The sequence below is a fragment of the Sesamum indicum genome, linkage group LG6 (genome assembly GCF_026168435.1).
Source record: "Sesamum indicum cultivar Baizhima isolate 11 linkage group LG6, ASM2616843v1, whole genome shotgun sequence".
NCBI classification, from domain to species: domain Eukaryota; kingdom Viridiplantae; phylum Streptophyta; class Magnoliopsida; order Lamiales; family Pedaliaceae; genus Sesamum; species Sesamum indicum.
This window is the reverse complement of record NC_142662.1, coordinates 17,939,340-18,011,428: the sequence shown is the minus strand read 5'-3', so window position 1 is coordinate 18,011,428 and position 72,089 is coordinate 17,939,340. Positions and strand designations below refer to the sequence as shown.

Here is a 72,089-nt window from a genome sequence, read left to right as displayed (position 1 = left end):
AGAAAAACAAAGATAAATAAAAATAAGTTAGAGATAGTGTGTATGTTTGGATTTGTTTTTGGAGATAATATAAAATAAGTATGTTATGTTTGATGTTGGGTAGTGGGGAGACAAAAAATACTGTTTATTGTCAAATCATGTCTCTTTTATATATATTTATATATATATATGTATAAAAATATATATAATTTATTTAGTTGTGAGTGGATTAAAATAAATATTATTTTTTAATTATATATGTATGGAAATGAAAAAAAATAATTTATGTAAATACACTTTTAAAAATAATTAAATGCACTCTAATAATGAATTAACAATATTTTTTGTTAGTTGTTCTATTCAAGGTGATAAATTTAAATACATTATTCAAATAATGTAATATATGAATTAACCGCGTAGAATAATTATATTATTTTATATTTTTTAAAATTTTTAATTATTCCAATGATGTAGAAAATATTACGTATAAAATATTAAGTGGTTAAAATAAAATATATTTGTATTTAAAAATCAAATACTTAAAAACAAGACAAAATACTTAGAAACAAGAGAAAAACATGGCAAAATAAGCAATGACAAACATTACTTAGATTAAAATATATATATATATATAAATGATTAATTTAGAGATATGCATCCCTTTTTAATAATAATAGAGCACAAATACATATGTCTCTGATAAAAGTAAATTATACGATGATAATATTACACAATAATTATTGTAAAAGTCATAAAAAATAAAGAAAAAAATTCAGAGACCCCTGTGATAATAGGAATGTTTAAAAAATCACCTATGAAAATTAAAGTATCAAATACCCCCCGTGATATAAAATAAGATTCAAAAACTCCATCCGTACAGAAATTGAGCCACACGTGCTTTGACTGCGAATTTGCTGTGAAAATAACTTTTTTTTTTGATATTTTTGCGCTTCTCTCACATCTAATACATATAATATTATATATATTTATCAATAATAAAAGATTATTTTATATAATAATTATTTTATTATATATATAATAAAATATAATTTTAATTAAATTAATTAAAAATTATATTTTAAAAAAAAAAGTGGCGACGAGCTGCTGAAGAGGAGGGTGCGCGCGCTCTCCTCACCCCTGGGTGATGGCCCTCGCCTTGAGTCGCCCAGATTGCATTGCCCAGAAGGGCGATGGGATGAGGGGTGGGGTGGGGTGGGGGGGGCGAAGAAGACGGGCCAGGAAAGAAGATTTGGGGGGGGGGGGGGGGGGGAGGCGGGGGTAGGTTGGTGGGGGGTTATAATTTTTATTTTGAATTTTTTTATAAATTATAATTATATATATTATAAATATATTTTAATAGTTATAATTTATATATATTATAAATCAAAATAATTATATATTAATAGATTTAGTTTGATCGGTTGAGTAGAAGGGAAAATTTAGTTATTATTTCTAAAAAATAGGTTCAAGTTGATTAGGGGGCGGTGTGATTATTATTCATAACATAGGGATAATTTTTTATATTAAAAATTTTATATGGAGATTTTTGATATTTTGATATATCACAGGGGATCAAAATGAATTTAACCCAAAAAATAAAGAAACATAATATCCCATATTTAACTTATACTAATTGTTAAACGTTAAGTTTCCAATTCAATTTATTAAACACTAGATGTCATGATAGGCTGTCTCTATATGCGTTTAATAAATAATCTTTCGTATTTTAAAATATATTATAAATAAAAAGAAAATATATCAATCAACACATCATATTTCACAATAAACAAATAAAACAAGAAAGAAAACAAGAAAGAGAGAAAGGAATAAAGAAAAGAAAACTAATCTAGAAATATTATCAACACAATAACAAAACCTGTTGCGCGATCTCACAATTCGTTGGTTTTAAGTAAAAAAATGCATTATTTATATATTAGTATAGATATTTTTAAAATTTATTCATGTAGTTAATTGAATATAAAATATATAATTTTAGTATAACATAAATTAAGTTTTATTTTATAAGATTATATGAATGATGTATACACATATATTACCACATCACGATTTGTACATATTTATAATTATTTTTTTGACTCTATTGAGCTTCTAGAAATTTTCATACTATAATATAGTTTATAATAAAATGATAGTTGTGAATCCTAAAATGTAAAAATGTAGAAAGATGCCCAATTGTAAGGGGATGGGCTGCACGAATCCTGTCGGCTTCGCTCTTTTGCAGAAAATCATGGCCAAGTTTTGGCTTTTCATCTGCTCCGGTCAGATCCGTTTGTCTTGGAAGTGTAACTATTTTCCATCCATGACAAAAGCAGCAATATCATAGACATGTATACGTTGATACATTTTCTTAAAAAGACATTTCCAACATATTCGATCTAGAACAAGTCAAGAGAAATAAATACAAATAAATTGGGTGAAAACAGAGCAGAAATGGTCATGAATATGCTCATCTGATGGTTCTAGTTCCAAACACAAAGTGGTGATACCAAACCATTTATCTGTATCTATATACTATTATAAAAGAAAATTTTGTTTTTTGAATAATCAAATTATCCCTTAATTCAAATCTTTCCTTCAAAGAAAATTTGGTTGAAATAGAAATTTTAATATTTTTTAATAATAGATAAATATAATTTTTTCCTCTCTCAACCCACTTTATGTTTCTCTTTCACGTTACTTCTTCATATTCTTTTTTTTTTCCCTCACAATCTTCCATATTTTTAATAAATCCAAAATTATAATTTATTTTTTTCTCTCACCTTACTCCACGTTTCTTTCTTCTCATTTTCTCACATCATGATTGTTTTTCCCACAATTTTTTTTTTCTCTTCTTCTCACAATATAGTTCTTTTTATATGCTTGTGGGGATCGCGTGCTGCAACGACAAATCTTAACAAATAACAAGGTTTACAAAAATTTTTTGTTTAAAAAAATAAAATAGGTGACATAATTCTTTACATACATGCTGTGTGTATAGATCAAAGAAAATAAAAAATGTGTTGGAGTTTAAAATAAAAAAAATTAATTCATCCCCTTACTACCAATTAAGTTCACTATTTATATCCACTTGCATTTAGATATTACTACACAAAGACATACTCAACAAGTGCAAAGAAAACTTTGTCTAGCAACAAAGATGAATTTGCAAGTTGATTACGCTCTCACTGTGGCTGTTGTCATACTCACATTCACCATTCTTTGGTCCATTCAAAAGTTGGTCAAATCAAGCAAGCGGAGGCCTTCTTTGCCTCCAGGGCCGTCGGGCTTGCCAATCGTTGGTTATTTGCCGTTTCTTCGCAAAGATTTGCACCATCAGTTCACAGAATTGGCCTGTAAATATGGCCCAATCTACAAGTTGTGGATTGGGAACAAGCTCTGGACTGTGATCAACTCACCGTCTCTAGTAAAAGAGGTGGTCCGTGATCATGACACGATCTTTGCCAATCGAGACATCACCGTTGCAGCACGCATTGGCTCTTATGATTTCAATGACATTGCCTGGTCTCCTTATGGCTCTCAATGGCGCAACCTGAGAAAACTATTTGTACGAGAAATGCTAAGCAACACTAACTTGGTGGCCTCCTACGATCTTCGGAAAGAAGAGGTTAGAAAAGCTGTCAAAGAAATTTATTCTAAGATTGGGACACCCATCGACATTTGTGAATTGGCTTTCAAGATCGATCTCAATGTTATAATAAACTTGATCTGGGGGGGCAAGATTCAGGGCGTGAGGCGGGATCGAATTCTTGCCGGCTTGTTACCCGTGATCGCTGAGATGCTAGATTTGCTGTTGAAGCCTAACATCTCTGATTATTTTCCAATCTTAGCCAGATTTGATATTCAAGGAGTTGAGAAGGAAATGACTACTCTTCTGCACAGGGTTGATGAGATCACTGAAGATACTATCGACGAACGAATGAAGAATTCTTCTAAAAAATCAGAGGCTGCAACAACTAAGAATAATGGTCGGACAGACTTTCTGCAAATCCTTGTAGACCTCATGCAGGATGAAGATAATAAGGAATCACTTGGAAAAGCACAAATAAAAGCCATGTTAATTGTAGGCACTTATATTATTTTCTCTCATATTTTTTTTCCCACTATAGCTACCATATTTCTTTGTCTAACAATATATATATTCCTGAAAAACAGAATATTCTAGTTGGTGGGACGGACACTTCGTCAACGACAATCGAGTGGGTCATGGCTGAGCTATTGTGCCATCCGAAAGTGATGGAAAAGGTGCAAAATGAATTAGACGAAGTTGTGGGATTGAACAATACAGTGGAAGAGTCCCATATCCCAAAATTGGCGTACTTAGATGCTGTCCTGAAGGAGACTTTACGCCTTCATCCAATTGGACCCTTCTTGACCCCAAGAACTCCAAGTCGGTCTTGCACTATTGGAGGATACACTATCCCCAAGGATTCTACCGTCTTTCTTAATGTTTGGACTATTCAAAGGAACCCTCTTGCTTGGGAAAATCCATTGGAATTTAAGCCCGAGAGATTCTTAGACAACACAATAAAATGGGATTTTAGCGGCAACAATTTCAACTATATCCCATTTGGATCTGGAAGAAGGGTCTGCGCTGGTCTACCTCTAGCTGAAAGGATGGTTAGATTTGTTTTGGCCTCACTCTTACACTCATTTGAGTGGCATCTACCAGAGGGGGAGAAGCTCGATATGTCCGATAAGTTGATGATGGCATTAAGAAAGAAAATACCACTCCGTGCTGTACCTATTCCCAGATTATCCAATTTTGATTTGTACAAGTAATTTCATGTTCTTGATGATTGTTGTAAGTTTATAGAATGATCTACTACATCTTGAATAAATGCTAAGAATAAAATACGAGGTTTTGATGTATATACGGAGCTCATGATTAGATCTTATATAAGTTACATCGTTTCCTGCATGGAACTCATGATTTAATTTTACGATCTTTCATGCATGGAACTCATAATGTGTTGCAGTTCCCCATGAATTCATAAAGAAGTTGTCATAACATTACAAAATAGTAAAAATACCTAACCAAATAAAATATACCTGGTAGCAGCTTTACAGTTGAATTATAAAATTCATACACAAATAATACTAAATTTTAAGAAGCATATGTCTACAGTACTATCTCATAGGTGCGAACAAAATACACCTTAACCGTGAATTAATCAAATTTCAAGCATACATCTACCACCATACAGTGCCTAGAACAAATATGTCGTTTTACTATGATTAATTATCATTGTTAGAGGTCTAAAAATTATAATGGATACTAATTTATCACGATTGAACAACGGCTATTAGTTATTATTTTTGCAATTGAAGCCAAAATATTTATTACAATTAAAAAGTTTAGCATATATTTTGAGGCTAACCACCTAATCATCATGTAATTATAGATGTGACAATATCATGAATAAGCTCCATTTTATCGAGTGAAATTTATTATATTTTTAAATAGAAAAGGTGAAGATATTAGTTTTTATCCAAAATAATATAATCACTACTATGTTTTTTCTTTTTTATATTCTTCAATACGGTCGTATTCCCCAATTCATTAATCCATTAATTGTAACCCACATTTTAACGATTTGATCAAAATCATAACATTTTAAAAAAAATAAAAAATTAAATCGTGCCTCCAAATATTTAAGAACTAAAACCAAATTTCACCTTAGGTATAGGGGCCAAAAGTGTAACTTTACCCAGTTCGCCTCCCTCCAAATTGAAAGGTATTTAAAAAAATAAGAATTGTGCAGGATTATAAATTAAGTAATATAAAAATAAACCACAAACTTTATAAAATCTTATGCTACACTAATATGGAGAATTATTAGTGTTGGTAAATTTTTACTTTTTTATTGATGAAAGTGAAAACTTCAAACTTTTCAATAATTAATCTGAAAAATCTGATGGTCTATTGTCTCAATCTGATGGTCTATTGTCTATTGGCACGAGATACTAATTAATTAACTTATAAAATTTAGGTTAAATAGTTTTCCACCATTAAAGTATGTCAATAGTTGCATTTATCCCCTTAAACTATAAAATCTGGAAAAAATTCTCCCAATAAGAGATAATTGTGATTTTGATCCTCAAACAAAATCGCTTATACAATTTTGATCTTCTGTTGAATTTCATGTACTTAAAGTAAGAAGAAATGCAAGAACAAGCCATTGCAGAGAAAATCTTCTCTAATTTTCTATATTGATTCTCATCGAATCAACAATGAAGGTATACAAGGTGTTCAATATACAATGGGTGTAACCACCCCAACTAACTAACCAAGTTTGTTACATAAAAGACAAAAAAAAATCTATCAGAAAATTTCTATCTCGTATCTAGCACATCTGCTGACGTGGCATGTGCAACCTCAGTAATAACGACCTTATGGAGAGTTGCAATGTGGCTACGTTCTGATTGGTAGGCTCAGGTGCGATCTCACGATGACTGTCATGGACCGCTACCTCAACAAATGTGACCTAATGTTCGACCTCAAAGTTACAAGTCTGAGAGGTGGAATTCTCAACATTCTCAAATAATTTGAGGCTGTAGTTTTAGTCCTTAAAATATTTATTTTTGATATTTTTAGTCCTTGTAAACAAAACCGTTAAAATTATCGGAAGTTTCGTTTAAAGGAAAAAAAATAACCATTTTCCCCCATTTCTCCTGAGAAAAAACTAGAAAGAAGCTTCAACAAATAATCTTAAAATGTGGCGCCCGCTTCCCAAACTTTTGTGGAAATCGGGCCAAAGTTTTGGTTTTTTATTCCAAACACCACATGATGGTTCATATTCCAAACACATAGTGAAGGTCGTGTTTGGATCATAATTTTTAATAAATAAAATTGAAACTGCAATCATTGTTTTCAGTGTACATTTAATTATATAATATATATATAATACAAATTGTAGTTGTTGAGCCAAACACAACAAAAAATTATAAGGACAATTGTTGAATTCAATGACTGATCCAACGAGCAATAAGTTTTTTATCGTATCTCCACGTACTTTAATGAGTGTTACTTTATATAGTAAATTGTCACTATAAATAATTTAATACGCAATTATGACAAATTGTAATAATTATATTTTTCTGTATCTCAATATACACACAAAAATTTAATGACAACTTTGGCATACTTTTTCGATATATATAAATATTTGTGTAACTTAATAGACATAATCAACGACAATTTTAATATATAAGTTCACATTATTATTCGCTAGCTAATATCATGGTAGAAACATCGTCAAGAGTCAAAATTCAAGCACTCACAATGAAGACTGATTGAAACTATGAAAAGGTTAAAAAATAAAATGCACTTTAACATTTTGAAAACACTTGGCATTGGTGCATGTGTTCTTCAATCACATAATATTTTTCCTTCATGTATCAAATATTTGTAATAATTGTTACAAACATTACAATGAATACAAATATTATAGTATAATTAAATTTTTACTTCACTTTAAGTAAGTAGTTGTAATTTAAGTATCCTCATTATATTAATATTGTATTAAATTGAGTTATTATTTTGTATATTAAGATAAGTTATTATATATATCTAATATAAAAAATTTTGGTTGATTCAATTCAACAGATACATCAATATAACGACGATAGATTTATTAAAACGTTGATTATAATTAGAAAAATATTTAACAAATACATCAATTTTAATATTGATTATCATTAAAAAATATTTAAATAATTACAATATAAATATTAATAATAATAATACATATATAATATTTATTAAGAAAAAAGAAAACAAGGCTGTCAGCCATGATGTCTTGGTTGGAATCCGTAACTTGAAGTCGCAGATTAGAGCTGCGGTCCTTTTTTAAAATAAAGAAAAATTGATGTCCGTTATTTAAATTATACATATTAGTTTAAATATTTTTTATTATTGGAATCCACAACTTGAAGTTGCGGATTCCAACCACGGGCTCTTATTTAAAATTAGCAAAAATAAATTGATGTCCACGACTTCTTATATTTATATTATACGTATTATTTTAGATATATTTTTATTATTTTTTTTTTTTATATAATAAAAAAATAATTAAAGGAACTCACTTGAATTCAATAGGAGTCTCGCTAGAAGGAAGATCAACTAAGTAGCAAGTGTGAGTTGTTCAATGGCGTGAAGCTCCTCAGACTTTGTTTGCTGTCAGAGATGTTAGTACGTAGTAGCCTCATGATAAGAGTGGGGTTCATGGAAGGAAACAACGTTGGGAAACAATGATAATATTTAAGGTGGTGAAGAGTTTCTCTTACCCGATTGGAACGACGAAGAGCTGGAACTAGATTATCAATTGAATTTCGACAAGGTAGAGAACATAGTGTTTTCCCAAATGGTACATATCATGTTACAAGAATTAGGATCCCAACAACGATAACTTTTATGTTCAATTCCATAACCCCAAAAACAACACAAACGAGTACGAGGTTCAAGTTCTGTATGTTCATTGGAATTAAGAAAAACAAAACAAGCACAACCAAAAACTTTGAGACTTGCTAGATTTGTATGTTCATTTGAATTTAACAGACGCGGTTAATTTGTTTATAAAATTACCTTTATATTCTTGCTTCATATATATTATTTTTTATTTTAATAATCGTTGGATCTTCTTTAGTTAAATAGTGATCATCAGATCTTATCAATTAATTTCAATCGTTAAATTTCAAAAAATAAAAGGTTTAAATTCAATAAATTATTTAACTTGTATTATATATAAATAATTCAAATTTATAAAAAAAATATTATTATATATATAAAAAATAAATAAGGATACAAATATAATTCACTAGAAAAAAATATGATTTTTCACTATGGTTAATTACTATAGCCAAAAGAAGAAAATCATGGCAAATATAAATCAACCACGGCTTCGCAATGGTCATTAGCCATTGTTTCTGCAAGTGTGGCGAAAACATTAGCCGTAGCAAAATCATGGTGAACATTTTGGCTCTGGCTAAAAATAAGGGTAAAATTAATTAATCGTGGTAAAAATTTAAGTTTTTATTTTGATTTTGTTTAACTATAGTTAATAGTATTGATTTACCACGACTTTTAAGTAATAGTTAAGCACTAGAAAAAGTATAATTTTTCACTATGATTAATTACTATAGCTAAAAGAAAAAATTCATGGCAAATACAAATTAACTATTGTTTTGCAACGGTCAGTAGCCGTTATTTCTATGAGTGTGGCCAAAATTATAGCAAATATTTTGGCTATATAGCTAAAAATTATGGTAAATATTGATTAAATATGATAAAAATATAAATTTTTGCTTTGATTTTATTTAATCGTGGTTAATAGTAGTGATTTATCACGATTTTCAAGCCATAATCATTTATAGTGTAGCGAAAAGTCAATATTTTTTCTAGTGGTTATTTATAATATTGCAAAAACTCAATTCTTTTAATAGTGATTTTATTACTGAAAATTTTAAAGAATCTAAAAATTGAGCTTGAATTGCATGAAATCTTATGGGGGTGTTTAATAGTTTTATTCTAAAATCCAACAGAAGTAAACTATTATTTTTTTCATAAAGATAAATTACTCATTTATAATATCACAGGAGAATAAATTACATTTAATTCATTCGCTTAACCATTTCAATGTTGATATATATAAATATATTTTGCAACTTAAAACATGTTATGAGTGACAATTTTAATATCATCACATCATTTTCGGTGGCTAATAATACGTTCTCTCAAAATGTCTCTGTTTCCATCAGCCCCGACATTGCTGGAAGTTTCCCTAAATTTGAGGTGCTAAAGTGGAACGCAATTCTTGTAGCAACAGCAACGTGGTCAGAGTCAAAATTCAAGTTTTCCAACATCAGCTACGTGGTTTAGACCAATTTACCCACTTTTGTTTTCAGGACTGGAGGAGTTGGTGTTGTCTCTAACTAGTACAGTCCAAACATGGAAAAATGAAGCCAAGCTGCCGTTATATTCCATCTGGAAATTTATATAGTCACAAAACGGCCATTAATTTAGGAGAAAGGTTCAAAATGCACCTTATTAATTGTTTTGGAAAAAGCATTCAACTCCCTCTACATTGATGTATTTGCCACTTATTTTCATATTTTGGACTATATATTTTTTGATTTTTCTCTTATTTACTAATTTTGAAAGTCGAATTATTGAACTTTGGAATTAAACATGTTCATACCAAAATATACCCATAGATTATGTCCATAAACAACAGGGTCGGATTCGAGTCATACTAAAACTATTTTTTTTTAATTTTAAAATTTACATCAAAACCACACGGTAAAATTTCTTATAATGAATGAAACCATAGTTTGTATATTTTTATAATAACATCACAAGAACATATTACTTAATTAATTTATTAAAAATATTTCAGGCGCTTTTGTTCAATAAAAGTTAAAAATATTGCCATTCAAATTCTAAATGAAAATTAGTTATTATTGAAATTTGTATAATGATATTTGATTTTCTTTAAATAATGAATCGTTATTAATATTAAAAAAAACAAAATTGGGATATATTAGATTTAAGATAAGCACGGATTTCAAAAAAATAAAATAAAAAACATATAAGATAATGATGGCCAATTTAAATCACCCCCTGCCCATTTCTAGAGACCTCTGTCGATACACAAGCATGGCAACTTTTGGCTTTTCATACGTTTTGGTAAAGATCTGCAAGTCTTGACAATTACGCTACTTCCATGACATGCCAAAAGCTCATGATCATAAAAATGTACGGTTATTATATACACATATAGACATGACATAACATTATCATAAGTCAAGACGAGGGGTTCAAACTAACAACAAAATCACTAGAGGAACTTACGTAGGAATGAAGTGGGCATTTTAAAATCTATTTTATATTTAGAGCAAATTATAATGACCTCTCTTGAAATTTGACATAATTACGAATACCTTCTTATTGTTTGAAAAATTACAAATACTCTCTTGATGTTTGATAAAATTATGTAATCTTTGGATGGAAGTGTGAATTGTCAACTTTGCCCTTACCGTATTTTTTTATTTTTAAGAATTAAAAATAAAAAAAATCAAAATGGATGGATGAATTTTTTTTAAAAAAAAATTATCCACTTAATCCATAAAAAAATATTTTTCTAAATAATAAATAAAATTATAGTTTTTAATCCATAAGGGAACTTTGGTCAGTTCACCATAAAAATGAATGGAAATCTAACGGATTGGGCTTAATTGTTAGACGACTATTAAAATTAGAGGGTAGTGGTAATTTTTTAAACAACAATGGAATATTCATAATTATATCAAATTTTAGGGGAGGTCGTTGTAATTTATCCTTATATTTATGACTGGTATGATTTACATATAGGGATACTTATTTCTTTATATTAGGGATTAACCATGTTTTTTCCGAACATAGTATATATTAGTTATTTCCAACATGTTGGGAATCAAATTTTTTGTTTTTTCATTTTCCCTTGTACTAGTTAATTTAATATTTAAGTACTTCTTATATCTAGTATTGAGAATAATTATGTATGAATGGTAATCAAAGAATGATAATTTTTCATATTTTTTATTACTTTTATTAATTTGAAATACTTTTTTCATGAGTATTGAATAAATAATAATAGATGTATTATGATTAAATAGATTAGTCAATTTTGTTGTTCAAATAATTTTTTGTTTTTTTTTGCAGAAAAATATTTTTATATATTTATTGGGTCAATAAATAATTATTTTTTTTCAAATATATATATTCAATAATAGATGAGATGCTTTATAAATTGCTTAAAATCTTTTATAAGCAATGTTAAAAATATTACTTGATGTGGTCAGGAATTGATAGTTCGAAATTAAATCCAATTCTCAACCCAAAAAACCCAAAGTGAAGAAGAGATGCAGATGAGGCCCATAGGCCTGCCTCCTGATGGTAACCTAAGAGATGTGAGGTCCAAAAGAAGGACTTGTGGGCATTAGGCCCAAAGAGCCCAAACAGGAGAAGACCGTGGAGAGCAGGACGTTTCGAGAATGCCTAATGGGACAAACTTCTGTGACGAAGGTACCCCTCTCCTTAGTGAAGTCCCTTGGCCGAACTGGACTCTCTAAAGATCCTCCAACTAACAGATCAACACTCTAGGAAGCTTATCCACTGAAAATTGTCTACTCGATACCTATGGAGGTCAGTCTCCCTCGTCATTGGTAGATTGGGCTATAAAACCCCAATTTGGCCTCTTTAGGCGGGCGGGGGGGGGGGGGGGGGGGATGTGTCTTCCAGTACTCATCAGCAAGTTTCATCTTCTACACTCAACACAATTCCTGAGTTTTCATCATATTTTGCTATTTTATCCTCATGTTACCCTTTCCTTCAATATTCTTATTTCAATATCTTATACTGATTTGAGCGTCAGAAGTGTTAATTTTTTTTGCAGATTCCATTTACAGGCTTCCAAAATATTTGGCCTATCATAGAACTTGAATTTACACGAAATTGGACCCGGTCGTTTTGCACCCATCACTACTGCTATTCAATTGATTCAATATACTCAATAAAATATGAATAAATATTTTTTTTAAAAAAAAATACTTAAGAAGAAATTTGTCATAAAAGTAACTTCATTCCATTACTAATCATAATTTTTAAATTATCAGTTATGTGAATGTAATAAACTAAGCAATGATCAAAATTATATAATAATCATAAGAATGATGTTCAAATGTGATTTATTTCCCATCCTTATTCCATTCCCACTTACTTCTATTCTTGCATACTTTTCTCATATAATTACTTCTCAAACATGTGGTCAACAATAGCATTTTCAGAATTGCTTATAAAAGATTAATAAGCAATTTATAAACCATCTTATTATTAAATATATATATGTGAAAGAAAATATATTTATTGACTCAATAAACATATAGATACTATTTTTTGCCAATTTTTTTTCAAACAATCAAATGGACTAATATATTTAATTATAATACATCTACCATTATTTCTTCAATACTAGGTGAAATAAATAATATAAATAATTAAATACCAAACTAGCATTACTATACATATTAAACTAATAAGATAACTTTCATTCACCGGAATAACTAATACCATGTTGGCGAGAGAGACGACTAATCTCTTATCTAAGGGAATAAGAATTCTCGTGTGAATAAGTATTCTCAAACCTAGAGTATTCCATTCCCATTCCATTCCTACATACCAATCACTTTTCGACAGTAGCTGTAGATTATATATGGTTATTCGACTAATGCATGATTATTATAGTTATCGACCGTTGCTAGATATAATATTTGATATTAACAATTATAATCGGTTTATGTAATAATTAAATAATAGCTCATCGCTTTCACTTTAAAAGAAAAAGGAAATGATCCGAAGCAACGATACAAGTGTCACTAGAAATCATGAACAATAAATGTGTTTCCTCTGTCAGAAATTAAAATAATTACATCGATACCCCATAAAATTAAGTCTAATTACAAATACACTTTCTGAAGAGATGCTGGTGTACTTTTCTTAAGGGGGTCTACTTGGTAAACTTTTTTCCAACGAGCGTTCTGTTTCCCTTGTCGACAGAAAGGCAGCTGTTATGTATTATAGGCGTTGCTTAGTCGGGTGCATGATATTTATGTGTCCTTTTCCTGGCTCTGCGTTGTCTTTGCTTTGTTTCGTAGCTTTTGGTTCATTTAATTTCCTTTTTGGTTGTATGTCTAGGGTCTTACTGAATGCTCCGTTAGGTAAGTTATTTTTTATTTTAATTCATAAATATTAAAGTATCAATAATTTTATTATTTAATTTTATTCAACAATTTGTTTTCTATGAAAACGCTGTCATTCAACTCCGATCAACAATCAAATATAATATAAAATAATAAGCCATCTATCTTGACTATAAATTCATAACCGCAAATAAACACATACCCACAACTTCATAGAATAAGTACGTAATCAAAATAAATATATATGTCCATTTCTTTTACACCATAACTATATGTAAAAATATAACGACAAATCCACATAACAACAAGATAATCTTGATAAATAACCAATAACTCACGATCAAGTATATACACACACATATATATATATATTCATGTATATATAAAAATTCAATTAAATATACTTACCTCAAATCCCCAAATAATTAGTAAAAGAAGCTAGTTAATGCTTTATTTATCCTCGTGTTCTATATATAAGTTGTAATATGTACAATTAATATATTAAGAATATCGTAAATTTTTATTTAAATTAATATATAAGTTATTTTAATATTTCATTTAAATTTTCATCCACTTCCCTTCTAAATAACTAAATATTCTAGGCTTTCCAAACATCTATCTAACTTATCAATTGATTCATAAAAATTTATTTTATTAATTCTCTCGTATTTTTATAACCATCATTCTTGATAACATCCCTGAATGAATTTATCTGAAAATCTCATATTTCTTTTCATTAAATATAATATTTCTCGAATATAATTTTTAATATTTTAAAAATTGTCTATCAATTCCTTGCTACTATAGAATTTAATTATACACCAGTACATATAATTATGTATTTGGTTAATACATTAGATGAAACTGAGTAAATCAATTATAGTAATAATTAAATATAACAAATGACATAATTTAATTGTCCGTTATAATATTCTTAAAGCAAATGGGATATTTAGAGGGTGTTTGGCTAAGTTTTTTTAAAACATCTTATAAGCTCCTACATCTTTATAAGATGTTTTAGGAGCTTATAAGATGTTGGATCTTATTTTAAAAAATAAGCTTCTAAAATAGTTGGATAAAATAAGATGTTAAAGCTGACAAGATGTGAAAACATGTTATAAGAGTTAAAATGACTAAAATAGACGTGATACGATTAGAATCAAATAAGTTGTTATTTCTTGATATATTTTGCTTTAAAATTTTTGAAACGCTTTTATAAATAGTACACATTAGCTTAATTCCAAATAAAAATTTAATAGATAATTTTTTACAATAATAAAAAAAATAAAATGACGAATTATTACCTAAATCTTTGAATAAAAGTAATATATATTTATATATATATGTACATTCATGCTAGTCGAATATTAATATAAATATATAATTGATTTTCTTTTGTTAATATAATGATTATTTATAGTCGTATAATTTATATTTTTCAGTAAATATAATATCAATATCAATCTTATTTTTATTTAATTATAATAATTTATTATTTAGTAATAAAATATTTTCTCTTTTTCGAATGTTAGAAAAATTAAATATTTATTTTTTAAATTCTAGAGAGATAAAGAGTGTGTGTTTGTGCGCGTTCGCCATAGGCGTCTAAAGGTGGAGTGGAGTCCAAATGATCCCATACCAGGACGTATCTAGAATAGTAGTAATTAGTAAAATAAAAAGACTTGTACAAACGATTGAAGTAACTCCATCCCCAACGGTCCAAAGATGAAAATCTTTATAATATTCTGAACCATTCAATCGATTGGTAGGTCCTAATTATCTGGTTGAGGAAGCACCTTTCAGTTAAGTAAAACCTCAATTCGAAGTGGTGAGTCAGTCTTTGATTCCACGGCAGAGTCAGTGGTAGCTATGCTTTCTCTTTCTACAACACCCAGGGGAAATGCCTCAAAGGGCTGTTATTTCGTACTGTACAATTCTTTTCTTTGTGGGATCATTTTCCCCCGAGAGGGAATGAGAAGAATTATAGAATGGATTGCTTCGACCGCTCGAGCCAACTTCTCAGGCGAGGACACTCGAAAGAACGATGTCCAGCCAGAGAGTTGGATAGATGCCCTTAACACATTGACTTGGAAATGGGTATGCGCGCGTGTGTGTGTGTGTGTGAGAGAGAGAGAGAGAGAGTGAGGAGAGTGTGTGTATGAATGACGATATTTTTATCTTATGATATATTAATTTATATAGTTTATAAGATCTTATAAAAAGAAGTTACGAAAGTTAATTTTTTTTTTAAATAGCTTATAAGATCCAAAACAGCTTATAAAATCTTATAAGCTTTTGAAAAAAGAAAAAAATTGTCAAACACTTTATTGGAGCTTATAAACTCTCTAACATCTTATAAGATGTTTTGAGGAGCTTATAATCTTACCAAAACATTCTCATAATTGATCGCTAATCAATAAATAGTGAAACTCATAAAATTTTATAATTAAACATTATATCGGATAGTATAAACTATATTTAATAAATTTATTAATAAAATAATATAATTATATTAATTAACTAATAACATTAGATGCCTTTGCTGCCTAATTCTCTGACCAATTTACCCAACTTTGTTGACTTGATGGTGTTGTTTTCAAGACTGAAGGAGTTGGTGTTGTCTCTACTTAGTGCAGTCCAAACATGCACCCTATAGGAGAAGCCAAACTGTCATGATATTCCATTTGAAAATTTATATAGTCACCAGACCGCCATTGATTTAGGAGAAAGGTTTAAAATGCACCCTATTAATTAATTGTTTTGGAGAAAGCATTTAAATCCCTCCACATTGATGTGTTATTCAATTACACAATTTGCCACTGATTTTCATATTTTGTACTGTATATTATCTTATTTCCTCTCATTTATTAACTTGGAAAGCCCAATCATTAAATTAATACTTAGTTTTATTTTTGTCTCAACTCTAATGGACACGTGAAATGACGTGTCTTGTGATGCACGTTGCACAATTTGGGATCGAGTCTCAGAGTCGGGTACCCTGAGATCGAGTCGCTAAATCCCCTTTTGAGCTTCCTACAAATGGATCATGAGAACAAAACAAACGTTAGGCTTATTGGGTAGTTCCCGACTAAGATCCTCCGATATTTAAGTTAGAAAAATAGGGTCGAAAGTGATCAGTGGAGAACGAGTGAGATTAAGAGAATATGATAAATGCACTTGGTAAATATTCATAAAATGCAAGTATTTATATTGTACGGTACCGCATAGTATGGTGCCACGTGGCATCATCTAGATGCCCTAGTTTCAGGTGATCCAACGGTTATCCCAACGGGCGGGTCAACTGGTCCGGGTTAGGCGGGTCGGACGACCCAACCCGCGTCTTTATGCGTGGATCCTGACCTTTTAACTGCAAATTCCTTTCAAAAGCAGCGGTATTTTAGTGTTTTAGAAATTACCCTCGTCATCTTGAAATTGGAGAAAACACAAAACTAAGTGCTTAATGAATACTTAATCTCTTAGAGTTAGTAAATAAGACAAAAATTAGTCGTAAACTTTGTGGGTGAATATATAGTAGAACTAGGTGGGGTCAGATGCTTTACAAACAAAATTTTGATCCCCAGTCATTGGTTTTAGTGTAGATATAGTTATTAAAGTTTGGTGGTTGTACCAAACACAAATAAAATAAGGGGAGATATATCTTATGAGTCCACTAACAAACTAGAAATAATAATAAAATTATTGAATTCGGTTAGTGACATAACAAGTGTAGTTATAAATTTTGGGAAAAATGCAATTTATTGTCTGTTATATGAAAAATGAGAAAAAAAAAATTTTTTGTGAAAAATTAATAGCAAATTACTTTATGTGTTTTGAAAAAAAAAACAAATTACGTACCCCTATTTAAACCATTGATAGGGGGTAATTTGCTTCATTTTTTAAACACATGGGAGTAATTTGCCAATTTTTTTTTTTACATGAGGGGTATTTGCTCATTTTACATAACACAGGCGATAAATTACATTTAACCCTATAATTTTTTTGTGAGCTATTTCAATGGATTTAATTACAGTGTCAGTACAATAAAAGGCAACATTAATGATAAAGTATTAATAATAATTTTAAATTATCACGAAAACTGTATATTAAAAAAAATAATTTTGATCATATCATAATATAATTAATGGTGATCATATTTATAGATAAAGTTATCGTATCACGAGAACTGTATAAAGTTATCATTATAGATAATTATCAATACATATCACTGCAAAAAAATATGGTGAAAATTTAATATATATATATATATATGTGTGTATATATTTCTAGTGTTTCTACCCACCAGACCTTGGTTGCTGAAGGGGAACGCAGTTCTTGTAGCAACGTCGTCAACAATCAAAGTCAGCTTTTCCAAGTAACAATATCATGAGCTACGTTGTTCGGATGACTTTTCTTGAGTTGATAGTGTAGTTCTTCCCGACAAAAAAATATAATATTTGTGCCAGTTTTAATATGGTGACTAAAAATATATATTAAATGATAATAATTTGATCTTATCACTATATAATTATTAGTGATAAAAATTATGTACAGAGTTGTCACTACAGATAATGAGTAACCTATATAGCGGCAACAACATAAATATAATGACAATGAGTAATTATTATCACTATACAATTTATTGTTTTTAGTGTAATGCACAAGTTTTTGTTGCAATATCTTGGCAATAATGGTTTTTACAATATATAGTGTCATTTAAAACTTTAAATTCTTATTATGAGAAAATAATTTTTTTTATCATTAAATATATGGGTGAATAGCAATTTATTCCCTGTGATATTTAAAATGAGCACATTATCTCCCTATGAAAAAAAATTGCAATTTACCCCCCTACACTTTTTAAAATGAAACAATTTACCTCCCTGTAGGGAGGTAAATTGCTTCATTTTAAAAATCATAGGGGGTAAATTGTTGTATTTTAAAAAATACAGGGAGGTAAATTGTTATTTATTTTTTTATAATGGGGTAATTTGCACATTTGTAATATCACAAGGGGTTGCTAAAATTTTTTCTCTAAATATATATAATTAGTGATAATTTTAGAATAATTTAATCTCTTTTATTGCTAATATTCAATTTTTTTTTGGGTGCGTGAGTTGATGTCATTTGAAGATTTTGGGGGAGTTGGTGTTGTTTCTTCCCAGCCATCAGGTTAGACAATGAAAAATGTTATTCCACGTATAGTTTTTAGTATTCTTCAATCCGAACAAGGATAAATGGAGCCAAACATGTCCTAAGATTTGCAGTTACTGCCAAGAAACTTAAGAGTATTATTCATCTCCCTTGCATCTAGGCACCAGGACATACTCAAAAAGTACAAAGAAACTTTGCCTAAGGTTAGCAACAAAGATGAATCTGCCAGCTGATTCAGCTCTCATACTGGCAGCTCTGGTACTCATATTCTCCATCCTTTGGCCCATTCTGAAGTTGATCAACTCAGGCAAGAAAACGCCTTTCTTGCCTCCAGGGCCAGGTGGCTTGCCAATCCTCGGCTACTTGCCGTTTCTTCGCAGTGATTTGCATCATCAGTTTACAGAATTGGCTGGTAAGTACGGCCCAATCTACAAGCTCCGGCTTGGGAACAAACTTTGCACCGTGATCAGCTCCCCGTCTCTCATAAAAGAGGTGCTTCGCAATCACGACACGATCTTCGCCAACCGAGACACCACCGTTGCAGCACGCATCGCCACTTATGACTTCAATGACATTGCCTGGTCCCCATATGGCTCTCAGTGGCGCAACCTGAGAAAACTATTTGTACGAGAAATGCTAAGTAATACCAACCTTGAGGCCACCTACAATCTTAGGAAAGAAGAGGTTAGAAAAGCTGTCAAAGAAATCTATTCCAAGATCGGGACACCCATGGACATCTGTGAATTGGCTTTCAAGATTGATCTCAATGTTATAATAAACTTGATCTGGGGTGGCAAGATTCAGGGCGAGAGGCGGGACAGGATTCTTAACAGCTTATTGCCGGTGCTTGCTGATATGCTAGATTTACTGGTAAAGCCTAACATCTCTGATTTTTTTCCAGTCTTAGCCAGGTTTGATATCCAAGGAGTTGCAAAAGAAATGACTACTCTTCTAGAAAGGGTGGAGGGGATCACTAAAGATGCTATCGATGAACGAATGAAAAATCCTTCTAATAAAATGAAGGCTGTAGTAACTAAGAAAGACAGGCGAACAGATTTTCTGCAAATCCTCGTAGACCTTATGCAGGAGGAGGATAATAAGGAATCACTTGGGGAAGCACAGATAAAAGCCATGTTAATAGTAAGCACTTAATTATTTCCTCTAACGTTTTCGCTCACTACAGCTACCACATTTCTTTGTCTAACAAAATATCTATTTCTTGCAAAAATCAGAACATTCTAGTTGGTGGAACAGATACTTCATCGACTACGATTGAGTGGGTTATGGCAGAGCTATTGTGCCACCCAAAAGTGATGGAAAAGGTGCAAAATGAATTAAACGACGTTGTGGGATTGAACAATATTGTAGAAGAGTTCCACATCTCGAAACTGGAGTACTTGGATGCCGTTCTGAAGGAAACTTTACGCCTTCATCCAATAGGACCCTTCTTAACCCCAAGAACTCCAAGTCAAACTTGCACTGTTGGAGGATACACTATCCCCAAGGATTCAACTGTCTTTCTAAATGTTTGGTCTATTCAAAGGGATCCTCTAGCTTGGGAAGATCCATTGGAATTTAAGCCAGAGAGATTCTTAGGCAACACAACAAAATGGGATTTTAGCGGCAATAATTTCAATTATATCCCATTTGGATCCGGGAGGAGGGTTTGCGCTGGTCTACCACTAGCAGAAAGGATGATCAGATATGTGTTGGCCTCACTCTTGCATTCATTTGAGTGGAAACTACCGGAAGGGGAAAAGCTTGACATGTCTGATAAGTTAGTGATGGCTTTGAGGAAGAAAATACCACTAACTGCTGTGCCTATTCCAAGGTTATATAATTCGGATTTGTACGAGTAATTTCGTACACTTGATTACTATTGTAGGATTATAGGATAATCTATGTACTTCATGCTTGATAAATATATGCTTTGAGCATGGAAGTCATGATTTGATTTTTCTTTACATCTGAAAATCATTTCATGAATTTCATCTTTGTTTTCATGAGCCTACCTTGATTAGTATGGGTCTCCTATACTCTATTATTTCTTGATTAGAAAATCATTGGTCAATGTATGATAGTGACTAGGCGTGGGGTCTGATAGGTCGACTGATTAATCGAGAAAGTAAAGGAAATAACTATAGAGACTATGAGTTCATTCGATTCACTGTACATGCACTGGACTCAATTTGAAAATAATTGATGATGGGACATCACTTGCATGAGCAAATTTGGCCATAAAGGTGGGGCTTTATGATGTGTCGTTGGACCCAACGCCTGTCATGATTAGTCGATTTTTGGAATTAATGGGTTAATTTAAAAAATAATTAATTAATGTTATTAATATTATACTATTATTATTATCAAGTCACAAGAGTTATGAACCATAACTAACATAAACGGTAAGACTCACTTGGAAAAGTTCATCTCATAGTACTTGATTTGTTCAATGATCAAGTTGATTTATGAACTAACAAGATTAATTCATGGCAATATGCAATTTTAATTCAAGGCGTTGAATTATGTAGAAACTTAATTCACTAGTGTAGCTAGTTTAGTTTGGACTCAATATTAATAGGTTTAATTAATTTGTGGAAAATTTAATTAAATTAATTTATGCATATCAAAATCAAAAAGATGAAGTCCGAAAGTAGGATGGTAACAAGTCGAGTTTAGGATAAGTTTATCGAAATTTTGAGATCGGACCTTTCAAGAAATTTTTAGACTCAAGACTTATCAGTCCCAAACACGAGATCTGGCGAGTTTAACCCAATAGACTCAATTTAATATTTTTTAAATATTAAAAAATAATTCTACCATAATTCTATAAATTTGAAACAATAACATTATTGAAGGGTTATTCGTTTTTTATAAATTTATATGTATATGTTTTAAGTGTTAAAATATTAAAAATTTTAAAATATGTAGTACTTATATATATATAATGCTTATAAAGTATTTAAATTATTATTTTAATTTATAAAAAATATTATTTGTATGTACTATGTGTAAGTATAAGTAATATATACACATTTTCTTTCATAGATGTATAACTATATTTATTAAAGAATTAAAAGGACTACGTTTGGTCCTGATCCGAGTCCAAAATACTAAGACTCGGGACTTTGAAACCCACACTAAACCTACACAAGAGGGAAGAACAAAATTAATTGATTGGAGCAATTAAATTAAATCTTAATTAATAATTGAACAAATTAATTCAGATTATACTTAGATTGATGAATTTAGATCTAATAAAAGAATTTAATTAGAGAAATAATGTATAAAAAAAAGTTAAAATTCATCAATATCATAAGGATAGTTTAAATTTTGAGTTGAAGAATTAACATCCATTAAATTTATAATTATCCAAACAAATTGGCTTAAAGAATTTATTACATAAAATATCAAAAGAATTTGGGCTTACTTATAATTATCAAAAAAATTTGAGTCCTATCAATATCAACAAAAACATAATTCAAATCCTGAGTTGCATGATTAATTAAAATCCATTAAATAAGGGATTTTAAATCTTTAATTCCAAATTCATCAAGTCAGATATAACCAAATAATATAATTAAATAGTTTGTTGGACTTACTTGAAATAAATTAAATTAAGATCCATTTGCTAGCAGGCCCATAAATTGGGATTATTTTTATAATTAGAGTGTTGGGACTCCTAATAAGATTCGGACCTCTACTAATTCTTGCTTTCTCTCCTCTTATCTATAAAAGTATGAATTAATTTACTTGGCACAACAATATTTAGCATTCTTTAGGTATGTATAAAATATAAACAAGATCAACTATAAAAAACAAAATGACTTATGAGTTTAACTTAAAAAAGGTGCTTTGTTATTTAGCAGGGGCAAAATGTTTTTTAGTACCGTTAAACAAACTTTGTACATTTTTAGTCCCACATTTTTATGAATTAATACTGTCAATTTCGTTACTTAAAAATAAAAGAAAAAGCACAAAAGTGGTCCTGATTGTTATTTTTTTTTTAATGGCAAGAAGCGTATATCTTGCCATTGTAAAATATGGTGGAAATTTTTTTATTTAGATCAGATTCGTTGAATCAAACCAATCACACAGTAAGTGCTTCATTTATCATGTGATTCATTATTTTTTTTTAAATGTACATCAATCACACGCCAGATATATTACACTTATCATATAATCCTGTTTGGGGTAGAATTTCCTAGGTTACACCGCACTTTATTCGTAGAGGCTAGGATTAGATAATCTGGGAGTTGGAATTGCAAGCAATGGTATCTTCTTCTTCAAAACAATCCCAAACTTCTCAGACAAGTCCAGGCTTTCTCCTGCCGGCAAACTCCAGTTGAAAGAATGAACCAGCGAAGCAAGTGAATACATGAACATTCTCTCAGCCATAGCTGTTCCAGCACATATCCTACGTCCGGACCCGAACGGGAAGTACTTGAAGTCATTTCCACTGTAATCCCATTTGCTATCCGAAAATCTTTCAGGACAAAACTCCAAAGGGTTCTCCCATATGGAGGGATCCCGGTGGATTGCCCAGACGTTGACGAAAACACGAGCACCCTTTGGAATCATGTACCGTGCAACGGTGCACGTCGTGCTGGGGCAGTGAGGGACGAGGAGCGGAAGGGCTGGATGCAGCCGCAACACTTCTTTCATCACAGTGTACAAGTATGGGAGCTTGTTGATATCGGTTTCCTCAACCATGTTATCTTTGCCTACTACTGTCTCCAGTTCTTGCCGCACTTTGTTCAGTACCTCGGGCTTGTTCATCATCTCGGCCAAAGCGAACTCGATCGTGTTGGCTGTTGTGTCCGTCCCGCCCACCACCATATCCTGTGACGGGTATAGATGCATCATTTAATCATCTCATATATAACACAGTAAAGATCATAGGTAATTAAGCCGTGTTTGGTTATTTCACTATAAGAAATATAACATTGAATCATAATTAATTGTGATGGTTAAAAATAAATAATCGTAGTAAATAGTCATTGACCCTGGGCCGCACAACATCTGATGATATGATTTTTGTGAGTGTTGCTAAACCATTTATCATGGTGGATAAACTAAGTTTTTCTTTGTATTAATTTTATTTAACCATAATTAATAATAGTAATTAACACGACTTATAGCCATTAAAATATAGGCAATAGAACATAGTGTTTGGGTCCACTTTTGGATGTTTTGTTCTATTTTTGTGGAGATAGAAAGAAAAAAAATAGAGATAAATATATGAATATATTAAAAATAGTGTGTATGTTTGGAGATAATTTAAAATAATAGTTGTATGAGCAGAATTATATTTTTAGTCATATAGGATAGGAGCGTCAATACTTTTAGTCCTCTGTTTTATAAAATTTTAAAATTATTCCAAAATTCAAAAAACTCGACACATCTAGTCCTCTACTTTACGAAATTTTCAAAATACTCTCAAAATTTATAATACTCAACACATTTAATCCTCTACTTAACAGAATTTATAAGACTAAATGTGTTGAATATTTTCAATTAGAATCATCTTGAAAATCCCATAAAGTATAGGAGTAAATACATTGAGTTTTTTCCGATTCTGAAACTATTCTAAAATTTTCGTAAAGAAAATGAGTAAAAGTATTGAACCCACTGGCTATCTTATGGGACTAAAAATGTAATTTTACCATGTTGTATGGTTAGTTTTGTTTCCTAGGAGAGAAAATTCACTATTTCTTGTTAAATTACATCCCTTTTATATGTATTTATATTTGTATATATAATTTTATTTTTAGGAGGGTTAATGGTATATATTATGTAATTGTATTAATTTGTATAGAAGTCATTCTGTATTTATATTTTCTTATTTTTTAAAAATAATATTTAATTATTTATAATTAAAAAATTGAAAGTCAAAATCTTTAAACAGGAGAGAAAAAAAATTGTACAATAATTTATGCCCCCAATTTGATACATCTTATGGATTATCTTAGTAATTAACCTTAAACATCAAATAATTTGATAGCTATTATTAATAACCTTAAATAAAATTTAATCACTTTAATTAAATTATTGTCATATATATTTTCTTAGAGTTTATTTGAAGTGTTCCTAATAAACGTTTCTTTGATATAAATACCATACTTGATTTGTAGTCTTTTTAGGGGTTTAAACTGCTTCTCACTTCAGTTTGTCTCCTAGGGTAACTACTCCATCTTTCCCCGTAACAAAGATTCCATTGATAATTACACACAAGCTTTCAATCTCAGCAATTTTGAAGCAAGAAATCAAAGTCAGACAAAAATTTCCCATTGTTTTCCCCGAAATATAAATCCAACCCCTTGTCTAATAGCAATATGGGTATCAATGGGTAGGTCTTATCCTACCTTAACTTATAAATTAATTCTAAAACCCAGTTTCGAACCCAATAAATATTATTAAACTCAAGTTCAGACTCAAATCCATTAAAAAAATATAGATTGTCTATCTATTAATACCCATAGGTCTAAATACCCAATTTGAACTCAAAAAATATTTTCTTTCCTAATTCAATTAAATTATTATTTTTCAATTGATGTACGTTCAAGTGAACAAATCCAAAAAAATTAAGACATCATGACATTATGTATCGTCTAATTCTTTAACTATGTAGATTTTTTAATAACTGAATAATCAGTTACATAAATATATTATAATGCTAGATATATATTTCAACATCTTGATAGGCAATAATGATTGCTTGAAAACTTGAAGTAATAAAATTGAATTTTAAAGTTTTATAATGTTAAATTTGATTGTTATGAAATATTTAAATTTAATAGTTTCATCAGATTATTTTATAAATAATACATTATTTAAAAAGTTGTATCGAAAAAGAGTTATTTGTAAATAGGTGTCAATAATTATGAATTTATTGACAGAAACAAGTGAAGATGGTTTATGAATCGTAGTGTGCGTGTGTGTTTTAACAGTGTGAAAGACTGAAAATAGGCAGAATAGGAATGTCAAACATTTGCAGCATTTTCGGCCCTTCTTCGAGAGCGACCAGAAACGAATCCAATGCCAAACATAGTGGTAAGTAAATTTCCTTCTAGAGTTTATTTACCTCGTCCTAACAATGGCCGGCAGCACTGAACTGTCAATGGATTTTTGTATTATATAACTAGAAGTAGGTAAAGACTCCATATCAATTACCGTCATTATTGTTCCATTCTTGTTGTTTGATGGCGAACCAGTTAGAAATTTTCGGTTTCTTGTCTATTTTTTCTAGCTTAAAAAACTCCTTGAAATATTCGGACACTGCAATTATAATATATATATATATGGTGAATAACAATTTATTTACATATGATATTGAAAATGAGCACGTTATCTCCCTATGAAAAAAAATATAGCAATTTGACATTTTGTATTTTTTAAAATGAAGCAATTTACCTCCTTATATAAGGAGGTAGATTGCTTCATTTTAAAAATCATAGGGGATGCATTATTGTACTTTAAAAATATAAGAAGGTAAATCGCTATTTGTTTTTTTATAAGGAGGTAATTTTATTCATTTTCAATATCATAAGAGGGTTGCTTGTATTTTTTCCCATATATATACATGTATATGTTATAAGGTCAATTAACTAATGTCACCCTTAATCATTCTTGAGGTAGATTTCATACCCCTAAACTATCAAATCTATTTATTTTGGAATATTTAGCCGAAATTGTCTTTATATTATATGTATGTTTTTAGTACAAAGGATTTCTTTTTTATTATTTTTTTTAACATTTTGCATCTTAAATTCAATTAAGTCAAAATTCATTTTAATTATTACAATAAAGTAAAATCTAATTAGTAAGTTTAGTAGGACAAAAAGTTAAGTAATGAATAAGTATAATAAATGCATAAAGAAAAACTCATGTAAAGAGTTATCATTAATTTGGTAATAAGATTAAGTCGTTAACTATTTATTTTTTCGGGATAAAACTGAGTAATATTACATACTCATTTTTTATATATATTTTCTTTGAAGAATATAACAAAATATAATAATTTGCTCTATTTTTTTTTTTTTTCAGAAGTGTTCAACTTTTGGTTAAGCATATTGTCAATGTATTTTTAAAATTATATATGAATCATTGGAGATATTGAAGTTGTTGTGCATCTATTATATGGATTTGATACGATTTTGGTCTTATAAGTTAGGGAGGTTAGCAATTTTTTAGGTCCTCAAATTAAAATTTTTAATTTGATCAAATAACTTTAAAATTTGGGACAATTTTAATTATTTTTGGCTAATGTGGCAAGAAAATTTCATGTAATTAGTCACATCAATACCTAAATTAAGACTTTGGCGAACTTGATGACTTGGCAGTTCAATTTTTTTTTTTTTTTAGGAAATAGATTGGCAAAAAGAAATTACAACCAATAATATGACAAGTTTTTCAAGTTGTAATTTTCTTTTTTTACCAAGTCATTTTTTAAAAAATAACATGTTGGGCTGCCAAGTCATTTTCTAAAAATTAACATGTTAGACTGTCACGCCATCAAATTTGTTGAAAGCTCATGACATGACTTATAACGTTAAATTTTCAGCAGAAAAATGACTTAAATTACCATAACTTTTAAAGTTGACCAAAATTGACATCCCCAATTTATCGGACAAACTTTTGATTACTCTTAATTTATTAAATATGGTTTTATGTCTTGATTAAAAATGCTATTTTAGTTAGAAAATAATTTCATGATGATTTAATAGAAAATACTAAAATATATTTAGAGCTATATAATTATTCATGAGGGGCAATCAATTCAACACTGTTCGGAATCCAGTAAGAGAGATGATAGACTTACCATGAGTAAAGCTTTCACATGAGTCATAGTTAAAGGCGTCTTGGCATCTCCCTCGTCTTTCAGCTGCAACAAGAACTGCAGAAAATCCTTGCTTTCCTCCCCACTCCCCGCTACTTCTCCATTGATTTTCAATCTTTGCTCAATAATGGTCTCGAAAATCTTGTCAAATCTCTGTGCCAGCCCTTTCATCTTCTTCTTTACCCCCTGAAGATCAAACCTCTCCAGCCCCGGATAGAAATCCGACAAATTAGGCATTCCCAGCAATTCAGTCATCTCTCCAACTACTTGCTTAAACTCTGCCCCGAGCCCTGCCCTTTCCTCCCCCGTCACGGTTCCGCCCCACATCATGCTTGTAATCACATTCAGCACTCCCAAGAACATCTGCTCGCCGATGTCAACAGGCGATCCAGCTCGGCCGTACAAGTACTTGATCGCCTGCCGAAGTTCTCTCCGCCTGAGGGCGTAAACAGACTCCAAACTGTTGTTGCTAAGCATTTCCCGCACGCAGACTTTCCTCAGCATCCGCCATTCGGGTCCGTACGGAGTCCAGACGATGTCCAAACCGCCATATGTCGCTTCTCTGCCAGCCACCGGCACGTCTCGATTGGCGAATGTGGTGTCTTGATCCTTAAGCACTTCCTTCGCTAAGGCCGGGGAGCTTATCACAATACCGATCTTTTTGCCGAGTTTTAGCGTGTAGATCGGGCCATAGGTTTGTGCAAGGTTTTGGAAGTATGTGTGTAGCTCAGGGTCCAGGGCGAGGAGGTTGCCGACAAGCGGCAAGCCCTTAGGACCTGGCGGCAACGGTGGATTCTTGTTTGGTTTCTTAACGAGCAATAGAAGAAACCATAACACAGCGAACACACCAATGAAAATAGTAAATATGAATCCATCTTGAGTAATTTTGCCGGTCTGCCACCAAAGTGACCAAGCATCGGAAAAGGTGTTGAATAGTTTGGTGTACATAGTGAATGAAGCTCAAAGAAATGAGAGAGAGGGTGGGAGGGGGGAAATAATAGAGAGAAATCACGGAAGCCAATTAAATTATTAGATTTCAGGATAAAAGGACAAATGTATGTGCGAACATGTGATAAGAATTTGCCCAAAGGGATCTTCCTGCCTGCCAGCCGAAACTAATGATACCTCCCATGAAATAGAGGGAAGTGATCCATCCGCATGTTATTCGCGTTCGTTTTATTTGAATTTGTTATGTGTTGCACATTTTATCGTACATAATAAATTTAAAAAGTATAAATTTAAGTGATTGATAAGGAACAATAAGCTCTCTGGAGTCTAAAGGAATGATATATCATTTACTACAGTAAAAATTAATATTATAAAAATAAGAGAAAAATAATTTTTTCCATTTTGAACTATTCTTGGCGTAATGTTCAGTCTTCTAAATTAACAAATGTAACACTTAACTCCTATAATCAAATTTTTGGACAATTTGCCCTTATTATATATTAGATATATATTTATAGTTCAAAGAATTTCTTTATCTAATAATTTTATATTTTAATTTTAAATAATATTTTTTAAATTTAAAAATATCTTTTAATTATAATAAAGTAATATAATCAATGATTGAATTTTATTATATTTTACAAATTTAAAGTTAAGTAATGAATGAGTAATTTTCATAAAAAGATTTTATTAATTTGTCAATTTATATCATTAACTACGTACTTATTCTTTTAGACAAAAATGAGTAATTAAATAATTTTTTTGAATATATTCTTTTTTAAAAAATATGGTAAAATATTTATATCAATTCATTTTTTTAAAAAAATATTTAACTTTTGGTTATTAAGCACATGTATTTGTCAATTTCAATTACAAAGCATATATGAATTGTTGGTTATATTATATTTGTTATGTATCTATTATATGTATATATTAATTTATACTCTACTTTTAATTTAAATTCTTCTCTTATTAAAAAAATTAATTTAAAAAGTAATTTGTTTATAATTTAATTAATGTGCAAGATACTAAATTGTATTAAGAATAATATAATTATCAAACCATGAGGTGCATTTTTGTCTGACCAAGGAGTAAGTGTTACATTTATTAATTTAGGGGATAAAATAATTACATTAGGAAATAATTCAGGATGGTAAAGTACAATTAACACTAAAAATAATTATGATAAAGAATAAGTAATTTTAAAAAATAATATCTGAATAAGGAGAAAGAGAAAACATATATCAACTAATAGTTTTGAACATTAGTGGTAAATGCAGTTGCAGCTGGTATCTAAACTAGTGCAGCTCACCGGCATTTTGAACATTTATCAATATATTTATTCACACCTGCAGCTACATAGTTAATGCTAAAAGTGACTGCACAATAAATGAAATAGTTGGAAGCTTTGAATGCAGTACAAAAGTTAAATGACGTTGGAATATTCGGCATGGATAGAAAAAATAGAAGTAAATATGTTGTAATAAATAGCATAATAAGTGCTGCAAACTTCACCATACAATGAAATACCCGAATCGAAGTCCCAAAGTGAAGTGTTAGTAATGTGCAGTGTACACATGAAGCTGAAGCTATATATAGCAACGATGTCAAACATAAAAGTTGTCAGAGCATGTGGAACTTCATGCATATATAGTGGGGAAGGAAAAGTTTAAAATTGATGAAACCGTACGATTGACGAGAACTTACTTGTACACGGCATGGCATGGTTTCAGATAAATTGCAAAAAGTAAAGCGTGGATGAACTGCCTGGGCTATGAGAAAGTGATACAGAAGAGGAGTGAATAAGAAAGGTTAGATGTTGAAAGCAACAATGTTTAAGACGATCACATAATTCATTAATCTATGATGGCGAGTCTCCTTCGTTTGTAGGCGAGCATTCAGGTGTTTCATCCGGGTTTCATACTCGGAGATACGATTCAACAATCCGGGGATTATCTCTTTTGACCTGCGGCACATGGGGGGATCCACCCATTGGAACGTGTCGCAGTACTGACCCTGATTAGAAAGAAGTGAATGTGAGGTATATATGTATAAGTATTACACTACAGATGGGCACCACTGCAGGAATCCTCCATTGACGTTGATTATAGCATTAACGGGATGTCAAGTAAGCATTGTATGCACATGAGTAACTTTGTATTGAAATAACATACCTCGTTACCAGGGCACCCGCAAAATCGGCGTCCCGAATTTAGTGTAGTCCACGAAGTGCGTAAGAGAACATCCCTACCACAACGGCAAAAACGAACAACAGATTCGGTTGACACGTAAGAACGGTACCTACTGTAGGTTCCACCTTCGGAGTCGCTAGTACTGAAATCATTTCTCAAACGAGGGGTATCCATCATCGATGGTCTACATAGTAACAGTTGAAGGATGAACCGTCAGGACATTAGGAACCACCTGGTAAGCTAAACATCATATATGTGTGATATGTAATGACAAGTAATGTGTTTAGCAACATCGACGTACAGGAATTTGAAACAATAGTTGTGTTATTGAGAGCTACAAGACGATGTCAGTGCAATAGCTTATCTCACAAATAACAGGGCGGGTACCAGGCGTATGACAAATGTTTGACACAGAGCAAAGCGGTTAAGCACAAACAAAATATAGCTGCGACTGGTTAAAAAGTATTTTTGCCATCCTGTGAAGTAGTAGGTGAGGTATAACAAAATTCACTCAACAAATTTGAAATTTGAATTGTGGACTTGAAGGTGGGTAAACAAAATGAATAAAGAGTTGCAATTACCTCTTCGGATATGTTCGGCAAGGGTTGGGAAGCCACGGAAGTGTTTGCCTGGTAAGGGGGAATACGGAAGTTCGAAAACCCTAAATTTCGAGATAAGGGTCGGCTAAAGATTATAAGTGGTGCACATATCATGAGTATGTATGTGGGAAATATTTCGATAACGCCTAACTCACTGAGAATAGGGTGGATGAAATCGTCGATTCCAACGGTGGGGATTAACGAAAGCAGGTCGCGGCCAAACGATGTTGAAGCAGAAATTGGGGAAAGAGAAGGAAGGCAGAAGACGAAGTTGGGGGGAGGGGGCTTTGGGGGATATCTGAGTCCGGTAATTTCGCAATTTGGAAGGGGCAAAAACATAAAATCACAAGTTATGTGTGGAAGTAATACATGGACGTAAACGGGATTGTAAGGATACAACCCGCATTTTATTCCAGAATAGAAACGGATTGCAATCCATCCCATACGGCACAATCCAATATACAATCCCAAGTTAATCCTGAGGGGGGCCAAATAGTGCAAAAAAGTAAATATGACCTAAAGATAATAGTTTTGACCAATTGTAGATAGTGGGGAAAATATGGAAGTTAGTGGGTGGAATTAAAAAAAAAAAAAAGACAGAGAAAAAAACGATACCGAAAGAATGTTCTCCCATAATATATTATATAAATAGTCTATAAATATATCAGAATGGAAGGACTTTAATCTGAGGTAGCGAATTAAGCAAAGATTTCAAATGAATTTATATCTTAAAAGTTTAAAATCTATTAATTTTTTATAAATACAGTTCAAAATAAGAGTTGAAATATTTAAAATTTCTTGTTATATGTAATTATTTAAATAAATTCAAAATTTTACAATTAAAAATTAAAAACCTCTATTTTCAACTCCATTCACTACAAAAAAATTAATTTTTTACTGTATTTAAATTACCACGACTTAAAAATTGTGGCAAATCAATACTTTTAATCACGACTAAACAAAATCAATATAAAAGTTTAATTTTTTACCATGATTAATCAATATTTCCATGGTTTTTAGTTATGGCTAAAACATGATTTTAACCATGGCTAATATTTCGGTATCACTTGCAAAAATAACAGCTAATTTTCATAACAGAGTCATGATTAATTTACATTCATCATGATATTTTTTTTATATAACAATTAACTATACTAAAAAATTATATTTTTGGTAATGACCAATTCAACCAAAATGTTGGAAACATTACAAATTATTCCATTGCAGGCGAGTGTATTAAATTTTTATTTTCAGATGTTGTCTTATGTGGAAGCAACAGTATGTAAACCAATTTGAATGGTGCTCAGGTGCAAATACATTACGTGGATTTCACACAATTGACCTATGACAACACTAATATTGATTGTCATTGTTCTTTGCTGGGAAAAAAAAAATGCCAAGAAGAGATTATTACTAGGAAACTAATCTTGCACAGACTTGTTGAGCAGAAAAAAAACTTACACAAAGAATTTCAAATCACTTAATCAATTAAGATTGAAATTCATCATAATACTACTACATACAGTCTAAAATAAGATTAGTCCTTATAACTTGAACTTAGAATTTCCTGACAGGGCTGTGTATTGATTAGTCCTTATAACTTGAGGCACTATAATGATCTTGTATTAGATCATTTTGTACTTGATTTATTTCTTGATCATCTAAGTGGCTATAAAAGGGATATTTTGAGACAAGCCCATCAAATATTAAGGTCAATGACTGGCATGTCAAGGAACCATCAACTTGACCAATGAGGCAGAAGAGGTCCTTTGTTTTTCTGATATCTCAGATTGATAAAATCCTTGGTCAAGGTATCATGGCAACAAGGCGTAGGGTTTCCAAGGTTGACCGTTTATAATCAACAAGTAGGAAGAAAGAAATGCATAGCTATTGAGTCAACAAGATTTCGACTCACTGTTCATGTCTTGGAGTCAATCGAAAATAATTGTTGATAGAACCGTACTTGCACGGTACTACAGTCTAAAGGCTTGTCACATTCACCTAGAGATAAAGCTTTATGATGTGTTGCTAGACTTCAAATATTTGTATATATTTATTGTACTCATTTATTAGTTAATATTGAGTCTGTAAAAAAAAAAAAAATTGAACTATTTAACTCACTAATTATATTTTACTTTATTGTAAATAAAAGATTATTATTAAAATTTTTTGATTAAACTTAAAATTTAAAATTACTAAAAATAACTTTTTGAACTTATATATATAATATAAGGACAATATTGTTTAAAATTTTACTTATAAGGGATAAGTACTATGTTTATTAATTTAAAAGGATAATTGTTACATGAAAGAATAATTAGGAGGCCAAAGTATATTTTATCTTAAAGAAAACAACTGCGACGTTATATATGGCCCCCCATGTAGAGATGAAAGGATGCTGCGGGCCCCGCTGTCAATAAATTCAAAGAGCATGGAATGCAATAATTTCTGTGTATCAATGGTTATGGCACGGCGTGCTGTAAATAAAAAATAATTATTTATATTTTAAAATATATTATAAATAAAATAAAATATATAAATCAATACATCATATTTAAATAAATAAATAAAATAAAATGAAATTTACTAGGGATATTATTGACACAAAGAATGGTATGGGTGAGATTTTCATATTAGTATAGAGTTTATCAGTTCAAAAATATTTTATTTTTAAGACCTATTATTCTTTTTTTAAAAAAATTAGTAATATTTTGTAAGTCTTCGAAACTTCGATTTTAAAAAAATTATTAACAAAATATGAAATTGATTGAGGATTAGTTGTTTTCCAATTACGAATTTAGTAGTTAAGTTATTAATTTTTCATTTAATATTTTGATTTTCAGAGTTTATTAAAAACATAAATTAGTTCGTTACTATATATATAAAATCAGAATAGTTAGATACATATAAATACTTAATTGTGAAGTGTGGTGTTGTGATGATAAAGCTGAGAAATGCTTGATTTGACATAAACTGAACATAATTTGTATTGACAAACTTGAACTAATTTTTAGGTTGTGGTTGCTACAACAAAAGATGGAACCGGATATCATATTCAATCCTACCTAACTGCTTCTTTACTTTCTTCTAGCCTGCCCCATATATAACTAAAATCCAACCCCAGATTTGTTAAGAAGATTGCATTTGCATTGATTGCAATCCCACTTGGGCAGGTAGGACAATTAATCCCACCATATGTGGATAAAAATCAAAATAACATCCATGATCTCGAAAACGGTTTGCTATTGTCTATTTTGACCCTGTTTAAGGTTATATTTTCCAATATTTATCTTCGTTAATGAAGTCTAACATGAATTTGAATTTCCGACCTCTGAGATCACTGATGTTGATGGAACCTGAGATTCCCCACAGCATTTCTCGATCGTCTGGAGATCTTGTAGAGCTGATACCAATATCCGCTGATGTAGAGGTTGGCTCCAAGCTTGTACGACTTCAATATTTCATGGGCATCCAAGGTGCTAACGATGAGGGGTTTTGGTGCATCCAGACACTGCAAGGATTAACAAGTGGAAGGATTTAGAAAGAAAGTGAATGCTTCAGAAACCAATTGCACAAAATGGGACATCTCACCAAATGTGGGGCAAAGAGCTCTCAATCTTCTCTTGCAATGGGATGGGGGTGGGAGCATTCTGTGTTATTAAGCACTTATGTCCATTAATCAAGGTTTTGTATTTGATTTCGTTACTGCTTCACCTAATCAGAATCACAGGGATGTTGAGATAAAGTGTGAATTAATACACTAGGATTCGTTAATGAACTATTTGTTTTCGTAGCAAGTGGCTAAATAATCATTTCACATATCAAATATATTCAAACTATAGACAGTATATGATACTTTTTATCCTAACCCATCCGGCCTCCAATCATTCATTAATCAATCACCCGATTACCGAATCCAACGAAATAAAGAAGGCTTAGTATATTGTTGGGGTGACTAAGTACCAAGTAGAGCCGCTTATTACACCTGAAGTAGTGAGTCTAAACTCATTCTGAATGTAGTATTGCAATGATTAAATTAGGTAAGTCTCAACAGAGGATAATAAAATTGATTAGATCTGACCTTTTTAGATGACTCAGAATGTGAGGTGATGGAGGTTTTTTCTTCACTTTGGATTGGATTCAAGCTGGAGATGACTGGGTCAAACTGGGAGCTTGCTTCCATTACTGATCGGACACACCATATTCTTGTTTTGGCTGCAGGAGGCGACGGGGCAGAGGCAGACTGGGGAACTACGCGAGCAGGACAACTTGATTCATAAACCTAACGCAAATCCATCCTGTTGTCATCCCTACTTAACACTATCAAAAGTTACACAAACCACAGTTGAACTTTGTGCAAAATTGCGGTCACCTTCTACAACATTTTATCACATTATAATAACATCCCTTAATTTTTTTTCACTTTTACAATCAGATATGCTGCAATTATCGTCTTAAAATGACATAAACCTTGAAGGAACTTTAACCATACATCATAAATATTGAAATCCAAATTCAGGTTCTTGAAGGACTGTACTAGCACTTGTATATACTTGAGGAAAATTATTTCTTATCCTCCTCCAATGAAACAACATCATGCTCATTTTCATGTTCAAAAAATTCAAATTAACATCTAAAATAATTGAATTCTTCAGCAATAGAAGTCGACTTGTTATTCATAGCTAGTGACAATAAAATTATAGTGCTCTTTATTGAAAATAGAAGACAAGGTCACAGAAGAACTAGAATATACATGACATGCACAATTGATTTTTTGTTTAAATACAGAATTTTGTTTAAAATTACTTGGAATATATATTTTGATGTAATGGTATATAATTGTCAACTATAATTGATTCAGTTTGATTTGGTTTACCAACTGCAACCCCTAAGAAGAGTAATGAAGAAGATAGTCAAGGAGAAACTACACTAATTCCACCAAAAAATGCAAACATACAAAGAGACAGCAGGACAATATGATTTGTATTTAGTTCTAAGCATTAGTTAAAGCAAGGTTCCAGGCAATGGAGCAAACGGCAGAATGCATTACCAAGTAATCCGTTATCACTTTGAAATAGAAACAGAAACATAAAAGGTGTAAAAAGAGAAATCAAGTAAGCTAACAGCTCAAACCTATTGAGCAAATTAATATTGTTTTTCGAATTCCTGGGTGCAAGGACCTAGAGTAAAATCAGTGACTTCGAGATAGCCGAACATATCTACAAGCAACAAATAAGGCAAGCATGGCTAGAGTATCGTACCTTAGCAATTATTTCAGCATAAATAACACATACTAAACTTTTGTAAGTGCATCTTCAAGACTGCAGTAAATGTTAGAATCAGAACATAACTACAGCCCATTGCTATAATTTATAAACATATTCCGTATGCTTTGAACGGTAAAGCGGAAGTAAACAATATCCCACACCATGTAGTGTGTCAGGAAGAGAAAGCAAGAGAAGTCTGTACATAGCGTCTCACAAACCAACAAGAGTTAGATTGTACCAGTATCAGGGTCATGAGCTGCTTTCCTCCCTTTAGCTCCTGATAATGCCATTCAGTCGTCATGTCCTCATCACCTGCTCTACCCTCAACAGAAAAAAGTGACTTAGAGGCATTTCCATAGTTAGAACCAGTTCTCGTTCTTTATGTTGGAAGCTTTTGTGTGAACAAAGACTATTTACCTGCATAAATATGTCCCAGAAGAAAAGCATATACGGGATTGGTCAAGGCATCTGCATTGTCATATTCTGTATCTCAAATCTGTAGCTCTCATTTATTTTTATTGGGAATCCAAAATAAGATGCAGGTCCTTAATTTTGTTTTTTTCCACAATAATCTTTCAATTGATTTTTTTAGCATAAGCAGATGATTGGTTGTTCATGTCATTACATTTCCACCTGTCTGTGTTTGTGCAACATAGAAAAGGTTTCTGTATTTGGATTTGCTTCTTAGATGGGCATACATCTGATGTTCCATCATGGTAGTACATGTAAAAGAGAATCCACCCATCTTTTGAAGCAAAGCCTAACAGGAATAATAAAAGGAAAAAAGGTCTTCATGTAACAACAGAACAAGTGCACATAAGGTTGCAGATGAAAAGTGAAAAAAAGTAGTCATCAAAACGAATATGACAAACTCGGAGACCATGCGACAAAATGGTCTTCCGGTACGAGATGCAAAACCTTAACCATTATTTAATCTATGTAAAAAGTCCTCTGAAGTTGATCTAAATTGAGAAAAGAAAATGGAATATATCTTAAGTAATATGTCAACTAAGACAGGAAACCCATTGGAGACATTAACTTACCTATGCAGTTCAGCTTGATCCAAAATGATCCAGCATAAGAGGGCATCTCAACAACCCCTAGTATGTATGAGAAACTAATGGGACTTCAAGGATAAAAAGGCCATCTAATCCAAAGCACATATCCACCTAACATACACTTGTTATGGCTATTTATGCATTCAAAGAAAGTCATGCACGTTGGGACAATCAAGCCCACATAAATCAAGGAAGTGATACTTATTTGTACTTGTTGAAAAATATAGAAAGCTATGTGATGAACACATAAAGCAAATTCTGCATTTAAGATGGTACATTTTCCAAAACAGAATCATCCAAGAGCGGGAACAAAATTTCAGATTCAGAAGGCCACTCTGAACTAACATCAATCTCATCAAATATAATTGGCTTATAATGTCTGTCTCTGTTTCTAATAATTTCTTGTAACCAAAGATTGCAACGTACAAAGACAAGATCACTTAATTTATCTATTTCTGCTCTATTCAGTCTCTTACTGTGTAAGTTTTCAAAGTTGCTCCAGTTCCACCTACACCACTGGGAACTACAAGGCTGACTTAGTATCCGTATTGCAAATCTCTGCAAAGTTGGAATTTCATAACCATATGCAGCCCACCAATCACCTAAACATGCAAAAACCCCAGATAAGGTACGTATATGGCGATTGACCAAAGTACAAGATTATAGAACCCAGAACGTTCCATAAACCAAATGGTAAGATTAAACTGTGCCTTTAGGACCTCTATCAAAGTTTGCAAAGATACACAGTAAACTAGGTTCATGGCTTCATAGGGAAATAGAAAATATTTGTTAGGTTTTTGTATGGGGACTAAATCAATAAAATTCAATCACCTGCATCATAGATGCCATATTTTTAAGAGGGCACATAACACAAATTATCCCTAAAGTTTAAATTTGTATCATTTTAGTCCCTAATGTTCAATTCATAATTTTATAATCCTTAATGTCTAAATTATGTTTCACTTAGTCCCAACCCTTTTTTAAAATTTAAGGGAAAAATTGTGAATGAATAACATGCATTCATATAAAATATATTAGTAGGGCAATTAAATTTATGAATTTTATGAAATTAAGTATTCATTAAGAAATTGTAATTTTCTTTAAACTTTAAACATCCTAAATAAGTATAATAATTTTGAAAATTTTTTACAAGAATTAACGGACAGATTGAGAAATTTACAGTAAAAAATTGAAGTAAAGAATAACACATTAAGTTAGTCAAAAACAGTAAAAAAGACAAGTTGATCTATAAGCGCAACCCAAATTGGAAGCTCCATTCCAAAGTATTTTCTACTAATTTAATGAGTTAAATTTCATCGAAAATTTTTACTTTAAATTCTTTGATGTGTTCTTGTTTGATAATAAATTTTAGAACATCTATAGTTATAATTATGTTTTTAGGATTCTTCAAACTAAACTAATATATTAAAAAACTAATCTGAACAGTTTCCAGTTGTAACTTTCAAGAATATTAACAGTATCCAAAACACACTTTTTCAAGTTAAAACTTTTATTCTAACAAACATAGGAGATCTAGAGTCTCCAAAAGAATTACATTAAGTATATATTGACTTAATTTATAAACTTTTGTAAGTTGGTTAACATAAATTTTCTGTTTGATAGTTTTGTATGAGGTGAGAAATTAACATCAGGGACTAAAGTGATACAAATCCAAACTTTAAGGACTCATTACTGACATTTTCTTTTTTAAGAAGTAACAGTTTAAATAGATAGTTTTCTTCCCATGCATTTTTTCTAGAATTTACAAAATGTAATGAAGAAAAGACTGGTAATTATTATTTTAAAACATACCTGGGGCATTTAATGTCCGTCCCCTTGTTGCAAATTCAGTTCCTAGAGCACCATGAGCATTTATATAAAGTGGATGTTCTTTGGTTATTTCGACTTTATCTGTCTCCACAATTGCTATTTTCATCATGGCCTCTTGAAAACCATTCCTTATTCTAGAATCAACCTTAAAGTTAACGCCATAGAAAATGGAAGGATTAAGAAATGCTGCTGCTGCATGTAGTGGGGAGTGAAGCCATCTCCTGTCAATTATATCCCATATTGGCAAGTACCTCTCTGCAATACCATTATAATATGCTTTAATACTAGTTTTTGCCTTCTCCATTCCTTCATATAAATAGCCCATAGCAGGCATGTCTCCTTGTACTATCCTGAGGACCTTCATTAGCGGTTCAAACACGCAGACAGCTTCACGTGCAGAGCTCCAGAATTGTTCAGCATTCAGCATTGACTTGATAAGTTGGGCATCAGGGCGTCTACTGGCACTAGATGCCAACCACTCTGCATGTGAAAACATGTGTTTCAAGTTGTTCTCTTGAAAAACAAGAAATCTTAGAGACAGAAAATTAGTAACATATCTTGAAATCTTTGGCCTGATCAACTCCACTCCGCCAGTAAATTTCCGCACTGTATTAAGTATCCACTCATTGCTGTATAGATATTTTGTGATTGTAGTTGCCTCTTTCAAGACAGTGCTAATCCATTCTAGTTTACTAAGATCCTCCAAAATCTTAGTAATACAATTTGAAGCACATGGAGACCAGAATATTGAAGGATACTTATCCATAAGAAGCTTCCCTGCATAGGCATAACTATCAGCACTATCCGTTAACACTTGAACAACATTTTCGGCACCAACTTCTAAAACAATGGACTCCAGCAACCCAAACAAATAATGAGTATCATCAATATGACCAGATACATCAATAGACCGAAGAAATATTGTTCCTTTAGGACATGTGACAGAAAAAACTACAAGTGACTTGGTTCTGCCATCAGACCAGCAATTGCACAAAATTGTGCAACCTGTTTGTTGCCATTCATCTCTTAATCTTTTGTGCATATCAATTACATTGGCTTTAACTTTTTCCAAAAGGTTATATCTCAACTTCTCAGAGCTGGGGGCTCTATAACCTACTCTGCATTCTGCGATAGCATCAACCATTTGCTGATAATATGTGGAAGCGGCAGCACTGAAAGGGATAGCATTATAGAAAAAGAATAAGGCAATCTTCTTATCCGCACGTTCCTGCTTTTGATTTTGAACATCATATACCACGGGCTCAGATTGTGGGCTAGGAGAAGCATGAGGGAATAACAAAGATGGGCAAACACTCCCATTCTGTTCACTAGATACACGATTGGGAGGGGCACCACCACTGGCAGAAGAACTATTTTGTTGGCCATTTACCACCTGCTCTACCCTCTGTCTTTTCAAAGTTTTCTGCTTCTTGTGGGTGCTTAATATACCTTGTATATGGTCACGCACATCATTTGGGACTTCAGTGCATGGAACTATGTCCTTGTTTCTTATCTGAGCTAGGTGAAACTTCATCCTGTAAACTCCGCCACTGAACTCACGTTGACAATAATTACATCTAACCTTCTGTCTAGCTGCGTCAATGAGCACACAATGCTCCCAACAGGCATCCCTCCCTCTCACCATTACTCTGGAAACATAGGGTTTCAATTAAAATTCTGTAAGTTGAATGCAGAACTGTTGATGGTTATTAGCATCACATTTACATCAATAAGTAATTATAGAAGTTTCACTAAACAGTGGATGGAAACAAAAATCACGTATCCGAATGAGCTGTTAGATCCACATTAGCCACCATATACCGTAAGGAAAATATATACATATAACACACACACATATATTGCTATATCTTGTTCAATCGGGAAATAGCTCACAAAAGCAAAAGACAGTGCTTCATACAATTACATGGAAGAATCAATGAATAATGTTTCAATGAGTTCGGGGATGTCAGCAAGGACATGGCTTACCACAAGAAACACAAAGCTATTTTCCTAATTAGACCTCTAGGTACTGTAGGAGGCAATTCTAAAACACCATCACAATCCCACAATGTCACAGTTAACAGTAGCTTTACCTCAAAGCAAATTTAGAGAAAACAGTTCGGTCAACTTATATGTTTTAGGCCTATTTGGATGAAGAAAATGTGTGACTTTCTGGATTGCAGTTTCAAGTCAAAAAATTTCATGGGCACCCAACATATTATCACCACAGTCGAAGAACTTTAACTCACTTACCGGTGTGCTAGTTGTTCTCAATAAAGGTAAAGCCTTTTTTCAAAGTTCAAAATAGTAATCTTGCAACTAAATCCAGTTGAAATGCACAAGACATAAGCTGTCCCTGATAAAACTCTTAAAGATTCGAACTTCTTACAGTACTGAATCTTTATAGATCATTCTAATCGAAACTGCATATATAATCAGCAACGCAAACTTTGAACAGAAAAAAGGATGTGCGGGAAAAGAGCATAATTTCTGAATGAGATAATCTAAATTAAACCTCCACAATCTCTCAAACTACTTCACAGGCATTCATCATCTGTAGAACAAGTTCTCATACAAATTCAGTATTTGTGTGTGTGTGTGTGTGAGAGAGAGAGAGAGAGGGAGGGAGTAAGTGGGTGTGTCAGTGTGAATTAGTGCGTGAGAGAGAGGTTGTAGGGATTACCTTAGATTGGAGAAACTGAAGAAAATGGAATTTTTGCGGGAGGAGCTTTGGTGGAAGATGGTGTACTGTTTTCTGGCTGTAGGTAGAAAAGACTGCCAAAAGCAATTCTCGAATTGGCAAATGACATTTTCGTCCTTCTTAAGTCACTTTAGTAATATTTTTTTTGCGATAATTAAAATCCAGAGTAGATTTGATGTAATTATAGATAAATTTTCTGTTATTTAATCTTATTTTGAAAATAAACTCTTAAAGTTGTTGACTGGAATAAGATTATAAAACTTATAACATATTAGCAATATTAATTTTGTAATTAGTACAATTATAATTGAAAGACTTTTGTTAAATCTAGAAAATAAGTTGGAGTTTCTTACCCTTTTTTACCTTGTAAACTACTAATATTTTATTTTTTGGATTTTTTAACCTATTTTTATAATATATCAAACATTTTTATAAACTTTTGAAGATCTTAAAGTGTAAGTTTTAGATAATAGCTTGAATTATCAGATTTATAAAAATTATATCAACTTTTATAGAGATTTGGACTTTTACCAAAACTTAGGTTAGTATTTTTTCAATGAAATGAATTTTTATTCTGAAAAATGAAGTTTGGTGCTTTATTTTATTAAGTCTCTTATATAACTCAAAAATCCAAAATAAAAGAAACAATTGAATTCTATGAAAGATATATATGCAAGGTGATCTAGTGGGCGTCGTAATATAAAGGTAACTTAGAATAACTTTCCCTAAAATTCGTTATAATCGCAAAAACTTTATCATTGTTCAAAAAATTAGGACAAAATGCATGAAATCCCTCTATATTTTAAAAAATATGCAAAAAACACCCTCTTGTTTTCAAAATAGACTAAAAATCCCCTCCTATTTTATTTTAGTCAGCAAAAAACCCCCATTCTGTTAGCAATTAACGGGAAGCGGAAGAGACACGCGTCTGCTGCGTTTGGTAGTCATTTTCTGCAGTTTAGGTTCATATTTAATGATAATTTGGACTAAAATACCCCTATATGGGTCTATATAATATGCAAAGGGCATTTTGAAATGTTTTGTGTCTTCCTTTTGTCATTTCAAACTCTAAAATAAGTATTAAATTTTGCTATATTAAATTTAAATTAAAATATTAAATTTATTTAATATTAAATATTAAATTATGTTATATTTAAATTCAAATAATTTTATAATTGTTAATTATTAAATCTAAAATTATTTTTAATTAATTAAAATATATATTTAATATAATTATTATTATTAATTAGCCAAAAACATTTAATTATTATGATTATTTAAAATATTCTTAATTAACTAAAACATATTTTAATTAATATAATTAAAAAATTAAAAAAAAAGAAAATCTGTTATTTCGCCCATTTTTCGCCGGAAACTTAGAAACAAGTTTCCGAAGCTGTTCGGGCGAATTTTCGACGCCCAATAGTACCATTAGAATCCTCTCTTCAAGACGAACATTTACATACCTTCAATTTAAGTTTTCGTCGATCATAGAGAGTGGGCTCAAGCAACGATCGCCGAGCATATTTGCGGTCGATTCATCTCCGTCCGATTGAATCTCAGTCTTAGACTACCACCATAAGACTCGTCTTTTCAAAACGATTCTAACGAGACCGGTCTCACTCAATTTGATAAAAAATTTATAAAGATACGATGATTTAACCAAAATCTCATTGCTGGCGACGAGATTTTGTTGGGGGGGGGGGGGGAGCCGGGGTAAAGGGGGTGGGGGGCAGTGGGAGTAAGGGGGTGGGTGGGATAGTTAGTTTATTTTTTTTAAATATATAATAATAAAATAATTTTAAAATTTCAAATTATTTATATATAATATGAATTAAATAATATGTTGAATTTAGACCTTTTATTTTTTTAAAATCTAACGGTTGAGATTAATTGGTTAGATCTAACGATCAATATTTGACCAAAACACGATCACTAAAATAAAAAATAATATATATTAAGTAAGGGTATAATAGTCATTTTTTAAAAAATTAACACCATTAGTTGGATTTAACGAAGAGGGGGCGATTGAACTGAGTTTTACAAAACACATAGGAACTTTTAACCTATTCTGAAAATAGAAAGGTTCTTTTTACAGATTTTTTAAAACACATGGGGTTTTATGCATTTTGTCCGAAAAATTACGAATATCCCTTAAATCGTCTAAAACATATCCGCTTACAATGAATTTATCACGATGAAGTATTTATTAGGAGACCATTATAGTTCTTGAGGTATTTGAAAATTTTTGAACTATGAAGAAAATTTTATAATTATAATAAAGCTCATGAGAGCTCATTATAATTTATCTAATATATACTTTGATATTTCCAATTAGGAACTAGCTACAATAATACCTCCATAATTATAATTAAATTATAAAATTACTGGTATTATTTTAATAATACATTATCACCTCATCACTCTTGTGTTTTCATATTTTCATTAGATGGATATGAGTTCCCAGAGAATGGAACGTCAGAAAGATCAACTGCTGTCAATACAATGAAAACATCAAACAAAAAAATATCTGTTTGATTATTCAAATGATATGCATGATTCTTGTAATATGATGATAATAAAGGAAGTGATATAATCATCAATTCAAAAATAGAGTAGTTACAGCCAGGCAGCTACTCACCAGCCAAAGTTATTCAATACAAAACTTAAATGAATTCAGTACAACATAAGATACAGTTGTACTGGCAACAGACCATGAAGCTTCAAAAGGGTCATAATTGCTTGAGTTATGAACTTATTCAAAGTTTGTCAACTGTCTCACATATGTGAGTTCTAGTATCCTAAATTCCTAAACAGGTTCATACACTCTGGTAATCCTTAATCAGGACTACTTATCAATCATCAGCTTTTCACTTGAAACAACGCCGAAGGGAAAAAGAGAGAGATATTGCAGAATCATATGAATCTGAAAATATAACTCTTCCAAGAATTTTCACCATGCATAACCCGTCCAAACTTTTTGTCCGCTACCTACGAACAAGTAATAGACTGTTTGAGCAAAGAGCGAGAACAAAGGTTCATTGAATGCAACAAAAAGGACTCGATACACATTCTCACCAAAAAGTACCTAATTCTTCTCTGCGCCGACTTGCTGCCTAACTCTGCGTGCACAATCTGCAAAATCTTTTACAAATTGAGCACATTTCAGGGGGTCCTTGACATGTTCCTTGTAGCAGTTCAAACATGCATCTTTCTGATCCAAACAGGGCATGGGCTTTCGACTTGGAAGCTTAAATTCTTTATCGTGGAGATCCTTTGCTCTTTGGGTGACCTCCTGTAGCATGTTTTCTTCCTGCTTCTGCAACCTCTCGACAACCTTTTCACTCTCCTGGAGGACAGACCAAATGGCATCTAATTCTGTGTTTGCAGGTTTCTGAGGTGGAATAGGATAGTATGAAGGAGGCTGAATTGGCCATCCAGTCAAAGGGGCGGCTTTAATTGTCTCTGTATCATCAGATAGCTGATTCGGAGGCACTGTCTGGGGTTGAGGTGGTTCTCGTGGAACCTTTGATTTTGGCTTTCTTGTTTTCTTCTTGACCTTCTCACCATCATCAACAAGGTTCCTGACTAAGTTGCTGCTGATTTGTATTGTAAATGATTCACCCATGTTACCAGTAGGTTCTAGTTAACCTGAAATATCCATACAGAATGATAGGTATCGTGAGTAATATGAGATTAAGTACATTACACTTATGCTTCACAGGAGGCAAGAAACTCAAGGGTCTGAGTCCAAATGAAAATTTTAGTATCTTTATCACTTCTGAAAAGTTTAACAAATCTCAAGTCTTGTGAGTATGGGTGGCAACGAGTGGAGCCCGACTCTGTGATTTCGAGCTCGAGCTCTCGAATTTGTTCCAGAAAAATTTGAATAAAATTGCAGCAGAATGGAGGTGGGAAGGAGAGAAAGAGATGAGAGAAACTCAGAAATTTTACTAATTGATAATGGTCTTCCTTACAACATTACAACTCTTTTACAAACAATTCTCAAAGCAAACAAAAGTATAAGGAACTAAGGCTGGAAAGGAATCCAACAACAAGAATTAAACAAATCATAGTCCCCTAAAAACAAGAATTAAACAAATCATTCAAGACGGTGTATCGTTGAATCGGACCATGTGATTTTAAATCATAACGTCTGATATAATCTAATGGACACAGTCTTGTACATATTTAAATTTGGAACGAATCACGTGCCCGAATTTTAAGATATCGTAATTATTAATTAAACTTTTTAATCTCATTATATATATAATAAAATAATAAGTAGAAGTTCAACCATCATCATCATCATCATCATCATCATCATCATCATTATTATTGTTGTTATTATTATTATTATTATTATTATTATGATTTTTTAGATTAATTTATAGAAATTACTAAATTTTGACATAAATTTATAAATAATAAAAAAATATAAGTATATTACTTGTCAATTTTAAAATGTTAACATAATACAAATATATATTAAAATATAACATAAAGTTCTATATATTATATTAAATAATAATTTTAACTATAAAAAAATATTATAATTTACTAAGTTGTTGATTAAATTTATTTTTGTATACAGATTAAATGTATAAATAAAAGTACCACAATTTATTATTATTCAAAATAAAATGTATGATATTGATTAATAGTTATAATATATGGTCAATTTAGATTATAAAACTGATCAAATATTAAATATAAAATATTCAAAAATAAAAATATATAAAAAAAAAATATATATTCACCAGCTCGTGAGCAACTAAACTGAGCTCGAGTCGAGCTCAAAATTGAGTTTCGCGAGCAGGCTCGACTCATCTGCCACCCCTACTTGTGAGCATCAATATAGATTATCATTCAAACCATAATTGTTTATGAATGTTGTTCTGAAGTACAGGGGACAACTCCGTGAAAACCGAAGGGTACAGTTGATTATCTTCAAAAACCATGAGGATCAGAAAAATTTAAACCTGCAATGTCATCATATGCCCACCGCTACTATCCCTCTCGCCAATGGAATTTTCGTAGCATGTGGGACTATTGGTCCTCTCATTATTCTGAACCATCACTAATCCCACTACCAAATCAGGCATTACAAAAAGAAAATAGGTAAAGACTAAATAGCACTTAAGAACAGATTTCATATGAGTCGCATGGCGAGTAACCATTTCAAGGTGAAACAACCTATTAACTAAAACAGACAGAGGGAAGCCAATCTACTGTAAGAAATAATGGCAGCTCACAGACTACATATGATTGCAAGCTGCTTTAAGAAGGATTACCTGCCCGATAACAAAGCAAAGGTAATAACCATTGTGCAGGAAATATTACACTTTCTTGCACAAAGTAGTACTTGCCGAGATAAATGCAGTCAAAATAGTTTAATCTACTTTAGACTTCACCAACTTAAACCAATTAAGAATTAAGTAAATGGGTAAACAAAATACGATTCCCCAGCCATAGCACAAAAGATCTTGCATGAATCCTATTAAAAGCCATCATACCAAGATATTGATTTAGTGCTTCTACTATATAAAGCTAACGCCTCCCCCTTGGTGACATAGTCATAACTTTTAAGGGGAAAAAACATTACAAAATAGTAAAAAAAAAAAAAAAGAAAGAAAGAAAACATAATCAGCAAACCCATGTCCAGCAAAATCCAACCTCCTTTCATATTGATCAAACCTAGGAGAGACAGACTGCCGAGTTTAGCATCCACTGAATAAGGAAGCGAAGAACTAATATTAGTCATCTTAAAACTTTGGTTTCTTCTTTGCCAAATATGCTTTTTCTGCTGCAACATTAAGCTCACTTAACCACTCCAATATTTCTTCAATTGTTTCATAGACCTAAGTGAAATACTACATTTGACGAATGACCTTATAGCGAAAATCTGCAATTCCATTTTATGTTATCATTAACTTGAAGGGAAATTTTGGGTTATCATGGTTTTCAATACCGCATGTATATCGTTCACTGAAGCATCCTTCAATATAAATAACGTCTAAACACATGGCATGATTGGCTCAAGAATAACTACTAAGAAAGAGAAATATAGCTATTTATTTTCTTCAAATGGCACAACTTGATATTTTTACATACAGAATTGTTGAAAAGCAGCTGGTTGTTGACAAAGGTCAGTAAAAAGCAATCAATAACTATTCACTACATTAGGGGTATAAACATGAACTCCAAGTCTCCAACTGCTATCTTTATGCAATATAACTTTTTAGTTTTTGATATTTCTGATTAAATCAATAAAACCATCTATTATCTGGATTTTTTAGCTTAAAGTGATCACATATTAGGATGGTCGTGCCCAATAAACAAAACATAAAATGAAAGAACAACATTCCGTACATCATCTGTTGCACAAGTAAAGCTCACAAAAAGCCTTCCAACTGATGAAGGGTCCAAGAGAAAATGCTCCATGACTGAGATCCTTACCAGCTAATTTGGAGCTTCATCTTAGTTAAAAACAAGTGCAAAGTCTTTTACATACTCTACCATCAGCTGTCTGATAAAGCAATTACCAGTGTCAACATGACCATTTTTCAGATTTCACTGAACTACTCAGGCACACACAAAACAGGTCATCAGTATGATTGAAAGAATGCTAGACAGCTATATAATTCAGATGGACTGCAAATGCAGCTAACATCCATGGCCTACTTAGAGAATCCCACAAAAGGTAATCCCCATCTTAATCAGCAAATGGTCTTAAGCGGAATCTTAACCAGTGCAGTGAATCTTTTGATACAGAGATTCATCTTACTATATTCAAATGCTTCCTATTATGAGATGCCAATCCCAAACTAGCAATCAGACCCTCACACTCTAAGAACACCCTTAACTAGTTCATCCTTGAAAGGTTTACAATGAGAAGCAATAAAAACCATGTATAAAATGTTAAAAGTACCATAAACTTTCACAGCAATATTGAGATATCAATAAGCAAAGTGTGGATATGATGAATCCCGAAACAAAATTCTTATCTATTACTAGTGAAGATCAGTAGAAAGTAGTGCGCCATTGTGCGCCGTGCGCCACTGACTACTAAGATTTCTTTCTCTGCTGGCTCCATGGAAAAGTCATATGGAAGTGATAGACGTTAATGAGAAAGGGTGTGGAGAATCCAGTTAAAGTAAGGATATCATAACACAACAATAAGTCCCTAGTTATGCTTTTACTTCAATGAAGCCCCTAAACTTTAGACAGCAGGCATAATTGTAACAGTCAACAATTTACTAAAGAACATGATCTATAGCCAGGGAACAAAAACCTATAAGCCCCTACAACTATGCCAAAAATGCAGTGAAAGCTGTGATTTTATCTACCAACTCCAATCCTGTATTCATATGTGTAATGAAGTCCTTACTTATTGAAGGATATGACTCATATGACCTCCAACTCATCAATTATTTCTGAACACTTTGAAAACCTCTGAAATCTGCTTTGCAAAGAAACAGCTGTATATATGCCACAGGCCAACAGCCATTTAAATTCCACCTCAACAAGGATCCACGAGTAAAAACAAAAGTAATAGAAGGAAAATGGAATACTCAGATCACGCCAAATTAATGAATATCTTCAAACGCACAAACTTCCACAAGCCCTACTCGATGGTTTCCATTACTAAAATTCCAAACCCTAATTTACCAATAAAACGAACGACTTCAAATTCCACGAAACTAACTCGACGTCCGAACTTAAAGAATTCTCCCCCCTTTCAGGAATAAATATCTTCTAGTTAAAATCATAGATAGAAATTAAAACCGAAAAATCACAACCAACAACACTACCAAATTCCAAAAATGACAAAAACAGACAGATAATCCTCAGAAATCATATGAAATGTTACAATAAAAAATAAAAACACCATATCAATATTACCGCCACAAGCAATCGCTAAATTGTCGCGGATTATCGCAAAAAAGACACATATGATCAAAATAAGCCATTAGTCGATGCAAAACTAGAAATGTACCTGGTGATCGGGGGGAAAAACCGGCAATAATTAGAATTCCGCAGGGCAGAGTGCAGAAGAACAGAAGAGAATTGAAGTTGGATGAAATGATGAAGAAAATCTCAGCCTTGAAAGGAAAGGGCCGACTTTTAAATACAGAGAGACAAAACAAAGTGGGAAGCTTCTTGTACACGGGCCCACGGACTAATTGGGCTCTGACTGTCCAGGAACTGTTTGGGTCATAAAACTTTAATTGGGCTTAATTGGATGTGCTGCAACCCAAATATTACTAGGGAGTAAAATAATTAACTTGTTGTCAGTTATATGCACCGACACTTCAAAAAATTATGCGGTGTAGGATGGATACTGCATCAATTATTGTGAGAGGCGGCATTTCACTCTTTCAAAAATTAAAATAAAAAAGAAACTTAACATGAGCAATTACGTGTTTGACACTATAAATTTATTTCTCTTTTGTATATTTTATGAATATAAAATATAAAAATTTCTTAAAATTAATTAAATAAATAATATCTTCCCATTTGATTTTATTTACCTCATTTTGTTTTTATTTTTTTTAAAAGTTATATTTTTTCTTTTAGCAATATTTTTAGTTTACAAATCAAGTTTACTAATGTTTGACATATAATTGAAATGAAAGTATTTCTCATTTTGTAAATTATTCATCAATTATATACATATACGTCTCCTTTACACTAAAATTATAAAAACAATCGTATCGAAACCGTATTGTGTCCTAAACTTTGATCAATTATGTCTTATCATATTTATATATACTTATTTTATATTTTATCGTATCTTGTTTGTAGAGTGGAGTCAATCCAAATGTATTTAGAAAAGATGGTTGACATTGGTGACAGATGAAAAGAGCAAAATTGATTGAAATTTGAAACAGGGAGAGTCCCTTCCCCGTTTCTATGAACTAGGAATCCGAGTTTCAAGGTTTTAAGTGACAATGAGAAAAATTATACTAAAGCTACATATTAGCTAATAATAACTTTTCTTTTCCATAATAATGTGTTACACAATGGTAAATTCGGGAGTATTTATAAATGTCAAAAATAAGTATTTACCCTTGTTGATTTTTTCAAAAAAATAAAAAAATGAGGGTGGTAAAATAAATAATCTATAAAAAATATTAGTTCATAAAAATATTTTAAGAAATTATAAAATATATATAATTATAATTTATAATCTAAAAGAACATTTTGATCAGTTTGCCAAAAAAATTGAATAAAAACCTAATAGAATGGTCCTATTGTTAAGTGGACGTCAAAATTAAGAGGATATTTAAAACAACAAAAAGGCATTTGTAATTATATCAAACCTCAAAAAAGGTAATTGTAAATTACCCTCTTTTTTTATAAAAAAAATTCCAACAACTTTTACTACTACTTAACTTACCACTTATTTTTACTAGAAAGCCAGAACTATTGCAAACACCCTTTTACCCCAACAAATAAATAAGAGAATATGTATTTGAGTGCACTAAAGGGTTGAATATTCATCTTACTTAATGTTAATTTATTATATCTTTTTTTGTTATATTGATGTATTGATCGCATATTGATATAATCTCGTAACGCAACTTAGGCCAAACAAGTGAAAATTGCATCCCTACACTCATAAAACACAAATTAAGTTTCGCAAAACAATCCTTAGTTTCTGGTTCCTAAAGCTAAAAACTTGATTGAAGCAATCCAGAAGGTATGGTAGCCTCATTGCTAGACCACATTCATATATACCTCCAGAATACCAATAGCCAATTTGAGTTCCTATTCCTTGAAATCGTCCTTGTCATCAATTGGAATTGGCTGGTTTCTCCAGAACACAGCAAGAGCACTTCCACCCAGCTGCAAGATATATTTTTTTAAAAAACTGAATGATAAAAAACTTCACCAGAATGCTTTAGTGTGCAGGATATATGTGTACAAGTACTCAAACGCCAGCTAAAGAAGTTTACCGCCATGCAAACGACGCTAACCGCAGAGGGTACGGCCACAAGAGGATTTGTGAAGTGCTTCTGGGCCAATAGAAATCCGAGCGCGGAACTCTGTGGATGGAGATGTAAAGGAGGTTTATGGAATGGTCAAGTGATTATTTTTGTGGATTATTTCCGGGTAAATTATATTTTGCCATCCGAACTATGCCCGTTTTAAACTTTGCTGTTGAAACTTTTTTTTGTGTGTTAATTTATCATCACAACTTTACAAAATTTGCACTTTGCCATATATGACCGTCTTTTGTTGGTTTTTCTGCTGAAAAAACAGCACATGTTGTTCATATATGAATAGTATCACATCGCATTACCATTAAATATCACATGTGCACTGCATATGGTGGTTTTTCGACAAAAAACTTGGTTGAAAAATAATTATAAATGACAAAGTGCAAAATTTTGTAAAGTTGAGATGGTAACTTGGAACAAAAAAAAATTAAATGTCAAAATGCAAAACCGATCATAGTTCGAATGGCAAAATGTAATTAACCATTATTTCTTGCTGATATAGGTATTGAATACGGTACCTGCATTCCACATTCTATGGAAATGGTCCTGGAGGTTGATTCACCGAACGATATTTTTGATAGCCAATAACCGAGAAAAAATGCTGCAGCATGTAGGAGGGCCACTGGGAGTAATAACTGCGCTCCCTGAGTTTTCAGGACATCTGCAACTTGCCCAATCTGAAGAAAGACAGAGTAGGTTCTTGGTGAAAAACACAGAAGGTATGAAAAAAAATGAAAGTGCCGGACACAGGGAATAGGGAGGAGGAGAACGCGGTGTTGGAGGTCAACTATTCGCTGTACGCTATTATGAAATTCTTTTATCGTTTCTTAACCTGTGAACTTACCGGGCTAGCGCAGAGGAGGGTGGTCAGGATAACTCCAATTAAAGGTGTAACTGTAACTATTTTTGAGGTGAATTTTGGGAAGAATTCATTTGATAAAACTGCAAAACATAAAAAGTTGACCAGGACAAGACTGTCAATCGAACTTTGAGGATATATAGCGGATTAATAGATATAATAGATTCTGGACAAATGACTAAATAGGCCAGGAAGATATAATTCAGATTAAGTTCAACATTTTTGAGCTTACCCCCAATAATTGTTGGGACTAACACAACCTGAAAAGTGCTGATAGCTAGGCCCTGTAAGGACAGTAGACGGAAAGTTAACCAGGTCAGCAGATATCCCAAGTTACAAGTAAATCATAGCTGATAATAGAGCATGGCACGCCATGGTGCAAGGATCCGCTAGAGCCACAGCGCATGGCGCGATAAGCTCTGAGCACAGAGCACACATACATAAACAAATATATTTCATACATCAATATACTTTCACATAAAAAACGCACAAACAATTAAATATAAACACTAAGAAATTATTTTAACCATACTATAAAAGAAATATGCAAAACAACAAGTGTTGGGGGAAAAGACGAGTTCAAAATATGCAAAGCCATTAACCAAATCCTGCATAGTCATTATAAAAATAAAAAAAAAATAAAACATCCATCACTCAAGTAAATTACACGATAGCAAGTCCAACAGATAGGCAGGATGCCATTTCGATTATAGTAAAAGCTAAGCAGACTTTCAAGCGGCTTTGATCAGCCTATGTAATATCATAGACTGATGCAGGCACGGAGCCTGTCCATCCAAGAAGCAACTACATTACCATTTACATGGTTATACTACTAGCTTTAGAGATAATCTAGCAATTATAGAAAGTCTACAGTTGTATTGTAAACTTTTCTGCATAGAATAAGTAAAGAATATACAAACTTACAGCCGCGTCAACAGGCACCAGTTGACCTGCCAGAAGCTTAGTCAGGAGTGGAGTCATCACAATAGCACCAATAGTTGAACAACTGCAATACAAACAAAAAAGCTTAGTTCATTCACTATGTACCATCTATTTTTCCCCTTATGGGTGATATTATACTGGAGAGTGACTCAGTGGTGCTATTTCACACTTTTTCACCTTATTTCTTACTATATTCAGGATAACATGTGAAAATGCGATTGCCTGTTGGATCATATGAATATCATATATTATTTGGAGGTCCAGGGAATATGGTATATGTTGCAACACCCAATCTTATCCCATATGATTTAAAACTGTTTATATCTTCCCAAGTTTTTAAAAATATGAACATAGCATTTTATACTGCTTTCCCTTCACAAAGCAGTAGTCAAAAGTAATTTTTCTCCATCAATTAAGATATAGCAGTCGGAAAAAATATCGAATGCACTCTTTAACTCTTTCAAAAAATTAATAATACTCATAATCCTAGATAATAATATATGAAAACGCATAGAATGTGGGATCTGATAGTACATAAGAATCATTCGGGAATTTTTAAGATAAATACAACAAATATATAAGCTGAAAGGCAACAGGAATAACTGCATTGCAACAAGAAAATGCAAAGGCACAATAACTTAAGCTTACGTTGTCATGAGAACTGATAGAGCAACATTGCCTTTAGATATATATGTTGCAACATTTGATGCTTGGCCTCCAGGACAACATGAAACCAAAATAAGTCCAGTTGCCAGGGGAGCAGACAGTTTCAGCGTCTGTAGTACATTGCAAAAGTAGTTAAGCATTATTTGAGCCAGGAATCATGAATCTACATCAAACAGGTTTCACATGCATCACAACTTGAGGGACGGCTCAAAACCACATTCATTACTCATGAAATGACATCAGAAACACACTTTAGCATTGCAACCTAGAAGATGTGTTTCATATGAGAATTTTACTGACCAAATTCTTAGTTAGAGCTTTACAGTAAGAAAAATCACTAAAGAGGTTACCACGGACATGTCAAGCAGCAATAAGACATACCATTGCAATGAAAAAGCCCAACATTGGCTTGATGAGGTATTGAGCTAAAAATCCTACACCCACCTGTTATCAAAATGGTAACAGATGTAAGGCCTCAGTTCCTTGCAACAAACATTTCCACAGGTTTACAGATGAGTTACTACTTACAGTCCAAGGATTGCGCAAGCATCGTTTGAAGTCATCAAATGTCAGAGTTAATCCCATTGAAAGCATGAGGAAACCCAAACCAACAGTAAATAGATCTGTTTCTAACCAAGTTACCTGCAAAAGATTGAAGACTTGAGTGCTTAATTAATATTTATTTTCAGCCAGTGGAACTGAAAAAACTTACCATTGCAGGCTTGTAAATGCCAATAATGGTACCTAAAATGACCTGCAATGAGTCAAAAATTCTGAATGTGAACTTTTTCCTGAAAAAGTAGTACCTTCTAGAGACATATGACATAAAAGAGTATCAGGATGAGATCCAACATGCTATAACTTACCCATACGGGAAACAGAGTCGTCAATATTTCAATTATTCTCTCATATTGGCTCATCTGACCAGGAGCACTGCTTGAAAAATCTCCAGAGGTAGCTGCTTTGCAATGAACTCTGGGGTTCCTAGGACAAGGATAAACGAATGAGAGTTTCTGTGTTAGTGAAAATGAATCAGGAATCAAGGTAAATGAAAGAATTTTAAATCAACCTCAGAGATAGGTTAGGACGAATCATAGATTAGAAAGTCACGTGAGCGATAAAAAATAAAAGAGAGTAATGAAGTAATCAAATCCAAAACCCTCATTTTAAGTAACCATACAAAAGTAGCAATTAAGTAAATAAATTACTTAATTTACTTTCTAAGAGGGAAATGGGGTAGCAATTGAAAACAGAGTCTAAAACAGAAAGCAAGTGAACTTTAAGGGGCAGCCAACTCTCCAAAATTGCATATTTCAAAAGAAAGTGGCACACGATGAATCAATCATGGAAACTCAAAAGTAGCGAATCGAGAATGCAGTGGCACCAGCAAGTCATGGAGGAGCTTCAAAATTCCATGGGAAACTGAATTCCAATGAAATGATCACCATCTAATTCTTGAAAATTACATTGACTACTATCTAACTCCAATTGAGAATGTGTTGGCACCACCCACTCCGAACAAGGATTTAATCCAGCAAGCCTAATTGACTTTGGTGATAGTATAACACCAAGATTTTAAAATGGTAAATGTTTTAACTTGTTGAAATATGTAGAAAAGTGGAGAAGAATGAGAAGTAAAACAAGAAATGGGAGACGAGGTGGAGAGGAAAAATAAGAATGATTTATTCTCACAATTGAGTACGGAAGTTTCATTAATCAACCACCAGCATTCCAATGCTTTACATGGATTCCAACAACCTTAAAAACCAAGTAGGCCTCCAAATCTGACTATTACTAACTACTTAGGACATTGAAGGTAATGATCACAAAGCAAGAGAGTCAATGAGCGTGGTCTTGGGTAAAGAAATTGAATTCTAGAATTGCTACTAAATCACAAATAAATTGGAATTACAAAAGTATGCGACCCAAAAGTACTAGAAAAACTCAGATGCTAACTTAATTAAGAAAGACTATATGCACTATTATCTGTAAATGAGACAGTAGTACCAAACCATCTCCTGCAATTGCTTTTCCAAGAACATGTTTGTGTGGATATCATTCTCATGCATGCTCTGCCTGATAAAAGAAGACTTGATCATAGGATTTGGGATGTTTGATTGCAAAAATTAAAGCTTTGACCTTCAACTATTCGCTTCACACGAGCTTCTTCTTGAAACATATGCAGGTTTCCTTTCTTTACCAGAGTACTCATATTTGGATACTCAATCCTATAGGATCGTCAACTGTGTACAGTACAAAAAATTAAGATGCTTGAACAGACCTAAGTTTTTCCTTTTACAAGTTTTAAGTTGTATCATGTGCATAGGTTTTAAAACTGATATCATTAAAAATCACATGTAACTTCATCCAACAATGCAATAGAATTTTCTATGTCTAAAATCCAAATTTGGCATAATATGTTATTTTTTGGATTATAGAAATGAAGTCCAATGTAAAACTTTGGATAATATTGATTTTCAATCCCTTCTTCTGCCAATGGTGATAATTCGAAGTTGTGACAACCTATACTAATATCAAAACTTACAAGGCTTCGACACACATATTTGTTTTATATATCCACATATTGCAATGCATGTTCCTGCTATCTTTTCTTAAAAAAATTATCCCAGTACTTGATTACTAATTATTCTAAAGTCTCTTGTTCAGACAACATGTAAGAAAAACACATTTAAAGACATATCTGAAATTTACAACATGCACTGTACCTGTATAAACCACATGTTTGGTTGACTCTTCTTGCATTTTCCTTATTAACCTCGACATCTTGTGGGTAAAGTAGACCAAACTGTCCTAAAGAAGAGCCCTTTTTTCCTAAACCTTGGCATTCCTTTACAAGCATCACAGTAGAAGTCACTGTTCTTGGTCGCTGGCTGCTTCTTGGTTCCTTCCGATCGGCAGTCTTCCTCATAAAAGCAACTGAAGAAATAGAACCTCTAGATACATGAATTCTATTTGGCTCCCCAAGGAAAGGGTATCTCAAGTAACTGACAGAAAAACAAAAATAGGTCAAGTACCTGAAAATTACACACAAGATATGTTTGGAATATAATAGCAAAAATTCAGGTTCGTCTGTAAATAATTAATACAGTTCGTCTTCCACATGCATGTTTACCTGGATTGGGTAGAAGCACTAGGGAAAGACACCATTGCTCAACAACTTGCGCCCACTTCCACTATCACCCAATCTAACAGCCCCTATAGTAAGGAAATTTCCAACATTAAAATGATAATACCATATGAAAATTTAGCATTTACTACTTTCTGGCTTCAACTTCATTTTCATAATTAATCCATGGACACATAGGACATTCAAATATAGTAGAATGTCACAAAAATATAAGAAAATGTAGCCAACTCTTCTTGCCTCAGCCAATAAACTCATTTCATCATATTAATCTTTCAGGAACTCAATAAGAAACTACTATCCTCTCTTTCATGCACCTTCTAGCTAGTCTTCACAAGAATGAGAATTATTTCACTACACAAACTGAAAAGAATACATTGTACCCAATACGGAATTCCATGCAATGCATGAGTATCAAAGATTAAGTAATCAGCAGGAATTCATCAAACATTCAGGAAACCAACACATGATAAGTAGCCTATATCAATTAAACAAAAAAAAAAAGAGAGAAAAGAAAAGAAAATTTAGAGAGCACAAGAAGAACTTACCTCAAGTAAACAAGCAAGCAACTTAGACCACCTCCACAGCCGCGCTCTCTATCTCTACTCTAATGATAAAGCAAAGGCTGGCGATACTTCCAAAGCACTAAATGATTCCGCCAGGTCAAAGTTCCGTATAATGACAGACTTGCCCCTACCCGAACCAAACTTTTTTCCACCCCACAATTTCTGCCCGCGGCTTTTGCTTCTCCATCATCGTCCTTGAAGCTCTTCAACACGAAGTCTCGAAAAACTGAATCAACCATCCACATTCCTCACACCCTACGGAGAGAATTCTACCCCCAATTAGCATTGATTTCCGCCAAATTTCTCAAACCACAGCAATCGTCACGGAGCTGAATCCGCCATCACCTAGAAGAGGAAAATTCACCGCAACCTACAACTGAGAATTCAGTAATCTGTGATTTTTAATCCGGTGGTTAGTTTGATTTCTCGTCTCTCTTGATCAAACTGTTACTTGGAAGGGGCAAACTCGACTCGTAAGAAAAAATGGGTCTGATCGAAGCAATTTTAGCTCTGACATTATCGGCCCCAACCCCTGGCGCAAGAATGGCTGGCGGAAGTCAGAAGCGTGCTTTTTTTAAACTGTTTTAGGATAAGGTAATCCTCACACTATTCGACGTCGTGTTTCCATAATTTGCAACTATATGTTTTCCTATTGTATTTTTACGATGAATGTAAGAAATAGAGTCTAGCTAAGCACGATTTTACTTTATTAATTTGATAAACTTCTAAACTCTATTCGATTACTAAAAAAATTAATAAAATGCGTTTAAAAAAGTAAGATTATTTGAACTTGATTTGTAAAATGCTTATTCGAACTGGATTAGTTATTAATACAATTAAGTTCAAATATTGTAAAGTTAAAACATATTCATTATGTTTGGATTTGTGTTTCTGCACACCTAGTGAAGGTGTGCAGATTTGAATTTTAAATTTTTTTTATTTCTTTTTTTTTTAATTATATTTTTTCCTTCTCTCTCCATGATCGGGGGCGAGTGAGCAAATCTTTTCCTTCGATCGCCGTAAGGGCATGGATAATAGGCACCGTGAGAGGGGTGTAAACGGCATGGATCCTATGGAAGGGTGCATTCTTGTCCTTAAATTTGGTGCGCTGTTTCTTGAAGGGGCCCTCCTCCCTAGCCTCCTTCTTTTTCCTCTACTTTCCTTCTTGGTAGCTTGGGCGTCCTCCATGTTAATATACTTGGCGGCGCGAGTCAAGAGGACACCGAACTTCAAAACAGGATTCTTGGCATGAAGAAATCCCCGTCCAAGAGTCCTTGTGAGAAGGCACTGGCCTTCACTTCTTGTGTGGCGGAAGGTACTTCCAAGGCCGCGCTATTGAACCTTTGAAGGTACTCCCTCAAGGGGGTCGTTATCCTTTTGGCGTACAACGAAAAGGCTGAGCTCCATCTTTCGAAGCTTCTGGCTACTGGTGAACTGGTGCAGGAAAAAAGATTTGAAATCCTGGAAGCTTACTATTATTCCAGGAGGCAACTGGTTAAAGCATTATTACGCGGCCCTAGCAAAGGTGGTGACGAAAACTCAACACTTGATCCCGTCCGTGTACTTGTGCAACAAAACTGCATTCTCAAAACGCGAAAGGTGTTCTTGAGGGTCCATCGACCCATCATACTCAAAGATAACATGGGTGCAACAATTTGTAGGGAGCTAGTCCGCCATCACAATGTCTGTGAAGGGGACACCCTATTGTTCCTCTCCTAGGACTCCTGCTATCTAGTGCTACACGTCCTGGAGGTCTTTTTGAAGACACTCCAACTGGGCCAGTCACTGTTGGGAACTCCTTAGGGAGCTGCAGTAGGGAGCCCTTGCCAATGGCGGGGCCCCGGTTACAGCAATGCCTCCTTCTAGTGGGCTTTTGTTCGTTACTCCTTGAAGGTGCCTGCTTCCACCACAGGGGTTGAGCGAGTAGGTACTAGTACCATGATCTGCTCCCGAATGGCCGCTGCAACTACTTGTTGGATTGCACCCAGCAAGGCTGGGGAAAGTGCGGTTGACGTAGTGTCTGAGGAGGTGCTTCACATTGGAGGGTCAACCAATAGCTCCATCACCTTGGACAGGTTTTGGTATGATGGGCTCTCTCTTGGGCTGAGCTAAGTAGGCCTACAAGGTGTTTCCTTCTTAGGCTAAGTGTAGTGCCCTTGGACGGGTAGACTTTCTCCTAGGCTGGCCGGCCTGGCTTGGGCTTAGCATTTATCCTTGGGCCAATAACTTTTAGGTCATACCCATCAATGCGTATTTTCATTAAAGATATATTAATTTGATATCATATTTCAATATAAAATAAAAGTACATTGATTTGACATTACAGTTTAATATAAAACACAATCTCATTAACTCATCCAAATATATTCTCATTTTAGATGAAAATTTACACAAAATTGAAAACAACATATTTTCGACTAAAAATTGAAAATGAAAACACAACCAGACAGTTCCAGCTTGCAAAGACGCTCATTCAACTTTACAAAATTACTAAATTCACCCCTCCCACAATCTAAAATTACAACTACTTTCATAGACAGAATGATCATTTAACAAAATTTTCATTCATTCATTTTTTTTTTTTCGAATTTTTAAATCAAGGATAAGATGATAATTTTACTGTTTGTAAAGCATTTTGAAAAGGGTTATAAGTATAATTCTAAAAATTCAAGGGGATAAAATGTAATTATACTATTTAAAGGACTAAGTATAATTAATAAAAAATTTCTTTAATTCTTTGTCCACCAATTAGCCCTTATCCCAATCAATTTTTTGGGTTATAATAAGACAGGGCGATTTGTGTGGGGAGAAAAGTGTTATTTTGTTTATTTGAGGGCTGGAAAGTACTTATATGGTATTTTCTGGGTGGAAAATGAAAATTACCAAAACAGAACCCGTAATAAAATCGACAGCGAAAGCAAATTCGCATGCCTCTCTCCGCCGGCTCGCCGCCGCTAGTCAACTGAGGAAAAAAATCAGTCGTTTTTTCGTGCTTTTAAGGTATTTCTCTTGGCTCTTGACGATCAAGGATTAGATGCCACAAATATTCTGCTTATAATTCTTGAAAAAGGTTGAAAGAAGGATGGAACTAAAAACAAAGCGATGATATTTGATTCCCGAAATTCTGAATTTTGAGAGGTTGGCTATTTGTATTTTCTTTGGGAAATCCATTACGTTGATTTAGGTTTCGATACTGGCACCGATAGATGGAATGTAAACCCATGAACAATGGCATTGGACGAAGAATATCTTTCAAAATCTTATTCAAAGAAGTAGCTGGGGTGAATCCGAACAATATAGGACACTCATGGTGCATATTCTGTTTTGGATTGGGATGGGTTGTCTTTTTTCTTTTTCTTCTGTATGATGGCTAAATTTTGTCTCAAGTATATTGCTTGTTGAAGCTTTTAAATTAATGTAGTGGCGAGGTGAGTATTGTGAGCTAATTGGCTTAAACTTTTGTATCTCTTCACACTTTCTGGTTCTTTGCTTGCAAGTTCAAAAATTCGGTTGATGATTTTGTTAATTTGTTTCGTTGGGGATGCGGGATTTTCCGGTAGAACCAGGAAATGGTTGATCTTCAATGAAGGGGGACCTAAACCCGTGAGCAATAGAATCCCTTACAATTATCTATTCTACATTATTTCTGGGTATGCCAGAGGTTATACCTAAGCCTTATGAGATTAATATGGCCAATGATTAAACAAGTTGAAAGTACTCAGAGTGGGTAGTAAAAATCATGCCTCTTGCCTTTGTTATTGGTTATGGGTAACAGTCTCTATGCCAGTGAGTTACAAATTTGTTATGAAGATTTGAAATGTGAGCTCTATGAGATTTGGGAGCAGCCATGAGCTGACTCTGGGAGTTTCCTTATGTCCTGTCCCCTTGATGTGTGTGACCATTGCAGGCGAAGCACACCATCATCCATGTTTCCATTGCAAAACCTCTATGTTGTAAGGTAGTACCTGAACAGACTGCATTGTTAGTACTCATGTTGTAGAATGTTCCAGAGCTTCCATGGGATATCGGAACAGGTCATCATGCATCTGTTTTAAACTGACTAATATGTGGCATTCTTTAATTTCGATTGATGAATCGTTATGAGTCTTTAGAAATTATAAAAGCTGCAAGATAGACTAATTTTGTGTGATACTTTCGCTTTGGATCTAGTTCCCAATGAAAAGAGACAAGGATTGAAAAATGGCTCCTTTGTACCTCATTCAGGATAGGCATCTTAAAATGTGCTCAAAGAGTATGTAGCATGACATTTTTCTTGTCAAGCGTTGACAAAAGTGGAATGGCGATTATTTGGATTGGTTTTGTTGCAGGCAAGGATCAATCCAGTGTACGCAATTGCTACAGTATTTCCATTAGGCAGAAAAGTCTTACATATTTTAACTAAGTAGCATTGATATTAAATATCTTTAATATCAATGATTTCATAAGTTAATAATTATTTTTTAGTAGTAAATATTAATTACATTTCACAAATATTATATATTAAATAATATATAATACATATAATAAGAAAGAAGAAAGAAGAAAAGAAAGAGAAAGAGAGAGAAGAAGGCTGCGACAAGATTTAAGAAGAGAGAGAAAAGAAAGAAGAGAGAGAAAAGAATAAAAAAAAACATTTAAAATTAAAATTTCACACCTAGTATAGGTGTGCAAATTACAAAGCCAAGCATAGGGAAAATGTTTGAACAGAAACCTTCGATGCTTAATGCTACAACTTTCTCATCCACAGCTTCGATTGTTGGAGTAACACTTAAATTATGCAGAATACAAGGAAATAAATTACAAAAAACGCATTAAAAAACTTTGGTTATCTTTTTGGCATTTAATATCATTCCCATTTCTCTTGGATGGAAACTATGGTTAGTAGTTGGAGATGTCTTATTTGCATTAGGGAGCTGTTGTTGAAGCATGTTTAATTATTTATAGGTGTTGAAGAAGATGAATGATGAATCCTTATAGAATGACTTGATAGTTGCTTGAGATTGTGGAAAGAAATTGAAACCATGAATTAATCCAATTAGAGGTGTGAAGGAGCACAGTAGGCTTTGTTTGCTGGGTGGAGCTTCAAGTGATTGTTAGGCTGAAGAAATGATCACTTAAGAGAAGGGTTTATTGCCAGACATTAAAGGGAAAATGATGCATAAATTCTGGACAGATTACAATAAGATCTCCGAAGAACAACAAGAAAGCAAAGGAGACATTAAAATATTAGGATGTAGTAGTGAACTTTCTGGAGCAACTCAAAGATGAAATAAAAGGTTAGGGAGAAAAGTTAGTATTAAAGTAAAACATAGAAGAACGGCATCATTTGTTCTTTACTAAGTTCAGGTCCTAAATCAAAAATATATTAGATGGAGAAGACTAAGGCCAAATATATAGCAGCAAGAAGCTTGTGTAGTCAACTTGATCCTAACTTAATGACCCATTAGACTATATTTTTCCAAAACAGATGCGCTAAACTGTTGCTACACAAGCCTGAAGTGCTTCAGAAATTACATAAAATTGCTGGAGTTAATGCTTATTCAAAGACTAGGTAATTTCTAGTAAAACCAGCTAAGTTGATATTTATACCAAAATAGATACATCAGATCATGATAAACGGCTTCGCTCTATGTTGCAGTTAGCTTCCACTTATACTTCCAAGGTGCCTACCTTTCTTGCCACGTAGTAGCCTCTTGGATCAGATTATGCTGATTTTAGATTGTCTTCATGTAGCATTTCTTGCCTTTGCTCAATGTTTTACATACTTCTATAAACTTTTACAGTTTTGTAATCATAAAGAATGAGAAATTTGGCAATACCAAGTAGAATGATTCAATTGAAGTTTAGCTATAGAAGGTAAAAGTAATAAGACCCTCCTTCAAGTAGCCCGTAATTTATTTTGGGTTTTCTTCCATATGCAGTTAGCATTTATTTTTGTTAGGACAGCAGATATTTTTGGCCATATTGCAAATGCAGATTCTTGTTTGTAATTTATCAAGGATAGCTTTGGAGAAATGGAACAAGCATGGATGTTTCTCTTACTCCTCCATATTCATGTTTCATCTTTTCATAAAACTTCCATATTGCTAGTTGAATTTTACATGTTACAATAAGTTATTTGATATCATATGCACGCTTTATCTGAACCTTACCAGTTTTCAACATGGAAAAACTAGGAACATGATTATACGAAGAAGGAATTTCGGTTTCTGGTAATCCCGGCATTGCCAATCCATTTGAGACATGTCTATTGGCTGCCCACACGCACAAACACATGTCATTCTGAAGTATTGGAAACTTGGATGTCCAAGGTCAATAAGAGGAAAGAGAATTTGGATCCTTTCTCAACTAACTGAAAAACCAATCGGTCTTTTCTTTCCCCTTTCCCCTTACCCCCACCCCCTGTATGTGTGCATGTGCATGTGTCTCCTAAAGTCGACCCAGAAATGCTAAAGACCTGAACAGAGAAAAATGACACTGTTAATTTGATATTCTTCAGTGAATTGATGGACAAATGTTGGGTAAGACTTAATCAGAGAATTAGGTATTCTTCTGTTATGACATATTCTTCTGAAGAAAACTCCGATGTGCTCATCTCATGAACTACAAAGTGAAGATCAGTAGAAAGTAGTAATATATAAGAATTTTGTTTCGGGATTCATCATATCCACACTTTGCTTATTGATATCTCAATATTGCTGTGAAATTTTATGGTACTTTTAACATTTTATACATGGTTTTTATTGCTTCTCATTGTAAACCTTTCAAGGATGAACTAGTTAAGGGTGTTCTTAGAGTGTGAGGGTCTGATTGCTAGTTTGGGATTGGCATCTCATAATAGGAAGCATTTGAATATAGTGTAAGATGAATCTCTGTATCAAAAGATTCACTGCATTGGTTAAGATTCCGCTTAAGACCATTTGCTGATTAAGATGGGGGTTACCTTTTGTTGGATTCTCTAAGTAGGCTATGGATGTTAGCTGCATTTGCAGCCCATCTGAATTATATAGCTATCTAGAATTCTTTCAATCATACTGATGACCTGTTTTGTGTGTGCCTGAGTAGTTCAGTGAAATTTGGAAAATGGTAAGGATATCATAACACAACAATAAGTCCCTAGTTATGCTTTTACTTCAATGAAGCCCCTAAACTTTAGACAGGAGGCATAATTGTAACAGTCAACAATTTACTATAGAACATGATCTATAGCCAGGGAACAAAAACCTATAAGCCCCTACAACTATGCCAAAAATGCAGTGAAAGCTGTGATTTTATCTACCAACTCGAATCCTGTATTCATATGTGTAATTAAGTCCTAACTTATTGAAGGATATGACTCATATGACCTCCAACTCATCAATTATTTCTGAACACTTCGAAAACCTTTGAAATCTGCTTTGCAAAGAAACAGCTGTATATATGCCACAGGCCAATAGCCATTTAAATTCCACCTCAACAAGGATCCAGGAGTAAAAACACAAGTAATAGAAGGAAAATGGAATACTCAGATCACGCCAAATTAATGAATATCTTCAAACGCACAAACTTCAACAAGCCCAACTCGATGATTTCCATTACTAAAATTCCAAAACCTATTACCAAGAAAACGAACGACTTCAAATTCCACGAAACTAACTCCACGTCCGAACTTAAAGAATTCTCCCCGCTTTCAGAAATAAATATCTTCTAGTTAAAATCATAGATAGAAATTAAAACCGAAAAATCACAACTAACTGATAATCAACCAACAACACTACCAAATTCCAAAAATGACAAAAACAGACAGATAATCCTCAGAAATCATATGAAATTCACAATAAAAAATAAAAACACCATATCAATATTACCGCCACAAGCAATCGCTAAATTGTCGCGGATTATCGCAAAAAAGACACATATGATCAAAATAAGCCATTAGTCGATGCAAAACTAGAAATTTACCTGGTGATAGGGGGCGAAAACCGGCAATAATTAGAATTCCGCAGGGCAGAGTGCAGAGGAACAGAAGAGAATTGAAGTTGGATGAAAGGATAAGAAAATCTCAGCATTGAAAGGAAAGGGCCGACTTTTAAATACAGAGAGATAAAACAACGTGGGTAGCTTCTGGTACACGGGCCCACGGACTAATTGGGCTCTGACTGTCCAGTAACTGTTTGGGTCATGAAACTTTAATTGGGCTTAATTGGATATGCTGCAGCCCAAATATTACTAGGGAGTAAAATAATTAAATTGTTGTTAGTTATATGCATCAACATTTCAAAAAATTATGCGGTGCAGCATGAATGCTGCATCAATTATTGTGAGAGGCGGCATTTCACTCTTTCAAAAATTAAATCAAAAGAAACTTAACACCATACTAATACGGGCAATTACGTTTTTGACACTATAAATTTATTTCTCTTTTGTATATTTTATGAATATAAAATATAAAAATTTCTTAAAATTAATCAAATAAATAATATCTTCCCATTTGATTTTATTTACCTCATTTTCTTTTTAATTTTTTAGAAGTTATATTTTTTCTTTTAGCAATATTTTTAGTTTACAAATCAAGTTTACTAATGTTTGACATATAATTGAAATGAAAGTATTTCTCATTTTATATATTATTCATCAATCATATACATATACTGACGTATATATCTCCTTTACACAAAAATTATAAAAACAATTATATCAAAACTGTATCGTGTCCTAAACTTTGATCAATTATATCTTATCGTATTTATATCATATTATACTTATTTTGTATTTTGTCGTATCTTGTTTGTATAGTGGAGTTAATCCAAATGTATTTAGGAAAGATGGTTGGCATTGGTGAGAGATAAAAAGAGCAAAATTGATTGAAATTTGAAATAGGGAGAGTCCCTTCCCTATTTCTATGCACTAGGAATCCGAGTTTCAACAAAAATTATACTAAAGCTACATATTAGCTAATAATAACTTTTCTTTCCCATAATAATGTGTTACACAATGTTAAATTCAGGGTATTTATAAATGTCAAAAATAAGTATTTTATCAGTTTATTGTTAAAAAATTATTGACAAAAAATAAGTAATTTTTGTGCTTACAGATTCTATTATTGAGCTACTTAAATTGATTTAAGTTGATTCATTTAAGACACAAATTATAAACAGCTCCCTACCAATTTCTGCAATTTATTGGTGAAACTGTAAATATTAAATTATTTTTTTAAACACTCTAATTTCAATTTTTTTCACTTTTAATTTTTGTTTGGGTTTTACCACTATTTCCTCTGAAATTTGGCATAATTACGAATACTTCCTAATTATTTAAAAAAATTACAAATACCTCCCTCAAATAGAAAATAATTATGCAGCACCTAAATGGTGAAGTGAACATTACTAATTTACCCTTGTTGATTTTTTTTTTAAAAAAAAATGAGGGTGGTAAAATAAATAATCTATAGAAAATATTAGTTCATAAAAATATTTTAAGAAATTATAAAATATATATAATTATAATTTATAATCCAAAAAAGCATTTTGATCAGTTCGCCGAAAAAATTGAATAAAAACCTAACAGAATGGTCCCATTGTTAAGTGGACGTCAAAATTAGGAGGATATTTATAATTTTTCAAATAACAAAAAGACATTTGTAATTATATCAAATCAAAAAGGAGGTGATTGTAAATTACCCTCTTTTTTTATAAAAGAATTCCAACAACTTTTACTACTACTTAACTTACCACTTATTTTTATTAGAAAGGCAGAACTATTGCAAACACCCTTTTACCCCAACAAATAAATAAGAGAATATGGATTCGAGTGCACTAAAGGGTTGAATATTCATCTTATTTAATGTTAATTTATTATATCTTTTTTTAATATTGATGTATTAATCACATATTGATATAATCTCGTAACGCAACTTAGGCCAAACAAGAGAAAATTGCATCCCTACACTCATAAAACACAAATTAAGTTTCGCAAAACAATCCTTAGTTTCTGGTTCCTAAAGCTAAAAACTTGATTGAAGCAATCCAGAAGGTGTAGTAGTCTCATTGGTAGACCACATTCATACATACCTCCAGAATACCAATAGCCAATTTGAGTTCCTATTCCTTGAAATCGTCCTTGTCATTAACTGGAATTGGCTGGTTTCTCTAGAACACAGCAAGAGCACTTCCACCCAGCTGCAAGATATATTTTTTAAAAAAAATGAATGATAAAAAACTTCACCAGAATGCTTTAGTGTGAGGGATATATGTGTACAAGTACTCAAACGCCAGCTAAAGAAGTTTACCGCCATGCAAACGATGCTACCCGCAGAGGGTACGGCCACAAGAGGATTTGTGAAGTGCTTCTGGGCCAATAGAAATACGAGCGCGGAACTCTGTGGATGGAGATGTAAAGGAGGTTTATGGAATGGTCAAGTGATTATTTTTGTGGATTATTTCTGGGTCAATTATATTTTGCCATCCGAACTATGCCCATTTTACACTTTGCCGCTGAAACTTTTTTTTTTGTGTTAATTTATCATCACAACTTAGCAAAATTTGCACTTTGTCATATATGACCGTCTTTTGTTGGTTTTTCCGCTGAAAAAACAGCACATGTTGTTCATATGTGAATAGTATCACATCGCATAACCGTTAAATATCACATGTGCACTGCATATGGTGGTTTTTCAAATTTCAACAAAAGACTTGGTTGAAAAATAATTATAAATGGCAAAGTGAAAAATTTTATAAAGTTGAGATGGTAACTTGGAACAAAAAAAAAAAAATAAAAGTGCCGGACACAGGGATTAGGGAGGAGGAGAAACGTGGTGTTGGAAGTTAACTATTCACTATTATAAAATTCTTTTATAGTTTCTTAACCTGTGAACTTACCGAGCTAGCGCAGAGGAGGGTGGTCAGGATAACTCCAATTAAAAGTGTAACGGTAACTATTTTTTAGGTGAATTTTGGAAAGAATTCATTTGATAAAACTGCAAAACATAAAAAGTTGACCAAGACATGACTGTCAATCGACCTTTGAAGAGATATAGAGGATTAATAGATATAATAGATTCTGGACAAATGACTAAATGGGCCAGGAAGATATAATTCAGATTAAGTTCAACAGTTTTGAGCTTACCCCCAATAATTGTTGGCACTAACACAACCTGAAAAGTGCTGATAGCTATGCCCTGTAAGGACAGTAGACGGAAGTAAACCAAGTCAGTAGATATTCCAAGTTACAAATAAATCATAGCTGATAATAGAGCATGGTGCGCCATAGTGCTTCTGTGACATATGTAGAATTTTTTACGTAATTGGGAGACTAATTGATAATTATTAAAAATTTAGATTTAATTAGTAAATAAATTATAAATTAAATTTGAAATATAATAAAATTTGAACGGATTAAATTGAAGTTTGTTATAATATTTGGTAGTAAATTATATTAATTAAGAAAATTAGGAAGGATGTAAAAGTAATTATTTAAAAAAATTTTAAAAACAAAAAAGAAAAAAAGATGGTGGGCAGTGGCATGTGCTGCCACCGCCTCACCAACCATTAAACATATATATATATGTATGTTAATTGCACACACACTCACATTTACACACCCACACTGACGCAGCAACTACGGAAAACATAGGTACGGATTTTATTATTTTATTTATATAATTATATTATTTAATTAATTTTTTTACTAAATATGATTTATATTGAGCGATGTACTATTTAATCGGAGTATTTTATGATTTTGGCTATTTAAATTAGAGTCGAATTAAATATCACATTTGATATAAAAATGATATAGTTGGTTAATTAAATTATTAGATTTGTTAGACTTAATTATTATTATAGCCAATCTACACAATTTCATCGCAATGATTAACCAAATATGTAATTCTATGTATTATTGCTTAATTAAATTGTATAGCAACGATAAATTGACAGAAAATTCATAGAAATATTTTGAAAAATTATATTTAAAGAATATGATGTTATGAAAGAGAGAAAACGAGGTTTCAGTGGTAATGTAATTTACGGATGTTATTAAAAATGATAGTTATGTATATATAAGGGGTTTGATTAAATGAATTCTTATGAATTTGTTGATAAATTAAATATATGTTTGAGAAGCTTAGAAAAGGTAGTTATTTGAAAGAAATGGAACATGGGGTTGGACTTTAATATAAATAGAATATTAAAAGATTGATAGAAAATGTACAAACATTATATAATAGGTTATTTAGTGTTTATGATATTGTATATATATTGATTATATGTATAATATTCTATTATAGGACGTGACGACAAAGTAGAGGGTTGAGCAGTCCCTCGTGGAATCGAAGCATTTTGGGATTTAAGGTAAGTATAGCTAATCGGATTTATATATATATCTATATGTGTAGTATTGTATGTATTATATATATTGGTTTCTTGGATGCGATCATGGCCTTGGCTTTATATTATTATATGTGGCTTTCGTATATTGATTGTTTATATAATTACTTGTGGATGTTAGATTACCCTAACATTGGTGGAATTGGTATTATGTGTCATATGTGTTTTTAATGGTTGGACGTGAGAGTGGTATGATTACATGATCGTATAATTAATTGTTGTATGAAATTAATTTGGGGACTATTATTGAGGAAATAATTATCGTAAAGAATAGAATGATGATTGTGAATTGAAATAAAAGATGATGCTTACCTAGTGGAAGCACAGTCAATGGTTTTATGAAAATGTGATTAATGATGATGTGATATGAGAAATATCTGAATTAAGCTAGGTACCATGGCGCGTAGGGTACTGGGGTATTCCGGGACAGCGGGGAATATCCTGTGTTGTTAGCTACACATTGGGGTGGTGTGGGGGTACCATGTCTGTTGTGATGTCCTGTGCTATATTGCTAAACAGCTGGAGTAAAAGAGTGTGGGGATATCACACAACGGGTATCCTGTGCTATATATGATATGATGATGGCCGGCGAAATCATTGACTGATGTACTCCAGCTAGAGTAAGTGGGCCCTTAACTAATAAATGATAACGAATGAATATTATGTCGTGGATTGATTTACAGTTGTGAGTATGTATTACTGCTTATATCTGATGTTGTTGTATGACGAATGACTGTTGTCGGTGTGACTGCATGTACGTAAATCTTTGTCTGTGTATATATATATAGATTGATAAGCTATACTTATTGAGTAGACAACTCATTCCTTGCCACGTACTTTTCAGGAGATAAGTCACACTGATTAGCTACATTGGACTTTGAGCGGTGCCGTCGTCTTTATTAGGTGGGTCAGTCGTGGCATCTGAAGCCAGAGTTTTTGATTGTTGAGTGTTAAATATTCTGGTCTTTTATCGGGATTTGTATTTTAAGTTGTGGTATGATTTTCCTTGAGGTTATGTAAATGAGAACATCTAGTGAGGGTGAATATAAACTTTCTGAGTTATCTATTACCTTTTGTGGTATATATGTATTATATTAATAAATTAGAATTTATTTTATGAGTTGAAAGAGAATTACTTATAGAATGAGTTCTAATTAAAAAAAAAGGGTGAAATAGTGATAATTAGACGTAGCGAGTAGGGGGTGCTACAGCTTCTACCCAAT

At 32.4% G+C, this 72,089-nt stretch overlaps 6 protein-coding genes and 1 long non-coding RNA gene across 38 annotated transcripts; 2 read left to right on the top strand and 5 right to left on the bottom strand.

Moving 5' to 3' along the window:
• The first annotated feature begins 3,043 nt into the window (after positions 1-3,043).
• On the top strand, positions 3,044-4,883 carry LOC105164422 (sugiol synthase). The gene is made up of 2 exons (XM_011083074.3): positions 3,044-4,060; positions 4,153-4,883. Exons 1-2 carry the CDS (start codon positions 3,137-3,139, stop codon positions 4,777-4,779), a joined length of 1,551 nt encoding a protein of 516 aa, XP_011081376.2. The 5' UTR covers positions 3,044-3,136; the 3' UTR covers positions 4,780-4,883.
• Positions 4,884-18,891: 14,008 nt separating this feature from the next.
• On the top strand, positions 18,892-20,888 carry LOC105164423 (sugiol synthase). The gene is made up of 2 exons (XM_011083075.3): positions 18,892-20,025; positions 20,118-20,888. Exons 1-2 carry the CDS (start codon positions 19,102-19,104, stop codon positions 20,742-20,744), a joined length of 1,551 nt encoding a protein of 516 aa, XP_011081377.1. The 5' UTR covers positions 18,892-19,101; the 3' UTR covers positions 20,745-20,888.
• Positions 20,889-22,958: 2,070 nt separating this feature from the next.
• On the bottom strand, positions 22,959-28,840 carry LOC105164270 (flavonoid 3'-monooxygenase CYP75B137). Its single transcript, XM_011082883.3, has 2 exons — positions 27,704-28,840; positions 22,959-23,724 (listed from the first exon to the last, which is right to left on the bottom strand). The coding sequence occupies exons 1-2, from the start codon at positions 28,667-28,669 to the stop codon at positions 23,104-23,106; spliced, it is 1,587 nt and encodes a 528-aa protein (XP_011081185.1). The 5' UTR covers positions 28,670-28,840; the 3' UTR covers positions 22,959-23,103.
• A 1,280-nt stretch (positions 28,841-30,120) lies between these two features.
• On the bottom strand, positions 30,121-31,863 carry LOC148787873 (uncharacterized). Its single transcript, XR_016066187.1, has 3 exons — positions 31,443-31,863; positions 30,844-31,045; positions 30,121-30,685 (listed from the first exon to the last, which is right to left on the bottom strand). It is a non-coding gene; the product is annotated as an uncharacterized LOC148787873 (long non-coding RNA).
• A 2,559-nt stretch (positions 31,864-34,422) lies between these two features.
• LOC105164271 (uncharacterized) lies at positions 34,423-44,012 on the bottom strand. Of its 29 annotated transcripts, XM_011082887.3 has the most exons (8): positions 43,783-44,012; positions 42,299-42,390; positions 39,598-41,264; positions 38,262-38,387; positions 37,145-37,195; positions 36,966-37,039; positions 35,542-35,742; positions 34,423-34,971 (listed from the first exon to the last, which is right to left on the bottom strand). In XM_011082887.3, the coding sequence occupies exons 3-8, from the start codon at positions 41,258-41,260 to the stop codon at positions 34,798-34,800; spliced, it is 2,289 nt and encodes a 762-aa protein (XP_011081189.1). In that variant the 5' UTR covers positions 41,261-41,264; positions 42,299-42,390; positions 43,783-44,012; the 3' UTR covers positions 34,423-34,797. The 29 variants fall into 29 exon arrangements, 16 of the variants coding, with proteins under 16 accessions (XP_011081189.1, XP_088737704.1, XP_088737707.1 ...); XM_088881578.1 differs by lacking the exon at positions 43,783-44,012 and having other exon boundaries at positions 42,299-42,695; XM_088881581.1 differs by lacking the exons at positions 42,299-42,390; positions 43,783-44,012 and adding an exon at positions 35,052-35,110 and having other exon boundaries at positions 39,598-42,292.
• An 877-nt stretch (positions 44,013-44,889) lies between these two features.
• On the bottom strand, positions 44,890-50,460 carry LOC105164273 (copper ion binding protein). Of its 3 annotated transcripts, none has more exons than XM_011082888.3 (3): positions 50,316-50,460; positions 45,395-45,967; positions 44,890-45,307 (listed from the first exon to the last, which is right to left on the bottom strand). In XM_011082888.3, exon 2 carries the CDS (start codon positions 45,942-45,944, stop codon positions 45,405-45,407), a length of 540 nt encoding a protein of 179 aa, XP_011081190.1. In that variant the 5' UTR covers positions 45,945-45,967; positions 50,316-50,460; the 3' UTR covers positions 44,890-45,307; positions 45,395-45,404. The 3 variants fall into 3 exon arrangements, with proteins under 3 accessions (XP_011081190.1, XP_011081191.1, XP_020550577.1); XM_011082889.3 differs by having other exon boundaries at positions 45,405-45,967; XM_020694918.2 differs by having other exon boundaries at positions 44,890-45,967.
• A 1,421-nt stretch (positions 50,461-51,881) lies between these two features.
• LOC105164275 (sodium/pyruvate cotransporter BASS2, chloroplastic) lies at positions 51,882-66,545 on the bottom strand. Of its 2 annotated transcripts, none has more exons than XM_088881266.1 (15): positions 66,443-66,545; positions 58,484-59,033; positions 57,924-58,006; positions 57,517-57,795; positions 55,657-55,765; positions 55,503-55,544; positions 55,319-55,432; positions 55,172-55,234; positions 54,773-54,900; positions 54,107-54,188; positions 53,415-53,466; positions 53,168-53,265; positions 52,842-53,000; positions 52,279-52,368; positions 51,882-52,168 (listed from the first exon to the last, which is right to left on the bottom strand). In XM_088881266.1, the coding sequence occupies exons 3-15, from the start codon at positions 57,956-57,958 to the stop codon at positions 52,091-52,093; spliced, it is 1,329 nt and encodes a 442-aa protein (XP_088737392.1). In that variant the 5' UTR covers positions 57,959-58,006; positions 58,484-59,033; positions 66,443-66,545; the 3' UTR covers positions 51,882-52,090. The 2 variants fall into 2 exon arrangements, with proteins under 2 accessions (XP_088737392.1, XP_088737391.1); XM_088881265.1 differs by having other exon boundaries at positions 55,657-55,774; positions 66,443-66,544.
• Positions 66,546-72,089: the final 5,544 nt, after the last annotated feature.

Excerpts from the sequence above, each read along its gene's own strand:
- LOC105164422 (XM_011083074.3), top strand. The coding sequence starts at position 3,137 with ATGAATTTGCAAGTTGATTACGCTCTCACTGTGGCTGTTGTCATACTC. Across the intron at positions 4,061-4,152 it reads AAATAAAAGCCATGTTAATT|AATATTCTAGTTGGTGGGAC; the intron begins GTAGGCACTTAT and ends CCTGAAAAACAG.
- LOC105164423 (XM_011083075.3), top strand. The coding sequence starts at position 19,102 with ATGAATCTGCCAGCTGATTCAGCTCTCATACTGGCAGCTCTGGTACTC. Across the intron at positions 20,026-20,117 it reads AGATAAAAGCCATGTTAATA|AACATTCTAGTTGGTGGAAC; the intron begins GTAAGCACTTAA and ends TGCAAAAATCAG.
- LOC105164270 (XM_011082883.3), bottom strand. The coding sequence starts at position 28,669 with ATGTACACCAAACTATTCAACACCTTTTCCGATGCTTGGTCACTTTGG. Across the intron at positions 23,725-27,703 it reads ATGTGAAAGCTTTACTCATG|GATATGGTGGTGGGCGGGAC; the intron begins GTAAGTCTATCA and ends TACCCGTCACAG.
- LOC105164271 (XM_011082887.3), bottom strand. The coding sequence starts at position 41,260 with ATGGTGAGAGGGAGGGATGCCTGTTGGGAGCATTGTGTGCTCATTGAC. Across the intron at positions 38,388-39,597 it reads ACGGACATTAAATGCCCCAG|GTGATTGGTGGGCTGCATAT; the intron begins GTATGTTTTAAA and ends TTGCATGTTTAG. Across the intron at positions 37,196-38,261 it reads CAACTTTGAAAACTTACACA|ATGCCTTGACCAATCCCGTA; the intron begins GTAAGAGACTGA and ends ATGACAATGCAG.
- LOC105164273 (XM_020694918.2), bottom strand. The coding sequence starts at position 45,944 with ATGGGTGAATCATTTACAATACAAATCAGCAGCAACTTAGTCAGGAAC.
- LOC105164275 (XM_088881265.1), bottom strand. The coding sequence starts at position 57,958 with ATGGTGTCTTTCCCTAGTGCTTCTACCCAATCCAG. Across the intron at positions 55,775-57,516 it reads CAAACATGTGGTTTATACAG|GAACCCCAGAGTTCATTGCA; the intron begins GTACAGTGCATG and ends TCCTTGTCCTAG. Across the intron at positions 53,467-54,106 it reads TGGTGCCTGTTGACGCGGCT|GGCCTAGCTATCAGCACTTT; the intron begins GTAAGTTTGTAT and ends CTGTCCTTACAG.